The sequence below is a fragment of the Clupea harengus genome, unplaced genomic scaffold (genome assembly GCF_900700415.2).
Source record: "Clupea harengus unplaced genomic scaffold, Ch_v2.0.2, whole genome shotgun sequence".
NCBI lineage: Eukaryota > Metazoa > Chordata > Actinopteri > Clupeiformes > Clupeidae > Clupea > Clupea harengus.
The window spans coordinates 1-65,723 of NW_024879823.1; the positions used below are offsets into that span (position 1 = coordinate 1).

At 42.3% G+C, this 65,723-nt stretch overlaps 1 protein-coding gene and 1 long non-coding RNA gene across 2 annotated transcripts; both read right to left on the reverse strand.

Annotated features, from left to right (window-relative positions):
* Positions 1-6,028: 6,028 nt before the first annotated feature.
* LOC122130448 (NACHT, LRR and PYD domains-containing protein 1 homolog) lies at positions 6,029-39,713 on the reverse strand. The gene is made up of 7 exons (XM_042705183.1): positions 38,038-39,713; positions 31,676-31,759; positions 31,145-31,312; positions 30,851-30,913; positions 7,358-7,492; positions 7,105-7,272; positions 6,029-6,152 (listed from the first exon to the last, which is right to left on the reverse strand). The coding sequence occupies exons 1-7, from the start codon at positions 39,711-39,713 to the stop codon at positions 6,029-6,031; spliced, it is 2,418 nt and encodes an 805-aa protein (XP_042561117.1).
* Positions 39,714-40,123: 410 nt separating this feature from the next.
* On the reverse strand, positions 40,124-41,156 carry LOC122130449. The gene is made up of 3 exons (XR_006151884.1): positions 40,936-41,156; positions 40,698-40,779; positions 40,124-40,214 (listed from the first exon to the last, which is right to left on the reverse strand). It is a non-coding gene; the product is annotated as an uncharacterized LOC122130449 (long non-coding RNA).
* Between the last annotated feature and the right edge of the window lie 24,567 nt (positions 41,157-65,723).

The following is a 65,723-nucleotide window of genomic DNA, read 5'->3' on the forward strand; positions in this document are numbered from 1 at the left end:
CGAACAATTTGTTGCTGACAGACATAAGTCTCATATACAGATTACTATTCATTTCTTACATATCCTACATTTTACTTTCACTTCACTGTCGTGGAGACACACCTGAAGGCTATTCCGCGTTCTTCTCAGACATGACATTAACAGGCCACTAACCGAAGGCATGTCTTGACAAACTGCCTAATCAACAAGACCGAATAGGCTTACGAAGGCCTAACGTAATATATCGTCAGCTGTTCGAACATTTAAGCATCGCACGTTTTAAAAACTTTCCATTGCGATAACTCTCACATGAGAACATCTGATAGCCAAATCCTCCATTCAAAACATGTCCCGTTCTGTTCCTCGTTAGTATTCAAAATAGGAAGTTGCACTACTGCCAAAAGAACTTGATACTGTACTGTTTGCTAGCGCCCTCGACTAGACTATAGTCTGGTCCGCAGATTTAGTTCTATCGACGAAGAAATTAGCGTATCATTTCATTGAATAAATCATATACGCTAAATGTACTGTTCCCGCTACGTGTTTTACACGACCAGTGTGTTAAGTCAGCCAAATTTGGTTTTCACAAGCCAGAAAGTGAGCGCCTTGCTCCTTTATTGATATTCAGGTGAAAACGTATGAGTGAAACTGTAATAAACAAGAAACATAAGACTTCAACTAACACAGCAAGTTACTATATTACAGCAAGGCTGGCTAATAAGTGCTAACGTTATCCATTAACGAATGACGAATGCTAACAGTCATATATTAGCAAGTAACGTAAATTATCATTTCATTTTGCATATCAACGAACGAACACAGTTCATAGAAACTAAATGTAGGTCACTTAAACATATTAACCACAGTGTGAGACAAACCAAAAAACTTCCAGCCATTGCTTCCGAGGGTGTGAGGAAAAGCGTAGCACAACCATGAGCGTAAGTTATTCACTGCTGCGAAGTTCTCTATCCCACGATACAAGCATCTGCATGGTGTGAAAGTAAAAGTCTGTCAAAAAGAAACTAATGCAGTAGCCTACTGTGAGTCAGTTACCAACTTTCGCGAGACAAATAAGAACCGCAGCTTCAAAAACAGGCCCACAATATTATAATAGCATGTTACGGCCTCAATGTAAACAGGTGTAACGATGGTCAAGCATCGGGTAGACGGAGGCGAAACGGTTGAACTTTCTTTCTTTTATTTTCCTTTCGAAAATAAATCAAAACATTGCCTTCAGGCTTTGGTGTGAACATACAGCATCCGATCAAAAGCATAGGCTTCTCTGCTGATTACTTCAGTAATAGAAAATATATATAAAACTTTTAACTTCCCATATACAGTGGAATGGGCATAACCGTAGCCTAAGTGCACAGAGTTACAGCACTTCAGTAAAACCTATTTACATTATGGAGCCACTTACCTTTAGAAAATAAATCAAAACATTGCCTTCAGGCTTTGGTGTGAACATACAGCATCTGCACAAGCAAAATATAAAGAATGCATCGCGTTACATATAGGCAACATCTACTTACGTCAATATCCCATTGTACACTATCAGCGCTTGCTAGCCAGCAAGGCGCCAGACAGAACGTCTGAACACATGGAACGACAGCTAATTAACGTTCGGGAAAACTCGCTAACTTTCGCTGTCGTCGCAAACACATACTGAAGCAATGAGATTCAACATACACACATGATAGACGTACAGTTATAATACGTTCAAAGCATGTTTAACTAAACAGTTAAATCCATGCATGCTAGATCGAACAGTACATTAAAAACATGGACGTGGCTAGCGGAGTTTACGGCTAGTCGGGAACATACCAGGTACAGTGCTTTACACAGTCAACCTACCCGATCAAAAGCATAGGCTTCTCTGATCGGGTAGGGAAGTAGCACTGGACTACACGCAGCAGATCTGCAGTACACCATATGGCCAAAAGTGGCTCCCATTCACACTTATGGGTCAAGGCAAACAAGGCAGTTTTATTTTGGCGAAAATCATATAAAACCATACACTACATTTTTAACTCTGTTACATCCACCTCCCCTGAATTTCGCCAAAATCTACAATTCTGAAAGGCATTATGTTCACCCCTACCGAAAAAAAACCCACATGTCATGGTTACACATGGTTTCCAACTTGAAAAGTATCCCCAAAAAGGATGAAGTAGAAAGAGAGTGACACAAAACTCACTACCAACTTCTGGAAGTAGGATGCCGTCTACACCCCACCCAAACCATGTCTCACAGATAAAAGCATGTCCCTACAAATGGACTCTGGCTCAGCAATGCTATATCAAAATATTAAAATACACTTAGATTACCCCCAGTCTCACTGAGTCATCTGAAACATTGCCTTAGAAACGGCATTGCTTACAATACCCTGTTTGGACATCTGACACAGTAACCGGTTAACTGGCTTCACTATACGTCCAAAACGAGTCCTAGCTGTGTGTTGGAATCTGAGTGAGTGGAGGGTGGCCGTGTACTACGTGCATCGTCTAAGTGCTCGCCGTTTTGTGTGTGTGTGTGTATTCCGAGAGTCAGTGAGTGAGGCATGAGAGAAGCTATGTTCAGAGCTCAACTCTGTCTGTGACTGTAACTGTGAACTGCCTGTATGCCCAGACCCATTACTTATGTTCAGAACGTCTTCTGGTGAGCTACACTCTGCATGGACATCTGCATTCACAGTGGTCAGGTTGTCAACCCACTCCTGAGTCCTACTTCCAGCATCCTTTCTACCAGCAACAGGCATCGATCCATCCACATCAGTGATGTCGCTTGACCTCTTTCCCACAGGAGGACACAAAGGTCCCATCTGAAACACTGTCCTCATCAATGGGCAGGAAATTAACGAGCATCAGAAGATTTCTTGGACTGTTTCAGGATGTCAGATCCGGTAGGTGTGGGTGGAGCCATTGATGCTGACAACAGTATAAACTGTGGACTCCCAACGGTCTGCAGTCTTTCGTTTCCCTCTCTCCCGCTTGTTGGACATCAGGACACGATCACCCACAGCAATCAGCTTCCTCTTTGTACGGCGATTGTAGAATTCAGCTTGCCGATTCTGCTCTTTGTTGACATGCCCTTCAAGACAGATCAAGAGTCAGACAGGCAGACAGGTCAGTCAGTAGAAGTACACACCCAGTGAGGATCACAGTGCAATCTGGACGCTCATAGGACTCCTGCAGACGACTGATCCCCTCCTCCAGTAAGAGACCATCCCAATACAAGCTCAATTGAGCTCGTAACCTACAATAAAAATATACTTCTTTGGTCTGTCATGGATCTTCCAACACAAACATAAACTCTTTTGCTTTCTCACTCACACTATCTGTTTTGGTCACTATTTCAAACGAGGCCCCCTGATCGGAGTGGATTCTTTCGGGAAAGCCGTATATGCAGAAGTACTTGTCCCAGAGTTGTCAGTAACGCCGTCTTCAGGCCCTCAAAAGCTTTCTGATGGTCTGGCATCCTATCATCAGAGGTCAACTTCCTGTATAGAGCAGGGCGTTTTGTGCAGGGTCTTCCCTTGCGCTTTTGCTTCTGACCAGCCAAGAGGTCAAAGAGAGGCTTAGCCATTGTCAGACCCTCCAGGAAGTTGCGATCGCACCAATTCACGCGAATTCAACGATTCCCCGCGAATTCAGTGCGACGTTGCAATTTTAACACATCACCGCAACTTTCCCGCAAATTTGACAAATTATTGTCGTCTCCCACAACTTTCTCACAACTAAACTATTACCAGCACTTTGTGCCCAATTACTCCACAATGATTGTGGAGTAATTGGGCACAAAGTGCTGGTAATAGTTTACCATTCCCAAGAAAGACCTCATTATTATTATCATTATCTAGGCTACTTCCGCGACGGTCACTGACAAACGGCATACAGCATGTTATAGAGTCCGCAATCCCAAATACTTAACTTACTTTAAAACACTTGTGGTAGTGAGGGTTAAAGTTGGGCGCCAGGTGACCACTACCATGTCAGACAGAGTGAAATTAATCTTGGACTAGCAGATAGAATTAACTAAAACAGTCAAGGAGTCAGAAATGTGTTTAAAAGGTATATATTATTTTAGTTCACAATCATCAATAATCACATAGAACCGTATGTATACCTAGCACAAAGACAGACTGCTTGCCCTAGTCTAAAGAGTCTCCGATTTTTTTTTTTAAGGCGGCTCTAAAAAAAATCTTAAAAAGAGGAAAAAGGCAAAACGTTTAAATCTTCGGCAAAAAAGGGCATCTTCGCTGCTAATCAACAGAAACGAGTCTTTAGCGACACAGGGCAATCAAAGCATGCAACAAATCAGACAGCTTTCATTAATGTTACACAGCTAACAATACCTTAGTTACATTGTACTCCAACCACGCAAACTGTTCCAAACAGCTTTTACAAAAACTCCTTTGTTGGACTCCAAACATGCGAGGTGGACATTTCTGGAGTTTTGGTCTTCTCGGACCATCCTGCGCGTTAATGCTAATGTCACTGATGCTGCTAGCACCATGGTTAGCACCCTCAGTAGTGGTGGAGGGTTGACCTCCTTGACCACAACGTTCCTCTCCTTAAGAATCCACACCAGATACCCCTAGCATTGCTTCTTCTTCTACGTCACTCTCATTTCTTAATCGTTCTTCCAAACGTGGACATTTAGGTAGCAAAAACCGATGCATTGTTAACTTGAAACTACCCCACACCGCTGCTTTCTCCTTCAACTGTCCAGTAACGTCAACCTTCACAAGTGCGACGTGAAAATTGGGTCAAAGGTAATGACAGAATGATTGCTCTGGGTCTAAAACAATCTGTTCATTTCAATCTGTTATTATTTTCTTTTGTGAGTTAAATATTATTATCACACAATAAATAACGCAGAATGAAATTAAATAACAATAATAAATAAACCATTATTTTCTTGGGGGTGCTATGGCTAATCCAGGGGGAGCTCAAGCAACCCCTAGCCCCCCCCTGGCGCCGCCCCTGATGGCATCGTTGGAAGATGTTGTAAAATGTGTTACTGTGCTGGTATGAGTCAAGGATCACACCGGCTGTATGCGACTGTATTTAATCCAGACAACTCGTAACTGACAGTGATGCAGAGATAGCGAGGGAACATGAACTTGACCACCGAGCATCCTGATTGGCTAAAACAATACAGTATGGTGGCTGATGATAAACAAACTGCATAATCATTTAACCAAATGATCTACAGATGTGACGAATGGAAGAATTCCGAAGGAGGTTGGTTGTCAAAAAAGCCCGAAAGGGTATGCCAAATCGTGTCCGCGTGTGCTGTGCTACATACTATGGCACAGCTAAGGAATGTGGCTTTACCTGAAACCAATCCCAGTCCCCAGGCATTTCAGCCAAACTCTGCTGTCATGGGTCTGTGTGTGGATGTGATGCGTCGCTCGTAAAAACGTATGAAGTATAGAAACAAATTAAACTATTTATTGATAAATTGTTTGATTGCAGCTTAATTCAGACAGCACATTACTATTTTCTCTCAATAGCCTGCTTCCTCGTCGGAGTCAGTCGAGTCCCCTTGCACCTGCAGGGCTGCATCTGTGTAGACATGGCCACCGCTGGAGGGTTGGGATAATCATATAATAATAATAATAATAATAATAATAATATTCTTTATTTATAGACACCGTTTACAAAGTGCTCCACAGAGGCAGCAAAATAAAATCATGACATGAAATCATCTTTAATAGATTCGTTACCAATTCAGGGTCAAAACTTTTTTTGAAGGAAATAAAAGACAATTCAAAGGAAATTAAAACTCATGCAAAACCAGGAAAGGCTCTCCTATAAAAGTGTGTTTTAAGAAGGGACTCACAGGAAGTCACAGACTCTGCCAACCTGATTTCCTCAGGCAGATCATTCCTGAGCCTCTGGGCCCTGACTGCGTGTGCGGTACTAAGAGCTCAGTGAGAGCCTTACATGGATCATTTAAATCTTAAAATGTAAAAGAAACCTGACCATGTTGTGCTAGAGTTACATCGCATCAAAAGTCTAAACATAATTCAATTCATATCTGTTCAATAGTCCTGAATCTCCTCAGTAACATTTGGCCCCCTCATTTGGATCTTCACACGCTGGTTGCAGGGCAGTAGGGGGTTATTTTCCTCACCACACTTCCCACTGGGTTTAGTGCATCTCAACCTTCATGGAGAAAAACAGACACAGAAACACATTAGATCACCCCACACTCACCTACAGCTTTAAGGATATAACACACAAACATCACAACTCCACACAAACCTCACACTCGCCTACAGCTTTAAGGATAAAACACACAGAAACATCACAACTCTACACAAACATCACAACTCTACACAAACCTCACACTCGCCTACAGCTTTAAGGATAAAACACACAAACATCCCAACTCTACACAAACATCACACTCGTCTACAGCTCTCCATCAGGAGCACCTCACTCCATATTCACTAAGTCTGTCTGATAAAACATCAAAGATGTCTTTAAGGCATTAAAAGACATCAATGTTCCATTCAATCACTTACATTTCTCTGGCAGTGTGTGTGTGTGTGTGTGTGTGTGTGTGTGTGTGTGTGTGTGTGTGTGTGTGTGTGTGTGTGTGTGTGGAGGGAGGGTAAGATGCTTTCTAATCAACAGTCAGACAGTGGCCAACAGATAGACAGATCAAGAGTCAGACAGACAGGTCAGTCAATAGAAGTACACACCCAGTGAGGATCACAGTGCAATCTGGACGCTCATAGGACTCCTGCAGACGACTGATCCCCTCCTCCAGTAAGAGACCATCCCAATGCAAGCTCAATTGAGCTCGTAACCTACAATAAAAATATACTTCTTTGGTCTGTCATGGATCTTCCAACACAAACATAAACTCTTTTGCTTTCTCACTCACAATATCTGTTTTGGTCACTATTTCAAAGCAGTGGTGCCGAAGCAAATTATTTTAAACACAATAATACATGTCTTTAGATACAATATCTGTTTTTTGTATTAAATATTTCAGTCTCTCATTCTCTCTCTCTCTCTTACACACACACAGTCCTGCACAGTGTGTCCATACACACTACCCCTCCATGCATAAACTACATACAGAAACAGAAGATGATGTATCTCTTACTCTACTTCCTTCAGAGTGGGGCACGTGTGGATGAGGTTGAGGATCCAGTAGGCCCAGCTCTCAGTCAGGCAGCTCACCTCCAACTCCACCTTCTCCAGACCAGGCAGAGTCCACCAGTCAGTGAAGGACTCAAGAACACCCATACGGTCACCTGGAGTCTTATGGGAACTTCAACACAAACACACAAAAACATGGCTGAATAATACCAGACACTCATGTGTGTAAAATACGTGTTTTAAGTAGTAGGTCTTACTTTGCTCTTAAACCTGTGACACCACGAAACTTGTGGATGAAGTCGGTAAAGCTGCCGCTGTTTTGGTTGTTGACTTGTAATAGGGTAAGTGAAGCAGGTGATCTTGTGGAAGACAAAAGTGAATTCACATCCAGCCTGAAACACAGGCACATTAGGGCTTAGTTTAGTATTTAACACAGTTAACAATGCTCACTCTTAGTATAATAATAATACAAAAAAATATTTGTATAGCCCCTTTGTACAAAATAATGCAGCTCAAAGTGCTAAACAGCCAAGAAATGGCACAAAGAAATTACATCAAATAAACATAAAAACAGAGATAGTGTGCATAAAGATTTAGCATAAACAATAGAATACATAACATGCATAACATAATATAGAAATAAAACTCCGTAGAAAGAAAATGAAGATCAAAGTAGAATATATCAAATGCAGCAGTAAGCCAGTGCCAAGCTAGATAAAGACTAAGGTGAAGAGATATGTTTTTTAGCTTTCTTTTAAAAATATTTAGCGAGCGAGCCGGCTTCCCTGATATCTTTTCGCGATCAAATGTTTTTATTTTTTAAAACAAAGAGTTTATACAGGGAGAGTAAAAAGGCAAAACAGAACAAACTAAAAACATACGTATAAAATAAAATGGGAATGGGAAGTCCATATAAGTGGGCAGAAAGACAAGGTGAGAAGAAAATAAAAACAACATGATAAAAATACCCACCAGTATATGGAGGACAGAAAAGACACAATAGACCGACATACATGACATACAGACATAGACAAACGGAAGGGACTTACAGTGCTCTCCAGAATTATTGGCACCCTTAGTGAATATGAGCAAAACAGGCTATGAAAAAAAATTCTTTGCTGTTTATCCTCTTGGTCTTTCACTCACAATATTCACAAAAATCTAACCTATTAATCGAAGTAAAGTTGTTGAAAAAAAAGTTGACATTAAATAAATATTTTTCTCCAAAACATGTGCCACAATAATTGGCACCCCTAGAAAATCTTATAATTAAAATCTAACTGAAATATATTTCCAATCATGTTTTACATTTTTAAGTTCACCTGTTTGATTAGGAACTTTGGCCAACCATGACTTCCTATTTCACTGGGGTATAAATATGAGTGTCACACAGGTCAAATTCCCTTAGTCACTCGTCACTATGGGAAAGACCCAAGAACACAGTGACAAAGTGCGACGAAAAGTTGTTGAGCTGCACAAATCAGGAAATGGTTATAAGAAAATCTCTAAACAGTTTAAAATACCGATTTCCACTATCATGGCAATAATTAAGAAGTTTAAAGCGACAGAAGATGTTAAAAATCAGCCTGGAAGAGGACATGTGTGTACATTGACCCCACACACCGTGAGGAGGATGGTTCGACTGGCAAAAGAATCTCCAAGGACACAGCTGGAGAATTGCAGAGGTTAGTTGAGTCTTGGGTTCAGAAAGTCTCCGAAACTACCATCAAATACCACCTATATCACCATAAGTTGTTTGGGAGGTTTGCCAGAAAAAAGCCTCTGCTGTCAATCAACAACAAACTAAAGCTCCTACAGTTTGCCAAATGGAAGTCAGACTTTCAATGGGGCCGAGTTATATGGTCAGATGAGACCAAAATAAAGCTTTTTGGCAACAAACATCAAAAGTGGGTTTAGCGTTGACAGAAAGATAGCCATACAGAAAAGCACCTCATACCCAATGTGAAGTATGGTGGCGGATCTTTGATGTTGTGGGGCTGTTTTGCTTCCAAAGGCCCTGGACATCTTGGACATACATGGTATCATGGACTCCATCAAATACCAGCAGATATTAAATAAAAACATAACAGCCTCTGCCAGGAAGCATAAAATGGGCCGTGGTTGGACCTTCTATCAGGACAATGATCCGAAGCACACCTCAAAATCTACACAAAAATGGTTCACTGACCGCAGAATAAAGGTTTTGCCATGGCCATCACAGTCCCCCGACCTAAGCGCCATACAAAATCTGTGATGAGCTGAAGAGGAGTGTCAAACTCGGAATCTAAAGGATCTGGAGAGATACTGTATGCGCAGTTGGCATTGTTTATTAAAGATATTGACAGAAAGCACATCATGGAGAGCCCATGGCTCTATCATGCTGCTCTCTGAAGAGCGCCAGGAAACTGAGACGGATGGGTTAAACCAGGTGAGCAGAGGCCTTAGGACGAATTACCAGAAATAAAGTTTGAAATCGGGAACAGAGAGACCGCCGTCTTGAAGCGCGGCCACTTTCTTTTCCATATAAATATATTTATATACTGCAGATTGAAGCCTACTCCAATAATCAGATGGAGGGGGACAACATTCATTTTTATAATAGAAATACGGGCTTGAATAGACATGGGAAGACTAATCCATCTGTCCATATCCTTCAAAACATTAGTAAGCGCAAGTGAATAGTTGTGCTTGATAATCTGGTTTAAGGATGGAAAGACCTCAATTCCTAAATATTTGAACTGCCCAAGTAGTGGTATATTAACAGGGGTGACATTATTGTTTAAGTGCAGAAGCGCAGACTTGGACCAGTTCATTTTGAACCCTGATCATTTCCCAAACTCCTCAGAGATGGATAAAAAGTGGGGTAGAGACTGGGTGGGATGTTCAAGAAACACCATCACATCATTTGCAAATAATGAAAGTTGGTGTTGTGTATCACAAATACATATAGGTAGGACCAGGTTTGATAGACGAACAGCCTGGGCCAAAGGCTCAAGAGAGAGGACAAATAGTGCAGGGCTCAATGGACATCCCTGGCGTGAGGACCTACAGACTGGAAACAAAGAGGAGAAAGTTTGACCTGTTAACACTCGCGCTGAGGGGTTTGAGTATAGAACTTTCACCATTCCAATGAAAGTGGAGCCAAAGCCCATTGCCTCGAGGACAGACCATAAAAATGACCATTCCAATCTGTCAAAGGCTTCTATTGCGTCAAGTGATAGAAGTGACACGCCTGATATTATCTGCTGCCGTCCTTGATTTTATAAAGCCTGTTTGATCAGAATTGACTAATTCTGGCATGTGGGGCTCAAGACGAAGTGCAAGGAGCTTTGCAAAGATCTTTATGTCAGAGTTTAAGAGACTAAAAAGGAGATAGCTAGAACACTCACAGCCTCATTTACTAACAGGATTGCGCCTGTTTCAGGCGTAAAATAGCGGGTAAAAACCTAAAACCGTATTTATCAAAGGCGGCGCACTTTAGATTACCGGGAGGGTATAAGGGAAAGTGGGTGTTCGTGGCAAAGAGATGGGAGGAGATGGGTAAAGTGCGCCTAATTATGTACCCTATTAGTAACGAAACAAGAGGTGTTTTAGCATGACATATCAGTTACTTAATGAAAACTATGCGTGTGCGAGAAACTTGAGAAACACGAACATCAGAAATGTAATTTTTTTTCAGAAATGTAACTGTTTATATTTGATATATCATTTAATATAGGCATATACAAAATTGTCCTACCAGCTAGCTGTTCGGCCACGTCTTACCCAGAATCGCCGCTAATTGTATGGTTTAAACTGTATTTTCACTAGGGCTGTCAATAGATTAAAAAAAATTAACTAATTAATCTCACATTTTGAAATTCATTAATCTAGATTAATCGCGATTAAAAGTTTGTTTGTCTGTTTTTTTTTTTTTTTACTTCCAATGAAAAATATCTCAATTTCCATACATTGTCAATCAAATGAGCTGTGACACCCAGGTAATTGTCATTGCTGACTGATGTCCAGTGGTCACCAGTAAGGGTGACGGTGGCAGCTTGCTCGAGGAGCTGAATTTTTCGTGCTCTCTCGCCGTCATAAAAGGAATGTATGCGAGACACAATGGTGCCCCTCGACGGTAAATCGTAAGAGTTGTCTCCTGAAGCAATTCGAATCACCTCAGTCAGCCCAACGTCCTTAACTATGTTGATGGTCCGACAGTCACCAGCAACCCAAACTGCTAAAGCGTTGGTAACCTTTTCACGGACTGGTCTAGTTATTTTACTAGAGAAGTCGTAGAGTGTGGGTTGGCGACCATCTAACTTGGGACTGCTTTCTGTCGGGTGCTTTGCATTAAGGTGATAACTTAAAGACGAGCTGCTTCTGTGATAGCTAAATTCAATTTGACAAATGCTACATACAACTTTAGTTTTGTCGATTGTTCTGTAATTTTGCCTATTAAACAGAAACTTTCCGCCCAACAATCCCTCAGCTCTCTCCATCTTCAACTACCGCAGTGGTTCTCAAACTTTTTCTGTCATTCCCCACTTTGAACAAGGGGGGCTATTGGTAGGCCAAGCCCCCTACTTACATTGCCCGAGGGGACACAGGTTCAAGTCTGGCCTGATGTAATTTCCCAATCCTCTCCCCACCTCTTCTCCGCATCGCTTCCTGTCATAACTTCATAACTATCCAAATAAAGGCATTAAAAAAAATAAATAATAATTTTTTTTTTAAGTTGCGTTAATTGCGTTAAAATATGTAATCGCGTTAATCGCGGCCGCATTAATCGCATAGATTAACGCGTTAACGCTGACAGCCCTCATTTTCACCCATCGTTCAAGCACACCAAGTACAGTGCTCGCCTTCTGCGTAGGAGTAACGCGTATCTATTCAGGAAAAGAACTTGTACTCGAAGTACACTAAGTAAATTGTAGAGACAGAGCAGCATATTCATTTCACCTTCCATGTTTATTTTGACGTTATAGCCTCTCGAGCGCAAGCTACCCCCAGTGCCATGGCAACCGAACGTCTGAAAACCTCAGTTTCCCCTGTCCACACTACAACTCCAGTTTTCAAATGTATCCGCCCAGGGCAGCGTTTTTGAAAAGCCTGGTTTTCAGTGTTGGAATACGTCATTTTAAAGTAAGGGGTGTTGTGTATTCCTACCAGACTATTTTAACAGGATGCTATGGAGCAGTAAACCTGGCTATTAACTATCCTAGCTATCTCTAGCTTAGGAAACCATCTTAACAGTTTGCAGTTGCCTGTGTGTGATTAACTCACTCATGTGTGAATATGAACTTGTGAACATAAACTTGTTAATATGAAGCCCCCTGAGGATAACCATAGAAACCCAGAAACTCAAAGTTCGCTGAAAAGTTTAATTTCCCAAAATCAGCTCACCAATAAAAGACAGTCTTGAATTCAAGGTGATCACAACTTTTAGTGTGAACGGAAGGGCTAAAGTAAACGGAGAAATATTTATGAGTTTTTCTATATTTACCCGGGTTAGTTTGCTGTAACCTCGTCAACCAAAAGCTCTAATTCTAATTTTTACTCATCATTCATGGTGGCAGAAACACGCAGGCTCCTTCTTCCCTATTTTAGCAGCGCGCTATTAACACTAATGGGCGGGGTTAGGCGCAGATGATACGACGAGGTTCTTGTTTGATAAATACGATGCAAAATACCGTGCGCTATATGCGGTTTGGCAAAGGCGCTGATTGCGCTGCGGTCGCAATGTTAGTAAATGAGGCCCTCAGTGGGGTTTTTGTCTTTTAGTTATTTCAACAGGGCCGTCTGCAAGAGCAGGGAACCATTTAGGGAGGGAGTGTGTGAGGTATTGGATGGCATTGGATCCCTCGAGCCTCTCTTTCAGCCCAATGACACGAATGTTGCATCTTCTACTTCTATCCTCCATATCTGCCATTTTCAGCTCTAGTTCCCCAGAAGCTTGGTCATGGCCATCAAGAGCGCTGCAGTTGTTCCCCACCTTGGTTTTAAGTGTATCCACAACTGATCTCACAGTGTTTATGCTAGCAGTCAACGATGCTAGCTCAGCATGGATAGCACTTAGCTTCTGGACATTCTCCATCCCCACCTGTTGGATCTGGGCAAGGCGTGGCTCGAAGTGGCCTTTTTGTTTCTCCATTAAAGATTTGACGATAGAATCAATAACCTGTTTAGAAACTTTGTTCTTCGAAGTCATTGTGGATTAAATGACTTTGGACTTTCACTGCTTAAAACTGAACTGGTGAGACAGTTTTTGCCTCCTCATTTTTAACGCAACCCACTGCCATAACATAAAGCAGTTTTAATAAACTTGACAAACAAAAAATAAAATAGTCTGGCCCAGGGCTATTTGAAAACGTATGTTGACATTATTTAAAACAAAAACTTTTGTGTTCAACAAGTCTGTATCGAAAGCCTACAACACAATTAATGGCAGGGAAGAGTGGTTGCAAGGCTTTTAAACCAACGTTCCCGGAGCCACCCAGCCAGAGATAGCCATGGCTGGCTACCTCATACGGTTCGTGATGAATGTAAGTCCGCACTCCTCGGCTTTCAAGTGGTTTCATTTAATGACAAGTTGTTACTACCTCTAAGTAGTTACCCAGACTAGGAAAACTGAAATATCATAGTACTGTAGCTAGTATCACTGCTAATGTTACTTAGTTAGCAAGTAGAGCTGTGGCTGACACCTGACTGACAGATAGCTGCTGCTTAACACACACATTGTTGCAAATTGTAGATCATAGGCTACATACATATTATAGATATGACACTTACAAGAAACACTGTTCGCTAATCGCCTATCCCAATGCTATCCTATCTTGTTGTACTCAAATTGTCAGAGCTAGCTGGCTGAATGAATGAATGGATGCGATCTCTCTCTGAATAAAAAAAAAAAAGCTAATGGCAAAGATTCTACGGCGCTGCATATTCCACCAATCAAAATACTGCAAAGACGGACATTCTAGAACATCTTTGAGCTCTGAGCTAGAGCTTGACCCCTGGCTGCTGGCTGGCCTGCTTGAGCCTGTGGCGTGTAGGCTACGCAACTAAATGTTTGGTCATTGTTTTCTTTCTTTCTTTTTTAATTAGTATCCCGGGTCTGTCTGTGAAAACCGGGGACATTTCCGGGGACAGCTCCAGCCGGGGACAGGCCACCAAAAACGGGGACGTCTGGTCACTCTATTATGCTAGCAGTCAGCCACCTGTTGGATCTGGGCAAGGTGTGGCTCGAAGTAGCTTTTTTGCTTCTCCATTAAAGATTCGACGATAGAATCAATATCCTGTTTAGAAACGTTGTTCTTTGAAGTCATTGTGGATTAAGTGAGTTTGGTAAGCACAAAGTAGTGCAATTCTGAAACTAGTTACTACAATAAATCAACAATTTGGCAAGGCTGGGCTTGGAGCTAGGGACTTAGGCTGCCATCTTTGTCCAGCTGATCACGTGACTCCGGCTTCCCTGATATCTATATGCAGTGTGTTCCATGGTTCATGTGCAACCTGTAACGTTTACATACAACACCTTTAACACAGACAGTGAAGCTTCTCATGAAGGGAGGTTTCACCTGAGGCTTTTGGAATCTCTGTCCACAGAGAGAACGGATGGTGGTCTTGAACTATCCTTAAGCCTGCCAATCAGAACACAGTGTCAATGGGGACTGACCAATCAAAGAACAAACACAGAGTTAATTGGTTCTCGTCCATCAGAGTACACTACCAAAAGATAGAAATATACCATTCAGTACACACACACACACCATCAGTTCAGCACCTTGCAGTTTATCAACTTTATCATTATAATCAGTTAATCAATGATAATAAGTAAGTCAATCAATTATGATTCATTATTTTAACAATCTTGCTGTTCTCACATCAGGTGACGGCACGTCTCTGTGTTCTGAATGAAGTCCAAGCACAGGGCTGCGGTGCTGACAGTGATGGTCGTCACAGACAGATGAACTTCACCCACAGACTTTTGCCTGGAGAGAGGACTGAGGACCTGCTCCACACTCTCAGGTGAGAGGCTGCTCTCTTCCACGCTGTAAATGAGCACATACAGACCAATCTCAATCTCTCTCTTCTGATCTCTTTATTATGCACTCACACATTATACATGTGTGTTCATGTTCCCTTTACTTAAATTAACCCTGACCCGTTTGTTATTAAGATCAACTATGTCTAAGTAAGACCAGGTGGCAGATTTGTTTTGTTAATGTTACTCCCCAACACTGCAAAACTAAACTGGGTAGAAACTGCATTCAGTTCTGGACAGCACAAACAGAAGGGTATACAACAAACATATAACACAAGGAACACACTATATTTGCTCCACCTAATGTAGAGTTGAAAACATAGAAGTTGTACAAGTTCTCCATAATCAGAAATGTAAAACGATTACCTCCGTTTAGTCAGGTTCTTTCTCTCCACCAGATCGGAGATCAGGACACCAACATCAGCATCTGACAGCCCCTGCACAGTTAACCTTTCAACAACATGAAGACAGCCATCAGACCATTCAACCACAACAGATCAGCTCTCTCACAAACAGACCACAGCACGACATATGCATTGAAAAAACAGTAGACTAGTGCCTGATTGTAAAATCTCAAGACTCTATTACATACACAATGCAGTGCTTACTCCAGCAGTCACTTAGGGAGTGACTGTAGCTTTTGACCAGCAGAAGATGTCATCCAATTGATACGTAATTTCCTGTTTTTTTAGAATTGCTGCAACCTGCCGAATACTCGTCTGCCTTGCGTAAGCACTATCAATGATTTCAAAGTCAGAACAGGACCGTATTGGTGCCTTTCCCTTCTGTTCAGTGCAGGTGCTGTGGTGGAAAATATGTAAATGAAAAACTCAATAATCTGTGTGTGTACTATTAACCAGCAATATAAATCACCAATAGGGGTATAACCTTAGTAATCAGTATAATCACAAGGATATTCATGATAATAAGCTGTTAAAACTACTACACAACCACAGCATGAGCTACACCACTGACTTGTGTGTGTGTGAAAACATAGAATGCAGCAGTTCTACACACACTGGGTAGGGAATTCCCCAAAGGCTGTGGGGGATCTTTCTGCAGGCCGGCATGCAAGAAGACCATGAGTATCCCAAGAAGGGGGGGGGGGGGGGGGGGGTAGAAGATTTAGGGTCACACCTGATGTATATAAGCCATTGCAATCTTTGTAACACTAGGTTTGTCTCGAGACGTGCTCAGGTTTATGCTGTTGGTATTGCACTGACTGAATAAACCTTTTTTACTTCACACTCTGCCGGTTTACTGGACTTTTGAGAACTTTCACCTGAAATTAACAAGAACTAAGAGTTTTATCAGATCAGAAGAATGAACAAGAACTAAGAGTTTTAACCAGATCAGAAGAATGAACAAGAACTAAGAGTTTTAATCAGATCAGAAGACTGTGTATTTTCCCTATTATCAAACTACAAATCTGACACGACAGTGCCTTAAATTCTGTGATTGTCATTTCATTTTCATATTTCCTTTTTACACCGTGATGCCAGCGTTACTTCTCCAACATTCCATCTAATGTTAGGAAGGGGAAACTCTTTGTGAACATTCGTTTATTGTGGACAGGGACGTTTGGTTGCCATGGCACTGGGGGTAGTGAAGGGACCAGCATAGGTCATAAGAATATGCCATAGTCAATAAGTCAATGATATTATACCTAGTCATAATTGTTACTTTTATTTGGATTTAACTAGCCATGAGTGGACTTTGCTTGGTGAATATTCTTTGTCTCTGACCTGGGTAAGTGAGGTGTGATACTAGACTCTCAACCCCCCCCCCCCCCCCAGGTCGAGACAAAGAACCCTGCATGCATGGCCCATTTGAATAGACGGTGACACCCCTTAGATATAGTGTATTTAACAGACTGTTCCTCAAGGAACAAATCAGATATGCTGAGGTGAAGTTCTGTGAGGGAGGATGGATCTGAAAGTCTCTGTCTCACAAATGGTCGGCCGCCATTCTTCAAGAATAAACCTGAATCCTGACTGATCAAACCTAAAACTGAATCTTCAATATATGGTATAAAACTAATTACCATCAATTGGAGGTCCACCACCGAGATATTAATTCTTGGAATTTTGCTGAGATTTCAGTTCTGCTGTAAAGATCCCCTGTACCCCGGCTGACACAAACGCTTTGGTAAGTACACTTACCTAAATCTTGGGAAATATAGGAAGTAGAGTCCTGTCTAAGAACAGAAATCTTATGTTATTTTACTTTTATTTTTATTGTGATGTCTTAGAAGTTGACACACACGGTGCTTGTCTTAGAAGTTGACACATCTATTTTTTCGGGTATTGGTCCGAGGCAGTCTGAGCTGTGCTTGTGACATACTCTATTGTTTTACTTACCGCTCAGATAAATTTCCCAAGAGGATAAAAAAGGTTGTGGCCATAAACGGGTGTTTGGAAAGGGATCTACAGCATTTTAATATTTGAATTTAGAAATTGTTCTAAGTTAATTTGTAAATTATTTACATTAGATTGTGGAGATTCAGTTCTTGGATTTGACCAGTCATGATTCAAGACATAAGATTCCTTTAAGTCCAGATTTCACAATGCTTTTGATAAAGTCAGATGTTAGACTGCTAAATGTTAAACTGTGTCTGTTCACACAATAGTTACAGAAAGCTCTCACGCATACCACTTAATTCACACTTCAGGCACAGCCGCGCCTGTGACCTTGATGGCCCATTAAGCTGAAGTGAACCACACCAAAGCCACATAGCAGGAGTGGAGACTTTAAACATTTTTGTTTTGCCTACACATTGATTTTCTTAACCCATGCTAAAATCATTGTATGAAGTGTTACAATTATGAATAATTGTAAGCATATTTTTAACAGAACAAAGTGCATCCTTAGTGTATGGGTTTAAGGTACATGGAAAATAAGATGTTTTTTTTCGGAAACCGTACGTGATCTCACAGCAGCAGACGACTGCTGGTAGATCAAAAGGGGGAGTAGTTGAGCTTCAGAGAGAATTTACCTTAATAAGATGATAACTGCAGAATGTGTTTTTTCTCAAAACAGGTTTAGCTGCTGAATTTCTGACTTCATCAAATGATCCAGGAGCAATTAATGAATTAAGGAATGCCTTAAATGGTTTGGCATTCAAGTGCCATTGGAATCTGGATAAAAATGGATTTTATGAGATACTTTTGTAACTAACTAACTAACTGTAACTCTGTTAACAGATTGATTCCTTTCTCTTAGGGATGGACACACCTGTCTCCTGAACAAGCGAATGAATGTGTGTGTATGCCTGTAGGCTGGCCAGCCGTCGTATGAATGAATGAATGAATGAACTTACAGGACTGTTTAACATACATTTGACCACTGACTTTGTCTTTAAGTGAAATTGTTTGAATTGAAGGAGATTTAAAAACGTTTTCTTTCTTTCAATCATTCCATTTCTTTCAAACATTCAACTTCTTTCAAAATCCCCACTCTCAGTTCTTTATTTGGTTAGTATGGGTCTGTGGTTTTTAAATGCCCAAACCTTGCAGATAACAGGATGATGTGATGTCTCTTGTGAGATTAAAGGAAACCTGCTTTTGTCTGAGATTAAGCTGTCTGCCGTCTTTCACACCCAATACCAAATGTCTATTGTCTGATGTGTTGAGTATGCTAACAGGCTTCCTGCCTCATGGAGGTGTTGGCCGGTATTATCTTTTTCTGAGATCTCGTTACAGACAGTTTTTAGGAATATGGAGAATAGCGATGACAAAAAAGGAAGCAGCTTCTCACCAAGGTGTCGAAAGGGGGACCATTCCAGAAAATCAACAGATGAAGGAACAGCAGAATCGTTTGAACTTCAAACAAACGCCATGCCGCATCTGGCCAGGACGTCGAAATGAGGACAAACTCAGACCACAGCCATCAACCCAGATCAACACCTCTGGAATCCACAGGACCACCGCAACACCTGAACCGATGACCACCACTCCCCAAGAAGAGATGACGGGGACACCTCAAAGAAATGGCAATCTCCTGATATGCAAAGAGATGCATAGGTGGAATGACCCCATAAGGAGCAAAGACCACAGGAGGGGAACAACTGAGACAAGCCAAGCGTCACAGACACACACACACACACTAACACGCACACACACACACACACGTCCTACCCCCTCCCAAGGAAAGTCAACCCTTGCTTTTAAACAAAGGCAAGACACAATACACAGAGTGTCAAGACACACACACCTTCAACCATCATAGACGATCAACTCCAAGGGACCACGGAAAAATCGGGAACGATTACCATCACCATCAAAGACACACACATTCTGGAGTCACACACACGAACACACACAGAGACACACACTTAACCGTATTACCGTCAACCCACATTACAATAAAGTAATGCTCCATGTCATGTACCCCTCAGTAACCAGAAAGGAAATGTTTTAAAATGTTGTGACACTATAATGTATCTCCCATAATCCGTTATCTTCTGTACTATTGTTTAATCCTAACCTTTCATTTTAGCTTAGTTTACCTTAGAGTTAACATGTGTAATTAAGTTTGTTCTGTGTTCTCACCGCTTGTAAACTGCATTTTCCGAATGGGTACCATGTACATATATGAATTACTTCTGTTATATTTCTCTGCTCTCACGGCTAAAATAGGATGGTTATGTTGATATAACATCGGGAAGGAATTTGTCCCTAAATCAGAGGTCCACACAATTGGCGAAAAAGCGTGGGGCACTCTGTAACATGGGTTTCGCCTTCCCTCGTGAGAGAATGCCACATTTATGAGACAAAGACTGAACAAAGCCACTCACTCAAGAAAAAGAAAATAGTTAAATGATCTGATGTTTAAGACATACAGTCTTAAAAAGGGGGAATGAAGGGACCAGCATAGGTCATAAGAATATGCCATAGTCAATAAGTCAATGATATTATACCTAGTCATAATTGTTACTTTTATTTGGATTTAACTAGCCATGAGTGGACTATGCTTGGTGAATATTCTTTGTCTCTGACCTGGGTAAGTGAGGTGTGATACTAGACTCTCAACCCCCCCCCCCCCCAGGTCGAGACAAAGAACCCTGCATGCATGGCCCATTTGAATAGACGGTGACACCCCTTAGATATAGTGTATTTAACAGACTGTTCCTCAAGGAACAAATCAGATATGCTGAGGTGAAGTTCTGTGAGGGAGGATGGATCTGAAAGTCTCTGTCTCACAAATGGTCGGCCGCCATTCTTCAAGAATAAACCTGAATCCTGACTGATCAAACCTAAAACTGAATCTTCAATATATGGTATAAAACTAATTACCATCAGTAGCTTGCGCTCGAGAGGCTATAACATCAAAATAAACATGGAAGGTGAAATGAATATGCTGCTCTGTCTCTACAATTTTCTTTGTTTAGTTAGTGTACTTCAGGTACAAGTACTTTTCCTGAATAGATACGTGTTACTCGTAGAAGGCGAGCACTGTACTCGGTGTGCTTGAACGATGGGTGGAAAAGGCAAAGAATATGGTTTAAACCAAACATTGAGCGGCGATTCTGGGTAAGACCTGGCAGAACAGCTAGCTGGTGGGACAATTTTTTATATGCTTATATGAAATGATGTATCAAATATAAACATTTAAACAAATAACATTTCTGATGTTCGTATTTTTTATTTTTTTTTTCATTATTATTATTATTATTATTATTATTATTATTATTATTAATAGTTTTCATTTAGCAGCTGATATGTCATGCTAAAACACCTCTTGTTTCGTTACTAATACATTATTAGGCGCACTTTCTGCATCTCCTCCAATCTCTTTGCGACGCCCACTTTCCCTTATACCCTCCCAGCAGCGGGCAATTTGCGTTTTTACTCAAGTGCGCCGCCTTTGTAAATACTGTTCCATGTCTTTACCCGCAATTTCTGCAGAAATTACGCCCTAAGTGTGGTATCAAAATCACTAACTGTAGCATAGTGGTACAACTAGGGTCTCCCATTATTATAGTAATTTAATTATAAAATATGAAATACCTAAATTAATGATTACATTTTATGAGACTGATTTAATGAAACTGATATAACAACCCTGTTTCACCTAAAACTCAATAACCAATGTGTAGTAACCTGTGTGTGTATTTTCAATCATCAGTATAATCACCAGTGTGGGTAGAACATTAACAATCAGGTCAACCACAAGGATGTTCATGATAATAAGCTATTCAAACTACTGTACTATTACAACACAACGACTTACATTATGTGCATTATATGTTTAAACACAAGTCTAAGCACAGTGGGTGGGGAGTAACTACACCTAAGACCCTCTATGACATAGACACAGTGGTTCTCAAACTTTTTCTGTCATTCCCCACTTTGAACAAGGGGGCCTTTTCAAGCCCCACCTGTCCATCATCGCTCCCATAAAATGGTAGGCCAAGCTTAAAATAGTCAATTATTGAAATAACCTCAAGTAATAACAAATAGCATCTTATTTAGGTCAGCAAATGTATATTGCTTGGAGTGATTTCATGTTTCATGTTGTAGTGTATTGTTGTTATGGACACGCACACATGGACGGATTATGAAACCATGGGTCAGGACGTGTAACAAAATACACCGCTTCCAACCACAAATAAGAGATACATTTAAGCCACCTCTGATATTAACAAATACAAAGTCTAAAAACAATTGACAGCAAGCTAAGTTAATAACAGCGACTTCACGCAGAGGCTCTGGTTTAGGGCCCCCCTGAGCTCATGGGCCCGGTAGGTCCGTTCGGTATTCCATCCCTGCACGCACACAGTATTGTATTTCTTTCTGTTGACGGACTTTTACTTTGACATCATACTCGTCTCGTGGGATAGGGAACAACTGTGACAGTTAGTAACGCACATCTAGTAAGCCTTTATTAAATTATACTTTTCCTCGCACCCTCGAAAACAATGAACAAAGTTTTTTCGCTGTCTCACACTGTGATAAATATGTTTAAGTTCTATGAACTGTGTTAGTTGGTTGAAACGTAAAATTTTATTATTATTCATTTAGATACGTTCCAATATGTGACCGTTAGCACACCATTCATTCATAACTCCGTTGGTGGCTAACGTTAGCACTTATTAGCCAGCTGTGCTGTAATCTGTTGTTGCTCTGATTCTTGGTGTAATGAATCTAATAGTAACCAGCTGTGTTTAGTTAAGATACCTTCTAAGTATTTTCCGTTTCTTGTGTATTATTGTTTCACTCATAAGTTTTCACCTGACATCAATAAAGGATCAAGGCGCTCGCTACCTGGCGCGTGAAATCAAGTTTGGCTGACTGTTGAACTGACTGTCAACACACTGGACGTGTAAAGCACGTAGCGAGAACAGTACACAGCCCTAACTAAACTAAACTAAAGTTTTTTTTTTTATTATCCCGCTGCAATTAATACGCCGACGTCAATCAAAATCTATTGTCTATAAAGGAAAGCATTGCCATAGATCAGGGGTAAAAAAATTAATCTCCCGTTCATCGCGTCCATTCGCGCCCCACCTGTCACGTCTCTGCGCCCCACACTTTGAGAAACGCTGCTCTATGTGCAGGCCTGTAGGCTGTCACTATGCCAAACTGAGCAGGGCTCCAACCCAGGGGTGATTTAGAGTACACTTTGATGCAGATGGCTAAGGCCTAGCGATCCGCTAAAATAGGGAAGAAAGAGCCTACGTGTTCCACCATGGATGATGAGCTAAAATTAAAATGAGAGCTTTTGGTTCACGAGGTTACAGCAAACTAACCCAGGTAAATATAGAAACTCATAAATATTTCTCCGTTTAGCCCTTCCGTCCACATTAAAAGTTGTGATCACTTTGAATTCAAGACTGTCTTTTATTGGTGAGCTGATTTTGGGAAATTCAACTTTTCAGCGAACATTGAGTTTCTGGGTTGCTATGGTTACCCCTCAGGGTGCCTGTGCAGCTTCATATTAACGAGTTTATGTTCACAAGTTCATATTCAGACATATTAACATGAGTTAATCACACACAGGCAACTGCAAACTGTTAATATGGTTCCCTAAGCTAGAGATAGCTAGGATAGTTAATAGCCAGGTTAACTGCTCCATAGCATCCCGTTAAATAGTCTGGTAGGAATACACGACACCCCTTACTTTAAAACGGCGCATTCCAACACTGAAAACCAGGCTTTTCAAAAATGCTGCCCTAGGAGTTGTAGCGTGGACAGGGCAGGGACAACTGAAATTCTCAGACGTTCGGTTTGCTTAAACCATACAATGAGCGGCAATTCTGGGTAAAGCGTGGTCGAACAGCTAGCTGGTGGGACAATTTTGTATATGCCTATATTAAATCATATATCAAATATAAACATAAAAAAAAAAAAAAAACATTTCTGACATTTTCAAATTTCTCGCAGGCACATAGTTTTCATTTAGCAGCTGATATGTCATGCTGAAACACCTCTTGTTTCGTTACTAATAGGGTACATAATTAGGCGCACTTTACGCATCTCCACCCATCTCTTTGCGACGAACACCCACTTTCCCTTATACCCTCCCAGCAGCGGTAATCTAAAGTGCGCCACCTTTGATAAATATGGTTTTAGGTTTTTACCCGCTATTTTACGCCTGAAACAGGCGCAATCCTGTTAGTAAATGAGGCCCCAAGTGTTTTCGGGCCTTCAAAAATCAAATTAAAAGGCCATAAACACCCCATGGGGAGGGCCATAAGAGATTTATGGTAACAAGAGGGGATCACCAGATGTATATAATGATGGTAAAACTCTGTGATACCAGTGTTGTGTCGAGAGGGTTTATGCTGTTGGTACTACACTGACTAAATAAACCTTATTGCTTCACACTCTGCCAGACTACTGCATTTATTGAGGACTTTTACCTGAACCATCAAGAACAAAGAGCTTTAATCAGATCAGAAAAAAGGAATATTTGTCATATCACAAACCTACAAATCAGATAGGGCAATCGACGCATTCATCATCAAGTTTTGAGACCATTTTCAAATAATTTTAAAATACTCTGCTGGATTATCATCTATACCTGCGATGTCTGTAGTTGTCTTTCTGTAACAGCAGAACAAGATCTTTGCTAATTTTGCAAACTGATACGACTATTGGATTATCATCTATACCTCTGACTCCTGTTCTTGGTCGACACATTCATCATCAGGATCAGGAGCGGTGAGACACTGTGTCTTTCTGTAACAGCAGGACAAGATCTTTGCTAATTGATACGACCCTCATTCTTGATTAAGAAAAAAAACATTCTTGTCAAATCCTTTCACGTTGGAAGGACAGCCCACAACAACTACAATTGCCAACTCACAGGTTAGCGAAAGGTCCTGTCGTTCTTTTAAACAGAAGGCAGAAGAAGAATTTCATCCTACAAACAGAAGGTTTTTGCTTCTTCCTCTGAGCTTGGAGTTTGTACAAGCCGTCACTACATTAACACAACCTGTCCTAATACTGACTGGCCAGCTAGCATTTCAGCTAGCCTACGCAAGCCAACGGCAGCTAAAGCTTAAAGTTTGGCTACTTCACTGTGAGTCAACGTGACATCATTGCTGCCAGCTAGCTAGCTAGTTAACAGGAATCCATAGTTCAAGCTGTGCCTCCCGTCTGCTATCGCCACGATGCCCCCCTCGGTGGTGCACCTGGATGCGACACCTGCTTCCTGCTCACCCAGAAGGTAGTGGAACTTGAAGTCAGGTTAACGAACCTCTACCAGATCAAGCTGGATGAGCAGTTCATTGACTCCATTGTCTCTGTGGGTCCTCCTCGCTCATACATACACACTGGACATCTCGATTCCACTCTGCCCTGCGTGGATCCTAACCCAGACCACACCCGATGCTGGGGACCAAGTCCACCCCACCTGTCTGGCGTACAAATAGCGCAGTTGGTGTCCCTAATCTTGGACTCAACCTCATAAGGCCACGAAAACTTAGCCTGGAGGGCAGACCCAAGTACAGGCAACAACACCAAGACTCTGTTACCCGCCTGAAAAAAATGGTGAATAGACTTGTGATCATGACAAGTCTTCATCTTCGACTAAGACAGAGCTTTCTGAGCAAGAGCGCAAGCGCTCACAAAATGCACCTTGAGACTCTGAATGATAAGCACTGGAAGTACTATGCTTGATGGACAGCTACTGTAACACTTGTTTTGAACAAGCGAGACAGGAAGTTCGATCCCTGGTCAGTTTGAATGACCTTAGGCAGTCCAAAAGTCGAGAAGAAACAAATTAGCGCCTTCACTACTGGCTTCGCCTTTAGTGAGCGCAGCGGAACAGCTTCTGGGTAGCGTGTAGCGGCATACATGATTGTCAACAGGAACCGCCAGATTCCCAGATGTTTTTGGCAAAGGCTAAAATGATGCGTTCGAATGGCTCTCCGATGACCGTAACTGGATGGAGTAGAATGCGCAGAATAACCTGGTTAGGTTTCTCGGTCATCTGGCAGCGAACGGCAGTGTTTCACTACATCAGACTACAGGCAAGGCCAAAAGAAATAACGCAGGATACTTTTCTTAATGCCTAGGTGACCAGAAAAGTCATGATCATGCCCAAACATTAAAACATGCAGCCTAAATGTAGCAGGAACCACTAACGGACAAGCTGTATTCCAGCCCAAGTCTTGACTCTGAGATGGAGTCCATTTTCGCACCGGCTGAACAAAGACCCGAAATAATACCCCAAAACTATCTTCGGCACGTACCAGTTAGAGACAAGTCTCCCCCAGGATTTGCGTCAACAAAACCCCACCAAATCAAACAAACAATTAAAAGACTAAACTTACCAGCATTCTTTGGTCACAGCGCACTTCATTCAAGCAGAGCCAGAAAGCGGATGGATTAGCACATTCAAATTTTTTAAAACATGAAAAGGCCAGACTCAAAAAGAATACTCCTCATGTGTGTCTTTGAGGAAATATAAACACATACAGGAAGTGACAACCTATGAGATAAATGAAGTTATAAATGATGCATTCATTTACTTATGAATGCTGGGGACCACTCCTCACCAGCCTGAGCCATGGCGAACAGCTGGCAGAAGCAAGCGTCACGAAAGGCGGTCGGGACGACACACAGAGCCAGGCCAGCCCTTGCAACTGGGAAACCACTCAACACTGATGGATGAAGAGGAGCCCCCTCCGCTTGATGACATCCCTCGTCAGACTCCCCTAGATGACATCCCCTCATCCCTGTGACCCCCCTGTAGACTGGCTCCAACGCATCACCAAATCCTGCTCCTCACTAAACAGACCCTCCAGGATTTTGCAATGTTGCGATCGCAACTATTAACGCAAATTCAACGATTCCTGCGAATTCCGCTTTATCCTTGTTTGATATCCTTGTTTGTTGTCGTTGTTCGTTTTGAACGCGATCTACCCGGTTGGGTTTAGTGTAAAGTTAGCGCAACCTGGGTAACCTCCTCTCAATTCAACAAACCTCATCTGCTGTAACCTCTTTCTCTGTTGGCCTGTGGAACTGTCAGTCTGCAGTCAACAAAGCTGATTTCATCTCAGGTTATGCCAACCACCTCTCCCTAGGGCTCTTAGCTCTCACGGAGACATGGATCAAACCTGAAAACAATGCTACCCCGGCAGCACTCTCCACCAACTATGCCTTCTCCCATACTTCCCCACCATCTGGTCGTGGAGGTGGGACGGGGCTGCTGATTTCAGACAACTGGAAATTCACTCCACTGCTGCCTTCAAACAGGTATGCCTCCCTTGAATATCATGCAATTATGGTAACTGCTCCTGTTAAAACTTATGTGATTGTTATCTACCGTCCACCAGGACAACTGGGTGATTTCGTCCATGAGCTGGACACCCTGCTGTCATCCATCCCTGACCACGATTGTCCAATACTCATTCTTGGCGACATGAACATCCACCTAGACAATCCCAACTCAGCTGACTTTCGGACCCTGGTTCACTCGTTCGACCTACAACAGGTCCCCACTCCTCCAACTCACAAAGCAGGAAAAGAGCTTGACCTCATCCTTGCTCGGAACTGCACCACGGACAACCTAACGGTAACCCCTCTGCATCTCTCGGACCACTTCTTCATTCGCTTCGATGTTCGGCTCATTGAGCAACCCTCTGTCCCCCCTCCGATGGTCTCGTTCCGGCGCAACCTCCGCAACCTCTCTCCCACCCACTTTTCCTCTCTGGTTTCTTCTGCTCTTCCACCTTTATCCACTTTCTCCTCACTAGGTGTCAATGATGCCACAGAATCTCTCTGCTCCACTCTGAGCTCATGCTTGGACAGTTTGTGTCCACTTTCCACCAGACCTGCTCGATCTACCCAAGTCTCATTCGTGGCTGAGTGATACCCTCCGAACGCAGCGCTCCAATCTCAGAGCGGCTGAGAGAAAGTGGCACAAATCTGCCGCACTGGACGATCTTGCAAGCTACCAGACACTGCTGGCCTTCTCATCCAGCATTAAGGCTGATAAGAAGACTTTTTTCAATGACAAGATCAACGGTGCAACTGACGCTCGGAAACTATTCTCCACCTACAAAACTCTGCTCTACCCTCCTCCTCCTCCCCCAGCTACTAACCTCACTGCTGATAACTTTGCTTCCTTTTTCACAGAGAAAGTGGCAGCCATCGGGAAACAGTTCGACCAACTGTCCCCCCCCCCCCCCCTAAGGGCGCAACCGTCAATGGCTCATCATTTCCTTAATTCATCCCTCTCAGCGAGAGTGAGGTCTCCAAAATCCTAACAGGTAGCCGTCCAACTACATGCCCGCTGGACCCCATCCCATCCAACATCCTTCAAGCCATATCGCCTGCCGTCTTACCGGCAATAACACAGGTGATTAATGCTTCATTTAATTCTGGCACATTTACTTCTCTTTTCAAAGTGGCTCGGGTAACGGCGCTGCTCAAGAAGCCGTCTCTTGATCCCACTCAGGTGGAAAACTATCGACCGGTCTCACTTCTCACGCTCCTATCTAAAACCATTGAGAGGGCAGCTTCCAAACAGGTCACCGAGTCCCTGTCAAAGAACAATCTCCTTGATCCAAACCAGTCTGGATTCAAAAGCGGTCACTCCACCGAAACAGCCCTGTTACAGTCAACCACCGCATCCTTCTGTCCATACTGTCAAGTATGGGCATTTCTGGCAATGCGCACTCCTGGTTTGAATCCTACCTCACTGGGCGCTCGTTCAACGTGTCATGGCAAGGTCAGCTGTCTGCACCTCACCACTGGGGTGCCCCAAGGCTCGGTGATGGGACCACTTCTCTTTGCCATTTACACCACCTCGTTGGGCCCTATCATCCGCTCGCATGGTTTTTCCTATCACTGTTATGCCGATGATACTCAACTGTTTCTGTCTTTCCCTCCTGAGGACACCACGGTCTCGGCGCGGATCTCGGACTGTCTTGCTGATATATCCACATGGATGAAAAATCACCACCTTCAGCTGAACCTGGCCAAAACGGAACTGATGGTCTTCCCAGCCAAACAGGTCATCCACCACAACATCAATATCAATATTGACTCTTTATCTATTGTTCCATCCAAAACAGCAAGAAACCTCGGGGTCATTATTGATGACCAACTGACCTTCACGGCCCACATCGCCTCTGTCTCAAGGTCGTGCCGCTTTGCGCTATACAACATCCGCAAAATCAGGCCGTACCTAACCCAGTATGCCACCCAGCTGCTGGTGCAAACCTTGGTGAGTTCCCGCCTTGACTACTGCAACGCCCTCCTAACGGGCCTGCCGGCTTGCGTGGTGAAACCACTACAGATGATCCAGAACGCGTCTGTGCGTCTGGTGTTCTACCAACCGAAAAGGGCACACGTCACCCCGCTACTCATTGAGCTCCACTGGCTGCCGGTAGCTGCTCGCATTAAGTTCAAGTCACTTATGCTTGCCTACAGAGTGCTTGCTGGTTCTGCTCCCACCTACCTAAATGCTCTTGTAAGGGCAAATGTTACACCCAGGACGCTGCGCTCGTCTAGTGAGCGCCGTTTGGCACTGCCGTCTGTACAAGCACGGCAATCCAGACTATTCTCATTTGTAGTTCCACGTTGGTGGAACGAACTGCCTAGTACTACCAGAGCAGGGGCGTCCCTCTCTACCTTCAAGAAGCTTTTGAAGACCCAACTCTTCAGAGAGCACCTCCCTTCCTAACTGGCACCTGACTAGCGCTTAACTTGCACTTCAGCAGTTACATATCTGCACTTCTTTTTCCTTTCTAGGTCGTTTTCTTTTTCTAATTCTCATGTAAAGTAGTATTTATTGTTACACAATGTTTTTTATTGCTCTTAGCTTGACTGTTCTCTCCCTTGTACGTCGCTTTGGACAAAAGATGTCTGCTAAATGACTAAATGTAAATGTAAATGTAAATGGAGGCGTTATTGACTGCTACACGCAATGATCTTGTCCGAGTCGCTGGCCACTACAAGCTGGAAGTTCGTGGTTCTCCAAGTAAAGCCGAACTTTAGGAGAAGCTCACTGTGGACTTGGATGTTTGGAGATGCGAACGAATTAAGAATTGCGAACGTTAAGAACGAATCCCAGATGAGAACTTTCATGAGTGCCAGAATTGTCCCAGGAACTTCGTAAATCTCAACTACTTCACACATTTTATTTAATGTTTGGAATGTCTGGAACATATTCCACCCCCCTTTCATTGAGACACAATCTTTAGTTTCATCAGCAAAGAGTGATACGTGTCACATGGCCCTGCCATTGAAGAAATGCATTTTCGCCTGTGTAGGCCTATGTTTAAAGTATTGTGGAGCATTCAGGGACGTAAATCTCAACTACTTCACACATTTTATTTAATATTTGGAATGTCCTGAACATATTCCACCCCCCTTTCATTGAGACACAATCTTTAGTTTCATCAGTAAAGTGTGATACATGTCACATGGCAATACCCTGGCATTGGAGATAATCCTTTTTTACCTGTGTGATCTGTGTGTCAAGTGTTTTTTCACAGTGAATGACCAGAATAATGACTGCTAAACATATTTTACCCTTTCTTTACAGTGTTCTGAACAAGTTCAACCAACTTTAATGAAGGCATAATCCTTTTATCAGCATGTTGGGGTGTGTTTTACTTTTTCTTAATACAATATTGCCTGTTTAGTCAGTTTTCATTATATTAAAACAAGAAAGCCATACTTTTGTAACATCAGTGAATCGTTTTTAACCCATTTTGATGTTACTATGAAATTAATATTTCTGTCAGTTTAAGAAATACGGGGCTAATAAGGGACTTTTATTTTGAAAAATCGTAAACGGAGCTCATTTGCCTATAGTCGCTCACTGAACGCTGCTCTTCGTTTGCGTTTGAACTTTGGACATTATTTTGTCTGTGAGTAGATATTTTGTGTTAGTACATTTAATGCCGTTTAGAGAATTTAAAAATGACGTTGAATTTCTGTTTGTAAATGTTATAAGAGAATTCGGTGTTATGAAGTTATGCTAGCTCTCGTGACAGCAATTTTTTCATGTCCCCCCATAAATGGCACTTGACTGATTCTCTTTGATCACCTCTTGTATTGTTGTACTTCACAATAAGTCATACTTGTGATAAAATGATTGCAAGGTGTTTTAGTTCTAACATATTATGGAAAGAAATAGAGATTTCACATCCAGCCTGAAACACAATTTACAAACAATGCTCACTCTTCAGGTGCAACCTGTAACGTTTACATACAACACCATTAACACAGATAGTGAAGCTTCTCATGAAGGGAGGTTTCACCTGAGGCCTGCGGAGTCTTTGTCCACAGAGAGAACGGATAGTGGCCTTGAATTATCCTTAAGCCTGCCAATCAGAGCACAGAATCAATGGGGACTGACCAATAAAAGAACAAACACAGAGTTAATTGTTTCCCGCTTTTCAGAGTACACCACCAAAAGATAGAAATATATTATTCAGCACAAACACACACATACACATACACACACACACACACAAATCAGTTCAGCACCTTGCAGTTAATCAACCTTGAGTGCTATGATAATCAGTTAATTTGAGCAATCATGCTGTTCTCACATCAGCTCACGACAGGTCTCTGTGTTCTGAATGAAGTCCAAGCACAGGGCTGCGGTGGGGACAGTGATGGTCGTCACAGACAGATGGACACCACCCACAGACTTTTGCCTGGAGAGAGCACTGAGGACTTCCTTCACACTCTCAGGTGAGAGGTTGCTCCCTACCACACTGTGAATGAGCACATACAGACCAATCACAATCTCTCTCTTCTGGTCTCTTTATTATGCACTCGGACATTATACATGTGTGTTTATGTTCTCTTTACTTTAATTAACCCTGACCCGTTTGTTATTAAGATCAACTTTGTCTAAGGAAGACAGGATGGCAGATTTGTTAATGTTACTCCCCAAGACTGCAAAGCTAAACTGGGTAGAAACTGGATTTAGTCCTGGACGGCACAAACAGAAGGGAAGACAACAGACATATAAAACACAAGGAACACACTTTATTTGCTCTACCTAATGTAGAGTTAAAAAGATATAAGTTGTTCAAGTTCTATATAATCACAAATCAAAAATGTAAAATGATTACCTCAGTTTAGTCAGGATCTTTCCCTCCCCCAGAGCTGAGATCAGGTCAAAAACATCATCATCTGACAGGTTCTCCACAGTTAACCTTTTAACAACATGAAGACAGCCATCAGACTATTCAACCACAACAGATCAGCTCTCTCACAAACAGACCACAGCACGACACACAGATGAAGCTGAATGTATGAAAACACTGATGGCCAGATGTTTCCACATGGCCACAGTACCCCATGAGTAGAAATACTCACATTCAAATCCACTGGCTGGTGTGACATTTTGTACTGAATATGATTACAACAACAGATCTGCAGGGCTCTCAAGTGTCACGCATTGAGCGTGACAGTCACTCATTTCGGTCTTTAGTCACGCACTCCCGCCACACATCGTATTTCTCACGCTGAAAAAAAACCTCTAGGCTATTTAATGTGCCGCAGCGCGCAAACATGACCTGGCCACGCTGCTCTCACCATGGAGGAATCAAGCACGTCTCCCCGAATCCCGTGGAGTTCTGCCGTGAGGTGCCACTTATCAGCCAATCAAAAAAAAGAAATGGGCTACACAATAGCCAATCAGAAGAAAACCGTATCTTTTGTATCTGTTGTATCTGGGTAAGATTTAATCCAGCAACCAATGAAAATAAAGCATCCTGGAATTGCGCGCGATTGATCTTCCGAAAGTTTCGTTCACCTGAGGAAACCACTGGAGCTCCGAGCACCAGTCTTCTACAAAGAATAAGTCTCCTGTTTTAGTGTTACAACAAATTCACAATGGTTTGACACAAGCAATGACAACTTCACTGCAGTTAGAGAATATTTCCCATATAATTAGCATCAGTTTCTAATGAGTGTTTGTAGCCAACAAAGTTTTAGGCTACAGCCTGCCTTTTCACTATAGCTTTGACTCCGAACTTCGTTAATAAGCTATAATACATTCGAGTAGGCCTATTAAAAATATATATAGCCTATAATTCTAAACGAATATTAGGCAGCCCTTGGCAAAATAGATGAGGAAAGTATTTGTTTTCACCCCAATGATGTTCTCAGTGCCATAGGGCAACTTGCAGACAAGAAAGCTAGTGGCCTGGGCAACATCACAGCAGAGCACCCAAAGTTAGCTGGCCCCAGGTTGGCAGTGCTATTGTCTATCTGATTTACTGGGAGAGTGACTCATGGTACAGTGCCCTCCACAATTATTGGCACCCCTAGTGAATATGAGCAAATCAGGCTATATTTTGCTATATTCACAAAAATCTTACCTTTTCATTTAAGTAAAACAATTGAAAGAAAAAAAATGTTTATTATTGGCACCCCTTAATTTAATGTTTTGTGCAGCCTCCCTTTGCCAAGATAACAGCTCTGAGTCTTCTCCTATAATGCGTGATGAGGTTGGTGAACACATGGCACGGGATCTGAGACCATTCCTACATGCAGTATCTCTCCAGATCCTTCAGATTCTGAGGTCAACGTTTGTACTCGGCTTCAGCTCATCCCACAGATTTTCTATGGGGTTTAGGTCGGGGGACTGTGATGGCCATGGCAAAACCTTTATTCTGCGGTCGGTGAACCATTTTTGTGTTGATTTTGAGGTGTGCTTCGGATCATTGTCCTGATAGAAGGTCCATCCACGGCCCATTTTAAGCTTACTGGAGGGGGCTGTTAGGTTTTCATTTAATATCTGCTGGTATTTGATGGAGTCCATGATACCATGTATCCTAACAAGATGTCCAGGGCCTTTGGAAGAAAAACAGCCCCACAACATCAAAGATCCGCCACCATTCTTCACATTGGGTATGGGGGTCTTTTCTGTATGGCTATCTTTCTGTCTACGCCAAACCCACCTTTGATGTTTGTTGCCAAAAAGCTTTATTTTGGTCTCATCTGACCATATAACTCGGCCCCATTGAAAGTCTGACTTACATTTGGCAAACTGTAGGCGCTTTAGTTTGTAGTTGATTGACAGCAGAGGCTTTTTCTGGCAACCCTCCAAAACAACTTGTGGTGATGTAGGTGGCGTCTGATGGTAGTTTTGGAGACTTTCTGACCCCAAGACTCAACTCACCTCTACAATTCTCCAGCTGTGATCCTTGGAGATTCGTTTGCCAGTCGAACCATCCTCCTCACGGTGCGTGGGGTCAATGTACACACACGTCCTCTTCCAGGCTGATTCTTAACATCTCCTGTCGCTTTAAACTTCTTAATTATTTCCATGATAGTGGAAATGGGTATTTTCAACTCTTTAGAGATTTTCTTGTGTCCATTTCTTGATTTGTGCAGCTCCACAACTTTCCGTCACACATTGTCACTGTGTTCTTGGGTCTTTCCCATAGTGATGAATGACTAATGGAATTTGGCCTGTGTCACCTCATATTTGTTCGCCAGTGGAACAGGAAGTCATGGTTGACCTCTTAAGAGTTCCTTATCAAACAGGTGAACACATGTTTTGGGGAAAAATATTTATTTAATGTCAACAGTTTTTTTTTCTTTCAATTATTTTACTTCAATGAAAAGGTAAGATTTTTGTGAATATTTTGAGTGAAAGACCAAGAGGATAAACAGCAAAGACATATTTTTTTATAGCCTGTTTTGCTCATATTCAGTAGGGGTGCCAATAATTGTGGAGGGCACTGTATATTGCCAGACTCCATGCTGTCAGTAGTTCTTGTCCCGGTTATCAAAGATAAGGCTGGTAAAATCGGAAGTATTGATAACTATAGACCCATAGCACTTGCCAGTATTCTCTCCAAAGTGCTAGAAAGATTAATCCTTGACAGGATAAGTGAATACATAACCACCACTGACAATCAGTTTGGCTTTAAGCCCAAGCATAGTACTGACTTATGTATTTATGCTCTGAAAGAAGCAATAGACACATATAGAAGGCAGGGCTCTACTATGCTTATAGGGTTTATTGATGCATCCAAAGCATTTGACCGCGTACACCACTTTAAGCTGTTTAATAAACTCAAGCTTAGGTGTGTGCCCAGTAGCTTAGTACGCATCCTAGCTTACTGGTATGTGAACCAGAGCATGAGAGTAAGATGGGGGAACATCTTATCTACCCCTTTTAAAGTTAAACTTAAGGTAAGAAATATTTTGCACACACAACATGACTTGCTCATCATAATTACAATCAAAGGAAAATGTTTGAGTAATAGAGGCCTCTGGTTCCTTTTTTCGAAGGTGACTGGCCTGAACCAATTTGGGAGGCTATCCAAGATTGCATCCTTGGTCCTAGTGCTACCCCACTCTAATGCGGATGCAGAGAGGGTATTTTCCATGGTTGGTTTAAACAAAACATCAACCCGAAACAGCTTGGTTCTGGATGGGACATTGTCCTCAATTATGACCCTGAAAATGGCTGGGCTTGAGCCAAACTGCTTCAAATGGGAACCAACACCAAACATGATATAAAAAGTCCAAAAAGGCAACAAACACCTACAATAAACAACACAAGTCATAATTCTCTCTCTCTCTCTCTCTCTCTCTCTCTCTCTCTCTCTCTCCCAAATTGAATACATACTTTGTAATTGGTTGAATTCTCAGTGCCATGTGTCAAATCTTTTCCGCAAGTCTGAGCAATTATTATTAACAACAACAAAACACTAATAATAATAATATGGGAGGGGGGGGGCTGGTCTGTGGGCATACGGCAGGGGCGGAGCGGGTGGAATGGGGGCGGGGCGTGGCCGGGGGGGATATGTCACTCTTGCCTGTCTTCAAAACTTGAGAGCCCTGGATGATCTGTTAACAAGTCAAAGGCTCAGGAAAAGAGCAGAACTGTTTTGATACAGAACATGAAAGGAACATGTTGACACTGAATTCTTCAATGTTTGAAAAAAACAGTAGACTGGTGCCTTATACAGAGTGTAAAATCTCAAGACTCTAATACTTTCTTTCAGAATTACTTGAACCCTCAACTAGTATAAAATCCATCTTCATTGCTGGGTTTCATTTAAGTGCCCAATGGGTGCTTTATTTCCTCCAGACCCACACGTGGTGCTCTAACAGCACTTTCAAATCAAATATTAGGGATGGAATGATTACTGTTCTGACCCAGCATGTCTTTGATGCTTTGTGCTGGGAGTATAAAATAGGTAGCAGACTCACTGAAACATGGTACTGCATGCTGTAAAAAACTGACAGGAGCAAGGGTGGCGTTCCTACTAACACCTGCCCACAACCTGACAAAACCACAGAGGACCTTTGATATTGTGTATTTGTGTGTGGTTTACTTAGGAGACATACAGTATGTATAAGCATTTATGATGAATGTTAAAACAATACTCAATACTAAGTTGCATAAAAGGTCTATCTGGCACGATTATTCTGATGACATAATTTACTTTTGGTTCCCTTCAATCACTTCTTGTATTGTAGCCACTCACTATAAAAGCAAGATTGCAAGGTGTTTTAGTGCTATGTGAAAATATCCAGCTATTTCTAGAATATGTAAGATAAATTCAGTTTAGGTATGAATTTATTGACATTTTATTTCTATTAACAATGTATGCCCATTTAACCAGTAAAGGCAGTTGGAAAACAGGTTTCAGACAGAGGGGCCTAAGATAACATTCAAAGCACATGCTTTCAAGTTTAGGATGACCAGTAGGGATGGGCATAATTAATCGACGATCGATTAATTGATCATTAAGAATTTCCTCGATGACATTATTTTTTCATCGATAAAACTAATGCATGTTCTGTTGCGTAGTGTGCGTGTAATTTTTTTTTTTTTTTAGGGCTGTCAAAGTTAACGCGTTATTCTATGAGATTATTGTGGCCGAGATTAACACAATAAAATATTTGAACGCAGTTAACGCAACTTTGTTTACTTCCGGTGTGCGTTGACTCATGGCACGAAACCGCCGCATGTCTGCAGTCAGTTAGATGGGAGAGACCGAGACCGTAGTTGAAGATGGAGAGAGCTGAGGGATTGTTGGGCGGAAAGTTTCTGTTTAGGAGGCAAAATGACGGAACAATGGAGAAAACTAAAGTTGTATGTAGCATTTGCCAAGCTGAATGTTAAGCTATCACAGAATGTCAAGCTATCACAGAAGCAGCTCGTCTTTAAGTTATCACCTTAATGCAAAGCACCCGACAGAAAGCAGTCCCAGGTTAGATGGTCACCAACCCACACTCCACGACTTCTCTAGTAAAATAACTAGACCAGTCCGTGAAAAGGTTACCAACGCTGTAGCAGTTTGGGTTGCCGGTGACTGTCGGCCCATCAACATAGTTGAAGACGGTGGGCTGACTCGAATGTGATTCGACTGACTCGGAGGTGATTTGAATTGCTTCAGGGGAGAATTCTTACGATTTACCATCGAGGGGCACCATTGTGTCTCGCATACATTCCTTGTATGAGGGCGAGAGAGCACGAAAAAAATACCATTAAACAACAGTGTCTAAAACACACGCTGTCTGAAGTGATTACTCGTTAATTTATAAGATTTAGTCTTTAGAAGAAAAACAAACTTTTAATCGCGATGAATCTTGATTAATGAATTTCAAAATGTGAGATTAATTAGTTATAGAAAAAAAAAAACGAGGGTCAGTTGTGTTTATGAGCACCGGCTTCTAGCTGTCGGCTTCGCTGCTTAAGAGTACAGCAGCGCATATTTTCAAGTGTAACCATTGAGCGGATCCCGTTTAACTGCCACAAGAGTTGTCCATCTTGTAAGTTTAACTGCCACAAGAGTTGTTCATCTTGTAATAAAGATCTCAATGAGGAAACACGCTGTGTTTTTTCTATTTTCACTGCATTTTAATATATTATAAATAGTGAATTTTAACATAAAAATATTAATGATTAATCGAAAATCGATCGTTAATTCTCCCGACGATCGATTAAGACAATTTAATCGAATGCCCATCCCTAATGACCAGTGACATAAATTCCAAGGTCGTAGGGCAGCCTGGGCAGGAGACAGATGAGATAGGGAAACTATCTGTAGGAAGGGAGTGGAGACTCACAGAAACTTAATTGTCAGGCCAGAAATTACGACGGAAACATGCAAGTCACAGAGAGGCGTATACGTGTGGGGCCCAGAAAGTACCATCAGTGAAGACTGGACTTATAAACCAATTGTGATCACATGTAAAATTCAGAACGCCTTCTCCAGCCGTGGGTGACAGAGCTATTGTGAACTCTGCATCTCCGACTGAATCTTGTCCAATCCTAAAACCAGTAAACTCAACTGTATCAAACCAATTGCTACGTTTGGCGGTCCATTACTCTGATTTCTCTGTAAACCAACACGCAGTTAATTTAAACTTAACAAATATTATGCCAATCTTGGTCATCCCATATGAACATATCTTATGCAATCTGAAGACACATTACTCTCTTAGGAAACACACTCACCCCAGCTCCTCACACCTGCTCAGTGCAGGCTGCAGCATCCTCAGCTTCTCTGCTGTTATGTTGCACTTCTTGAGCCACAGGCCTCTGATGATTGGGCAACACTGCAGGCAGTACAGCAGCACCCAGCAGTCTGTCCTCGTCAGGGGAATGCGGTCAAACTTCACCTCACCCCAGACTCCCATGGCTTCCCTTACAAACTCCTCCTCATGGCGCTCATAGAGACAATGAAGTATATGCAGCATACCCTCTTGATGCATTCTGTGATTTTCCAAAACGCTTAGAAGCCACTTCTTCAGATAAGCTTTAATGGATGGCCTGGACTGCTTATTCAGGTCTGGGTAAATGTCTCTGTTTGAAAGCCCAAAAAGGAATTGAACGACAGGTTTAAAACGTTCAACGTTTCCAAACAACTCCCGCAGTTTGTCAAGTGCCTCTTCCTCATTCTCCAACATCAGGTACTGGAGAGCAGCGAAGAACTCCTGGAAGCTCAGATGCATGAAACTGTACATTCTTTCCTGTTTGACTTTCCTCCTTAAAAAGAATTTGCAGAGGAAAGGATTGTATTTGGTTGCTTGTGATGGATCAGGGAAAGCCTCAGACAAACTCTTCTCATCAAACAGAACCTGATGTTCCTGTAACCCTCTCTCTGCCAGCTGGCCCAGGCTCCTCAGCAGTGTTTCAGGCTGACTCAAACCCTGGCAGTGATGCTTCAGCAGAGTGGACACAAAGTGCTCAAATATAGAGGTGGTTGTTTCTAGTTCCTTAGTGATGTCCATGCCTTCTTCTTCTTGCTCCATGAAAACTGTGCAGGTGATCCAGCAGATGACAGGGATGAAGCAGGCAGTGTACAAAGTCTCATTGGTCTTCACACAGTCAAATATTTTCTTTGCTAGCAGCTCTTCTTTGAAAAACCTCTGGAAGTACTCCTTCACCCCCTCCTCAGTGAAGCCTAGGATATCAGCGAAACGCTGAGAATCACTGAGCAGCTTGCTCAGTTTGTCTGAAGCAGTGGACCTGGTGGTGACCAGCAGGCAGCACTTAGGGTAGAGAAGCCCCTTCAGCAGAGCACCCAGAGTGACCTCAACAGGAGCTCTTGTGAAAGGGTCTTTAGGTGGCACTGTGCTAGTTTTCTCAAATGAGAACTTGAGCTCATCAAAGCCATCAATGAGGAAGAGCACTTTCATTTTTGAGTCCTTCAGCACCTCTGCTGTCTCACTGGTGAAGCTTGGACAGTAGCTCAGGAGATCCACCAGACTGCATGCCTCTGAGATTTCATTAAGCTCTTTGCATTTAAGGTGAAGAACAAGGTGGAACAGGTCTTTGAATACTTTTCCTGAGGCCCAGTCATACATGATCTTCTGAGCAGTGATGGATTTGCCATGTCCAGAGTTGCCCTGAAGAATGACTGCCTTTGGAACATCTCCACCGTCATCGGGTTTGAACAACTGGTCAACAGAGATTCTGCTGTATGCTTCACTGGCCCTCGTTTTTAAGACCTGCTGGTGATGTTTTCCTCTAAAGCGGATCTCTTCCTCTCTTTCTCTCTGCTCTCTGTTTCTCTCAACGATCAGCAGCTCAGTGTAGCGGTCAGCCAGCAGCACATTCTCACCAGGTCCAGAGTTATACTCCTTCACGATTTTATATGTGGTGCAGATGGATGTCTTGTAATCATACATTTTGGAGGTATGATCTACAAAAGAACAATGTTACACACAACATAGATTATTATTTGAAATAATGTTTCAGTTTTAATTTGATATAATCTTGAAATAGTAATTTAAGTTTACTCAGAATAAATCTGAATTTACCAGGGTCCTGTCCCAAGACCTTCAGGGAATAAAAAGGATGAAATTGTGTGTGTGTGTGTGTGTGTGTGTGTGTGTGTGTGTGTGTGTGTGTGTGTGAGTGTGAGTGTGACAGCACTGTAGATGAAGCATGTCCTCTATATTAACACTCAAACCAGGGCATCAATAAATAATGTACTGTTGAATTCAATGTGCTTTTCTTACCATGATAATGATGATGAATGTTTGAGTTGATGTTGATGTTTCCCTGAACTGTATTGCCTGTGAAGGTTGGAGCTAGGACATGGCCTCCACCCTGAGCTACAATTTTCCCATCCTGAGCTTCAGGAGAGAAGCCACTTGCAGCCTCTTCTGGGTCCTCTCCTGTCAAGGCTTCAAACAGAAAGCAGACCTAACAAACAGCAGCACTAGTGACAGTCACATCCCTTACAACAAAAACGTACAAAATATCAGATCCTATGGGCTTTAGACTGGGTCAGAGATTTAGGTTAAAATTTCTCGAAATTGCAACTCTTGTCAATTCTTTGTGTATACGTCCTTCGGGTATGGTAGTGTATCATACAAGTGAAACGATGCATACATTATTCCAACGGCGCGAATTACTGCAAAGAAAGTGAATGGAAGTCAATGGACACCGTAAACATAAGAAGTGCGGGGACCACAGAAAAAAAAAAGTGTCTGATAACTTGACGCTGGTTATGTGTCTAAGATCCCTGCTTGTTTGCCATTATGTGTCAATTGTCCTTTTGTTTAAATAAATGGTGTGGAAAACGCCGACATTAGCCATGATTCCACTCTTCACTACAACATAAGCCTAATGTCAAGTTGAAAATCAAGGTAAGGCTGGGTACGTACCGCTCTGTAAAGATGACGCCATGGGTGTAACTGCTGTTGAACTAAGTTGCCATTAAATCAAACCCTTAGGGAGTTAGAACATCTGCAATACAAATTAATGAATGCCAACAAATTGGACACACATTAAAAAGTATTTCGATTCGAACATTCTGTTGTTGACAGGCATACCGGTACGTCTCAGATTACTATTAATTTCGTACATATCCAACACTTTCACTTCACTGCCGTAGAGACGCACCTGTAGTAAGACGTTTGTAGACTATTTCGCGTTCTTCTCAGACTTCACATTAACAGGCCACTTAGACCGAAGGCTTGTCGTAACATATCGTCAGCTGTTCGAACATTTATGTATCGCACTTTTTAAAAACTTTCCATTGCGATAACTCTCACATGATAGCCTGGTCCTCCATTCAAAACATGTCCCGTTCTGTTCCTCGTTAGTATTCAAAACAGGAAGTTGTACTCATTTACCTGCTTCTGTAGGCTACTGTTTGCTAGCGCCCTCGCCTGGACTATAGTCTGGTCCACAGATTTAGTTCTATCGAAGAAATTAGCATATCGTTTTTTTACGCTAAATGTCTCCGCTATGGATTACATTCGCATCTGTCACTACCCGATCCAAGTCGCTACAATCGCTAGCTACAGCTTGGGGAACTTCGCGAAAGACGGTATATTTTAAGACGCTTGGTCATTGTATACAGCTGTAAGTTCTTAACATGTGTATAATAAAGAAGTTAAAGATATAGCTACTGGATATCCCGATGTCTTTTGTTCTCCCTGTCAAGTTCTATTGGCTAGTGCCAATGCTTTATTTGTTTTACTTACTGCTATATTTTCTCACTTCTTCATAATACAAACTATTTGCCTTTACCCTGACTCCGTCTCCACACTTTTAATAATTAAATATTACATTAAATATACCCACATTATGCATTAAGACAACCCCATATGTTGACGTTGAGCCTTATTCCGTAAACCGTTTGTGTCTGAGCATGCACGACTTGGATCGGGTAGTGACAGCATCTATATGTCTATGAGTGACAGCCTCTCCATCCCTCATTCATAAACGTTGCGCACGCACAACAGAAGGCGCAGAGAGATGAGACGCTTGAGAAGGCGCGTCTGATACCGCCGTGTAAAATACATCGTAATATTACCGCTCATATCTCATATGAAGATTTTATTTGTAAAAATGGATGAAAGCCGATGAGGAAACAAACGGCTTTGATCGGTACTCCCTGGAGTGCACACGAAGAACATATGTGTTTCATAATGTTTCTAATGGAGGGGGATCTTCTTAAATCCTAAATTGTGCCCTCTATGACTGGAGTGACGTCAAGGGCTGTTCTAATAGGTGACAATCGCAACAGGTTGTCCGGTAAGAACAGATAGATGTCAAATTCCCAATAAAAGGTTTATTGATGCATGCACACACACACACACACACACTCATGACATATGCTCATCACGTTCGGAGGACATGATACCCGTGATGACAGTGAACCGTGAAATCTTTCTAAAAATTCATCAAGCGGGGGTGGAATATACTCTTAAAGTGACTCTCTTTCTAAAAAATCAGACAAGGTGATGGGATGAAACTGGTTCAATCTTGTTGTGTGTGTGAAGGACATCAGAGTAAGTTAGGGGTAATAAAGGCATTAATGGACTCCCCTTCATCAGTAAAATAAGATTTTCACAATCAGCAATGGGGCACAATGAGGGGCTGGACTTACAAGCAGATCAACAGTCTCAAAATAAAAATCTAGGGTTATGTTGATGGGCAGAAATCAGTTCTGAAAACTATTGTGTTCTGGCACCTCAACTATGTAGTGCTATAGATGTTACCAGGGAAACAAAAGTGTGTCCCTCTCTGTGTTGTGTTGTGTGATACACAATTGACTGACACCAAAACCAGTCCTGGAGTTCTCTGCTTTTTATTGCTGGTTTAAAAGGAAAGAAATAAAACACAACTCGGACACGCAGCGAGCCTGGCACATCACAAACCAGGTAATAAACCACATGTAAAACTACGGAAAAGAAAATACTCGCCATGCACACAACAATGAGCCTGATTACTTAACCTGAGTTACAGCCTAGCATTACAACCATAGGTTACACCCTGATATTCTAGCTGATTAGCTCCTCACTACACCTGAAAAACTTGAGCAGTGTCCTGAACATATTCCACCCCACTTTTATTGAGACACAATCTTTAGTTTCATCAGCAAAGAGTGATATGCGTCACATGGCCCTGCCATTGAAGCTAATGCATTTTCGTCTGTCTGATCACCTATGTTTAAAGTATTGTGGAGCATTCAGGGACGTAAATCTCAACTACTTCACACCTTTTATTTAATGTTTGGAGTGTCCTGAACATATTACACCCCTCTTTCATTGAGACACAATCTTTAGTTTCATCAGCAAAGAGTGATACATGTCACATGGCAATACCCTGGCATTGGAGATAATCCTTTTTCACCTTTGTGATCTGTGTGTCAAGTGTTTTTTCACAGTGAATGGCCAGAATAATTACTGCTAAACATTTTTTACCCTTTCTTTACAGTGTTCTGAACATGTTCAACCAACTTTAATGAAGACATAATCCTTTTATCAGCAGATTGTTGTGTGTTTTACCGTTTCTTACTACAATATTTGCATTATTGCCTGTTTAGTCAGTGTTCCCTATATTTAAACAAGAAAATCATACTTTTGTAACATCAGTGAATCGTTTTTAACCCATTTTGATGTTACTATGAAATGAATATTAATGTTAACTGTCAATTTTCAGCTACAGCTTAGTCATTATCAAAGTATCCTGTACGCTTAAAATTAACTCACTATATCGTAGCTTGTTTTAAAGCAAGTTAATATAATGCACAGATAACAAAATACTATTATAAAGTCTAATCTAGCGAGTAGACAGATTAGGACTTTATAATGACAAATAGGCTACTATAACTTTCAAATACGCTTTTAACTATTTTCCCGATCATAAGGACAAATGCAACCATAAAACTCATTCCATAAAAAAGGTTTTTATATTACCCAGTCGATTAACAGGGTTGTTTGTTGTAAAAACCTTTCATTTGATACAACAAACTAATTTTACTTCCTCGTTTCGTTTTACTTCCTCGTTTCGTTTTACTTCCTGGGGTTATTGTGGGTTATCGTTGCTAGCAGAACAGAACTCTGGTATTGGGGGTCTGTGGTAGCCCCCCTGTCTCCCCTTGTTTTGTTCCTCTCTCCCCCCTTCCTCTTTCCTGTTTGATATATGCTGGGAATGAGGTAGGTGGTTGAGTTTCAGTGGGATAGATAATCTAATAAATATTACCTTTAAAAATAGGCATCTATTATATATCCTCTTACCACTTATTATTATTATGTGTATAATATATCTATACTATTTTCGTGAAATATCCCTCTGACATGTCATATACGGTAGTTTAATGCCCTTGCGCATATACTGTGGGTTATACGGTAGTTCGAGATACACATGTGAGTGAGACGCACGGTGATCCATTAAAGCCAGTTGAGCATCTAAGAAGCCTCTATACCATTACTTTACAGACATATTGTTTATATGTTTTTCCTATTGCTACATGTGGGGGCTAGCATTAACAGTGGAGCTAGTAAACAGGAGCTCACCAAACTGTGTTTCTGTTGGTGTGCTTTCACAGGTGTGATAACGTTTTTACTTATCTTTCCTTAATGTATATATTACATGTCTCTTCTTATTGGCCTGTTTGATATATGCTGGTAATGAGCATTTATAGTGGAGCTACAAGCGGGAGACTCACCAAACTGTGTTTCTGTTGGTGTGTTTACACAGGAAATAAATATCACGTCTCAACAACAGTTGTCCACGGGTCACATTCATTACACAACGCAGTTACACCGGTTACATATGGTAGTGTATTATAAAAGTGAAACGATGCATACATTATTCCAATGGCGTGAGTAAGATCAGTTGCGCAAATAACTGCAAAAAAAATGAATGGAAGTCAATGGATACCGTAAAAATAAGAAGTGCGGGGACCACAGAAAAAAAAATGTCCGATAACTTGATACCGGTCTGTGTTATGTGTCTAAGATCTCTGCTGGTTTGCCATTATGTGTCAATTGTCCTTTTGTTTAGATAAATGGTGTGGAAAACGCCGACAGAAGCCATGATTCCGCTCGTCACTACAACATAAGACTATTGTCAAACTGAAAATCAAGGTAAGGGTTGGTACCTACCCCTCTTTAATGACGACCCCATGAGTGTAACTACTGCGGAAGTAGGTCAAACCCCGGATGTTAGGACATCTACAATACAAATGAAAAAAAATGCCAACAAATTGAACATACATTAAAAAGTATTTCGATTCGAACAATCTGTTGCTGACAGGCATATGTCTCATCTACAGATTACTATTCATTTCTTACATGTAATTTCTACACTTTACTTTCACTTCACTGCCGTAGAGACGCACCTGTAGAAAGACGTTTGTAGGCTATTCCGCGTTCTTCTCAGACTTCACATTAACAGGCCACTTAGACCGAAGGCTTGTAGTAACATATCTTCAGCTGCTCGAACATTTATGTATCGCACTTTTTAAAAACTTTCCATTGCGATAACTCTCACATGAGAACATCTGATAGCCTTGTCCTCCATTCGAAACATGTCCGCTGTCGCTACACGATGGTAGTCCTTTGGGGGATAGTAGTCCCTCACGTTGCGCATGCTCAGACACAAACGGTTTATGGCATAAGGCTCAACATAATCGCGCATGCTCAGACAACAAAACAGTTTACAGCATAAGGCTCAACATCAACATCAACATAGCTGGCTTGTCTTAACGCATAATGTAGGTTTATTTAACGTAATATTTAATAATGTTGTAAACTGTTTAAACGTCAACATATGGGGCTTGTCTTAACGCATAATGTGGGTATATTTAATGATGTTGTAAACTGCTAACAGCATAAGGCTCTACGTCAACATATGTACAGCACAAACACAGAAACACACACGAATCAAATTACTCCAAAACAGCACTATAATGCTTTTGAGTCTAGTTTATTCACACACACATTTACAATTGAATCCCTACTTTGCATATTAAATAAAATAAGATATATTTTGCCACAAAGTTTTTTCTTTACTTTTATTATTTTCTACATGGTGGATAACACTTTTTTGTTTAGTACATCATTCCATATGTGTTTTTCGTAGTTTAAATGTCTTCAGTATTAATCTACAATGTAGAACATAATAAAAGTAAAGAAAACACTTCTCAAAAAATTTTAAGGTGTGTCCAAACTTTCGACTGGTACTGTACGTTAAATGTGTCCGCTATGGTTTACATCTGCCTCTCCATCCCTCCTTCATAAACGTTGCGCACGCACTCAGAGAGATGAGACGCTTGAGACGGTGCGTCATTGATACCACGGTGTAAAATACATCGTAATATTTCCGCTCATGTCTCATATGAAGAGGAGCGATATATTTGTAAAAAATAAAGCCAATGATCAAACAAACGGTTTTGAATGATACTCCCTGGAGTGCACACGAAGAACATATGAATGAGGATAATAAATTAATTACATACGGAGATATCTGTTATTGAAAAATAACCCCTCAAATATGTTCTGTAATTATCTTACAATACTTGCATGTCACGACATGTATTTTCAGAAATAATAGGACAACAGTAGGACAAATGACGTTTACACTGATGCCTCAGTCGGGCAGATACGAGTGCACAGTTTCAAATATTGGTATCATGATACCCGTGATGACAATGAACCGTAACATAACCCGTGATGACAATGAAACGTAACATAGCCTTGTTACCGTGATAGCCGTTATATCCGTGGTTTCTATAATGATATAAAAAAACAAGGCAATACATATATTCAATTAAATTCAATATTATTTATATAGCGCCATAACAATACAATTGTCTCTAGGCGCTTTACAGAGCCCAGAGCCTGAACCCCCTTAGTGCAAGCACAATGGCAACACGGGCAAGAAAAAACTCCCTGTTAGTCAGGAAGGAACCTTAAGCAGAACCACGGCACATAAGGGGGAACCCATCTGCTTGAGGTCGGCCGGGTGGAGATAGTGAGTTGTATGAAGTAGTACAGTATGAATACTTACGTCCAGTAACAGTAACACAAAGCAAGGTTGATAATACATAAAATGAATACAGGATTGACTGATTGATGACAATACATAACAAATATATACGAATAACCTGCATTCAGTAGTAATATTGTTAGCTTGTCAGGAACGTGGCTCTGTCCCTCAGACAGGATGAGTACAGGTGAAGGCAGTGGCGGTTCTACAAGGAACTACACCCCGGGCGAAACCCCCTCTGAGCGCCCCCCCCCCCCCCCCCCCCCCCCGCCGGAAAAAAAAAATTATCTTATTTATTTTTTATTATAACAATATAAGTGAAACACAAACTTAAATGTATCAATTGCACAAATCCTTCAATAGAACATTTGAATAACACACTTAAGAGAATCAATGCACACATCATGTGCATTAATGTTAGCTAACCAGCTCTCTGCAAGTTAGGTTGTGCAAGCACTCAACATGCATTATGGTTTAGTTGAGTTAGCTAATCGTGGCTAACGGGATTTCGCTAACGCTGGCTATTATAGTTGTGTCAAAGGAAATATATGGTCTAACCAGCTAGCTATCGACCTGTTCATTATTAAGATTATACTAGTACTCTGTATGCTGTTATATTCTGTTAGTTGTGGCTAGCGGGACTTCGCTAACACTTTAGCCTAGTGTCAGATGAATGAACATGTCCATACCCTATGGTCAAATCAGCTAACTAACGCTAGCTAGCAAACAATTCTGTTGGTGCTCAACATTAGCTGGTTGCCTTAATAGGAATTTAGGTTAAGTTACACTTGACTGAAAACACATTTTTACCTTGTCCACTTGAGCATCCTTCAATAGTTATCTTGATAATGTAATAGACTACTCTGTAAAAGATGTATTCAATTTCCCTCGGGATAAATAAAGTATCTATCTATCTATACTCTGCTAACTACGTACTACCTTCACCAGTTGGATAAGTTGGAGCAGTCAGTGGTCTCCTTCCACCAATTCACCTTGCCCTTGGTGACCACATAATCGTTCTGTATTACCTATTTGTATTAGCCATTTCACACAATTCAGAAAAACAAAAACGTGCAGGAATTATAGGCCTGTAATTATAATGTTATGAATGTGCGTTATTTGGAAGAAAGTCAGGTGTGACTGCTATACAGTGGATCCCCCGCCCCCCCTTGTCCGTTCCATTTGGGAGACGTGAACTGTCCCCCGCGCCCCCTCCCCTTCCCCCTTCTCCCTTCTCACTCAGGATCTGTTCACGGCACCTTCTTAGCGAGCAGAGGCGCCTGCAGCTGCAGGGGGCGCCAATTTGCCAATTCCACACACAGTGATATGATGGATAATAGAAAACCGCTTCGCGGCCCAGATGATTTTTTTTTTGAGTGCTCTTTCCGCCCCCCACGTCTTATGAAAAAGTGCCGCCCCGGGCGGCTGCCCGGGTCGCCCGTGCCTAAAACCGCCCCTGGGTGAAGGTGCCGTTATGCTTCTACGACTGCGTTACTGCACAATCATACACACACACACACACACACACACACACACACACACACACACACACACACACACCACACACATCACTGATCTCAGACCTGTGTGTGCTAACCATGAGGCTGAAGCTCAATTTATGGTTGTCCGTTTTCAGAAACATGCACGCGCAGGAGCCCCTTGCGTGCCCCTTGCATGCTTTCGTACCCCTTCTCGCGTGCTTACGTGCGTCTCCCAAGTTGTGTTACTATCCAACAAGGCTACGCGAGCCACACGCAGATCGCAAGGCTGTGATTGGTCCCCTAACTCAGGGGTCTTCAACCTTTTTCAGCCCAAGGACCCCTTGGCTGAGCGAGACACTGAGCAGGGACCCCCATCCCCGCCGCCCCAAATTTGGGCCTGATATTCATATAATTTATTTGGAACTAAGTGTCAGTCACACACACACACTCCCCTACACATGCTTGAACAGAATTACAAATCATCTGTGACACACAACTCGTTTCAATTTATTCTGTTTATTATTGAAATTTTTTCTCTGTATTCAATTAGGGAGGGACAAAGAATTGAGTAGCTTGAGAAGCTTAAGTATGGATGAAATATCTCATACCTAACCTAGTGAGAGATCTAACGTTTGAGAATTCATCATTCATGTCTTTGGCAACAACATTCTCCCTATGAAGCATGCAGTGCGTCATACATGGCTTTTGCACCGTCTGTGCACATCGCAACACATTTTGGCCAGGGTATATCAATGTTCACGGAAAAAATTGTCGATCACTATGAAAATCTCTGAACTTTTTTTACCTCCAGGCAGCTGCTTACAGAATAGAAATTCCTCCTGCATCTCATTGTGGTCGACAAATCACAAAAAAGCTAAAAGCTGAGCGTCGTTTGACACATCGGTGGATTCATCTAATTGTAGTGCAAAATAATCTGCCTTCGGGAGTTTTGCGACTAGTAGTGCCCTCACATCAGCTGCCAATTCATCAATAGGGCGGGAATTGGGATGCTTTTCAGTTTTTTTACGTACTCATCCTTCCCAAACATTGTTTTGCACATATCACTAGCTGTTGGCAATATTAAACTTTCCACAATTATGTATGGCTGTTTGGTCTGAGCGACACGTAATGCAACTTGATAAGAGGCTTTTAAAGCTAGCTCGCACACTTTGGCTGATTGTCTCATCAAGGTCTCAAAAGATTTTAAACGGGAAATATTAAATGTTGTTTTCTTTCAAGTGAGCATGGCTTGTCTTTGAGTGTCGTTGCAGCTTTGATGGTTTCATAGTTTCGTTTGATAGCACGGAAGAGCAAACGACGCACACTGCTAATTCTTCATTATCGGTCTCTTTGTAGGTTATGGCAGGTAACGTCTTTTGGCACCAGATAGCTAAATGTAGCTAAAAGTGCATATGTTGCCATTATGATCAAATGATCGCGTGAAGACTCATGGGTAGCCTATGTATTATTTTTAAGGAATAGAAAGCACGTTCTGTTTATGTTTATGTAGTCTTTTGGACGTTTTAAATTTTTGGAAGAGGGAAAAAATGCTTCAGATGAAATCATTTGGCGGACCCCCTGCAGTACCTCTGCGGACCCCCTGGGGGTCGCGGACCCCCGGTTGAAGACCTCTGCCCTAACTACATCCTTTCCAGAGTCTTACATTACCTAGCTCCTAGCCTGACGGAGTTAATGTCTCAACTGTTCATACTAATTACACATTTACGTACGTTTTTTATGAATAGCCTGCCTTTATTAAACTCGGGCATCAACAGATACATGCACTTGCACACACAAACAAGCGCGCACAAGAGGGCCAATAAGCATATTGAAATTAAATGATTCACATTGCAAGAACAGAATGAAATAGCCTACACATTACACACGGCAGGCATCTGCTAGGCTTGAATAAAACTCACGTTATATGCTACACCAGAAGAGGCACAACAAACAAGTCTTACCATTGAAGATCTTTTTTTCTTGTCTACATAATCCAACCATCAAGGTTTAATCCATGTTGTTGTGGAGAAAGAGGATGGCATCAATCATATTTCATTAAAACTTCACACTTCTTACATTGGACATGTCCAACATCGCATCGACTACTAAGCAGAAATATCTCCATACAGTAGATTTCCCTTCGTATTTTTAACTTCCTCCATGCCAGTTTGCTGCCTGTAATCGCTTTGTGACAGCTAGGACATAAACAAATTCCCGGCACAGGAAGAAGGCTGTTATCCTAAATGTGATTTATTTTATTCTCAAAAACGAACCTCTGCATCATGTGAAGCAGACACGTTGACTTCACTATTTATTAGGATATTTTTTAAATATGGAATGTTCAATGCTTTATCGCGCTGATGTGTCCGAGCCTGGCCAGAGCCCGAGTATGATTTCTAAATATTTGTCCGAACCCTGCCCGGCCCGTCGGGTCCCGTCAAAAGAGGTGAGGAGATATGAACATTTATACAACCCCAATGATCAATGATCAACAACTCCATCATCCATGTTCGTCTCTCGGTTGCCATCGTTCACTGTGTATGTGGACAACAAGACCAGGTAAATAAACAAACCAACGACTTCCACGCCCACAAATGTCATGGGATAGTAGGCTTCTCTAAGGTCGTCTTCGGAAAAAAACGTTGCTCCACCTATTGTTCTGGCGGTGAATTGCTTCCCAACACACACAACCCTTGGAGAACCATGAATTAAAACGAGTCAATCGACACAACTGCGTGGCCAGCTGCAGAACCATATATCGGCCTTAAAGGTTGATATATACTTCTGCGATTGCGTTACTGCGTGGTCACGCAGTTGTGTCGATGGACTTGTGAACATTTATAGCTCTCCGTCGGTTGGTGGGTGTTGCAAAGCAATTAAAAAAAAATATTGCGTACCAAACTCCGTAGATGGTCGTATTTGTACATAAAAGTTGTTTGTTTGACTTTTTTTTGCTTCGATTTTTTTTTAAGTTACCGAGAAATAGACTGCAATGTAAAAACCCTGTTATTGTAACTGAAAAATACGTCTGAGGGGGTTTGTGAGGTGTTTGAGACAGCTATCTAATGTCAGCATGCTACTATCCACAACTTGAAACACGAAGGCTGGTTCCAAAACATTAGAAAACTAGCGATAGCTAACGAGCAGTAACTTTAGTGGCGTAGATCTGTCTGAGTACGATCTGTATGATTTATTTTTTCTTGGTCACGAGTTGCTAGGCAGATTTCGTGTGGCACATTTAAAACTGCCCCATCTCCCAATGTAAACTTTGGCCTGTGTCGCTCAAGCTCATTGGTGTTTCCATAGCAACAGTCTTATGTTTGCAGCGCTGCCTCAGAAAGGGAGGGACAGCGGAGAGCAGGCAGCATTTCACAGAGCAAGCACAAACACAGAAACACACACGAATCAAATTACTCCAAAACAGCACTATAATGCTTTTGAGTCTAGTTTATTCACACACACATTTACAATTGAATCCCTACTTTGCATATTAAATAAAATAAGATATATTTTGCCACAAAGCACAGATGTATTGAGCTTTCTGCACCACAGCGCCATCTGGATCTGGTGGGGCAGTGCCCCTAATGTAGAAACGCCACTGATCATATCACATATATTGTGTTTCATAATGTTTCTAATGGAGGGGGATCTTCTTAAGTCCTAAAGAGTGCTCTATGACTGGAGTGACGTCGAGGGCTGTTCTAATAGGTGACAATCGCAACAGGTTGTCCGTTTAGAACAGATGAATGCCAAATTCCCAATAAAAGGTTTATTGATGCACACACACACACACAGACACACACACCACACACACTCACTAGGGATGGGAATCGAGAACCGGTCCTCGGAATCGTTAGCCAAAGCCTTAATGATTCCATTATCAATTCCAATGCTGTTTGCGCATGCGCGATGACGTCACATGCTAAACCTTGTTTTGTTTAGACGAAGGCGTTCAAAAGTGTGGTTATATTTCACACGAAAATATGACCATAGGTGTTGCCACCTGTCCCAGTTTTACCGGGATTGTCCTTCTTCTTTGTAGCCTGTCCCTGAAAATTTCTAAACTCTCCCGGGACATGGATTTGGTAGATGTACATAATATGTACATAATATATATACAGACATCCGGTGGTATATACATGATACATACAAGACCAGTTTAGTGGGTATACACTGTGCTCATAGGGTTACTGTTACAGGGGTAAGGAGAGTAGGAACAGAGAAACATGTTGGAGGTGGCAATAATATATATTGTATATAAATGCTAGCATAGGGTATGAGGTAGAGTAAGTGTACGGCAGTACGGTGGCGCTGGGTGCAGTTGGCCGAGGGTTTCTACAGGTAGATCAGGTGGAGAGACTACAGCAGTGTCTCATAGCGAAGATAGTCCAGATTAGGAGAGAAAGAAAAAAACAGAGTGAGTGGGTAGAGTTTGGCTGTCCATATGTGTAGATGAGGAGTAGTGGGGGTGAGGAGCAATGTTTCCACATCCATCAGCAATTGGAACATGCTATAAGGGAGAGAACATTTTTGTTAGTAGACATCAATTTGGGAAAAAGATAAGGAGATACTTTTAGGTAGTCAATTTAACAGAAGGCAATGTGATATAAAAGGAGAGGGAGAGAGAGAGAGAGGCTGCCTGGCTGGGTGTATAAGAATATAATTTAGCATTTAGTTAGGTTTGGTACATGTGGAGTTTTTAGCGCCGTATGCTGTACCCGGGATCTGTCGCACTCCTTCACGGTACAACACACGCTGTCTGTAGCCTAGTTTTATTGATTTGGGTTTTTTTGCATGTGTTTAGATATGTTTAGTTATCTTGGCATCTAGCATTTTTTTTGGTTTGGTACATGTGGAGATTTTAGTCATAAGCTTTGTAAGGGTGGCAGTGTAGGGGCAGCTTTTCAGCGGCCACTTCTGAGCGCGGAACAACGCGGAGTGTTTTATTTGTCTTTTGGTTAACTCAAACTAAGGCTCTCCATCGCATTAACGCGGTTGAAAAATTGTTTGCCACATCCGCTCTACCTGGCAAGGCGTGCCCGGCCCTATATCACACATCAATTAGACGTGTGTCAATCAATCACAGCCAGACAGTTGACCAGACAGAACATGGCAATCACAGTATTCACCTTCACATAATTTTAAACCATAATTCGAATGTTTCATTAACTTAATTTAAACTTATCAACATTAATAATTCAGATACATTTGGAAACCCTAAATTACAAAACGGCTCCAACACATATGTTTTTTGGGTTTTCTCATGGGCTGCTGTGCCTTTGCACAACACTTGTTGTTTCCCTTCCCCTTCTGCCACACAACCCTCCTATCTCCACCCGGCCAACCTCAAGCAGATGGGTCCCCACTTATGTGCCGTGGTTCTGCTTAAGATTCCTTCCTGATTAACAGGGAGTTTTTTCTTGCCCGTGTTGCCATTGTGCTTGCACTAAGGGGGTTCAGGCTCTGGGCTCTGTAAAGCGCCTTGAGACAATTGTATTGTTATGGTGCTATATAAATAAATAAAATTGAATTGAATTGAATTGCTGTGTTCTCTCTCTGTCCAGATGGGATCTCTTTCTGGACGACTACAGGAGGATCAGGCGACGCATTCTGGCCAATGGGGCTGTTATGCAGCAGACCACCCTGCAGCTGGTGGACGTGAGCCACGCCACCCAACCTGGTACAGTGGCACAACAAGAGGGTGAAGAGGCAGGGCAACATGGTGGTGATGCAGGGACCGCTTGTCTGTGGCGACTGACCCTCTCCTCCCTGTGTGCCAACTGTCTGCACCCCCCCCTCCAGTTCACCAGTACCACCCGGCTGGGCCAGGCACGGGTGAAGAAGAAGGTATCGTCCGCAGTCGCGACACCTGCGGCTGTGAGGTCTTCCCTGCTCCACCCTCGGGCCCTCAGCTGTTCATGCTGGGTCCAGTAACCTTACAGGGGCCTGTGCTGGGTGCTGCTCCACAGGCTCTGGGTGCCAACCTCTCCTCTGCACCTCCTGCTCCAGTCCGAAAACGGAGCCGCAATGTACACGTGCAAGAAATGCTGGCAGTTCAGGACAGCGGAGAGGCAGTATATGATTGTATATTGTTGTTCCCCCCTCCCAGAGGCATGGACACTGGGCTAGTGCCCCTCAACACTAGACACTTTTATTTCTGTACATAGTTCTCTATATGTTTTCGGTTATTGTCTATAGTTGTTGCTGTTGTTTAATTGGTGATTGAAAATAAAAGTTAGTTTACAACGAAAATGTATGTTTCTCCTTTGTTTTTTTGTGTTTTGTGGATAGAAGGATGTATTATCTGGAACACAAATGTTTTGTAAAGCAATTAAAGTACCTCACACGTGTGTGTGTGTGAAATCACTTTGTGCCAGGTTGGTGCTCTCTTTCTCTCTCTCTCACACACACACACACACACACACACACACACACACACACACACACACACACAAACAGTTCCTAAATGACACACACAGTACTTAAATGACACACACAGTACTTAATTGACACACAGATGACTTTGTATAGCAAAGGTGTGTGTTTATTTGCCGTATGTGGAAAAATATTTACATACAATTTAAGAAACAATCAAAAATGTCCAAAACAATATGAATAAATGATTTTTTTCTCTTTTTTTTTTTGTTCATTTTTTTATAATATCAACACTGGTGAAGAAAAAGCCCAAAGGAGAGAGGACTGGAACCAGAGGCAACATAGCACACACACCTGTATCACACACACACACATACACACACACACACAGACACACACACACACACACACACACACCTGTCTCACACACACACCTGTCTCACTCTCTCAAACACACACAGGCAGCTGTCTCAATCTCTCTCACAAACACACATCTCTCTCTCTCACACACACACACACACACACACACACCTGTCTCTCTCACACACACACACACACACACACACACACACACACCTGTCTCACTCTCTCTCACACACATACACACGCACGTCTCTCTCTCTCACACACACACGTCTCACTTTCTCTCACACACAGACGTCTCACTCTCTCTCACACACACTATGTCTCACGTGCGTCTCATACACGCTCTCTCACACACCCACACCTTATCTCATACTCTCTCTCTCTCTTTCTCTCTCCCTGACACAGATGCACACACACACACACACACACACACACACACACACACACACAAGCACGACCGACTCATACTCTCTCTCTCTCTTTCTCTCTACCTGACACACACACACACACACACACACACACACACACAAGCGCGTCCGACTCATACTCTCTCCCAAACACAGTCAGAGCCAGACTGGTGAATAAAAAGCACAAGAGGACTAAACACAGTCCTGTTACAACAGGGAAACAACAAGGCAAGACACATGCACTCTTCACCACACACACACACTCACACACACTCACACACACACACACACACACACACACACACACACTCATACACACACACAAACACACACACACGCACACACTCACACACACACACACAACCCCAGTCTGCCAGGCTGTCGCTGCAGAGTTTCCTCAAGCCAGAGGATCTCTAAGGGTGTCTAAGGATTCTCTTTCTATCGTGATCTCCTAGTCCTCTATTTCCCCGATGACCTCTGACTGCATCATCACTGTGACCCATGACCTCTGACTGCATCATCACTGTGACCCATGACCTCTGACTGTGTCATCACTGTGACCCATGACCTCTGATTGCATCATCACTGTGACCCATGACCTCTGATTGCATCATCACTGTGACCTCTGACTGTGTCATCACTGTGACCTCTTCATTGTAACAGGTTGGTGTCTTTACTGTGTGTGTGTGTGTGTGTCTTTACTGCTAACCCTTAGGGCAGGGGTTTTCAACCGGGGGTCCGCGGCCCCCTGGTGGTCCGCGACAGCATTGCAGGGGGTCCGCGACATGATGAGCCTATGTTCACCATTGATTTTTTATAAATTCGCTTTGATATTTCAACACATTTCCAGATTACTCTTGAATATCGTGAAAAATAAAACAAGCTGATAATAATATAAAGGAGATTCACGCTGACAGAATGTAGCCTTGCACCTATCCAGCCTATGGTAGCCTGTGCTTTGCTAATGTTAATGCATTGCGTCCCTAACGTCACGCCATACGCATATTATTCATAACGTACAGTCTCGCGCGCAAAGTTGACAAGCATCTGCATAGCCTACGTGTACTTTTGAAGTTTAGTCGAAAAAGTAATACTTTTGGAGAAGGACTGAAGTTATCTACTGTCCTTAGCTAACATTTCGTTCTAACGTTGAGTTAGCTGGTCAGAAGCACCAATGGATCGGTTTTTAGTGAGGAGAGTGACAGAGGGACAGGCTTCCAACAAAGCTACACGTTCACAGGATACAGGGAAACAAAGTCAAAAAAGAAAAAGAAAACACAATGAGGAATACATCAAATACGGATTTACAGTGACGACAGACAGAGCAGGAGAGGAGGTACCAATGTGTTTTGTGTGTTCAACATTACTGTCAACTGAAGCCATAAAGCCGCCGAAACTATTGCAGCATATGGAGACGCATCACGTTTTCTTGAATGACAAGCCTATTGAGTACATGCAACAGATGTTGCGTGATTTTCATATGACTTAAGTTCTGGATAAGTTGCCAGACAGAATTTCCAGCGCTTGCTGCAAAAGCAATGAGGTGTCTTTTGCCCTTTCAAATACCTGTGTGGGAGCGTTTTTTCTACACTGGCGTACTTGAAGAATAAGTACAGGGCAAAGCTTGAACCAGAGAATGATATGAGACTGTCGCTATCTACCATTTTGCCACAAATAGACAGGCTGTGTTCACCATGCCCAGATATTACACTGACAGGTCTCCCCTCTCTCCACGCACGCACGCACACAAACACACGCACGCGCGCGCGGGAAGGCACATCAGTGGGCCGTGGATTACTTTCTAGTCAGAATGGTGGTCCCTGGGACAAAACCAGTTGAAAACCCCTGCCTTAGGGGAAAGGAGGCAGATTAAGGGGCGTCGGCCATAGACGAGGTTAGCCCATCACAGCCTCTCACTGGATTGGTTAGAGTCATCCAGGAATCTCATCCAATCAGCTCTCGCTCTGAAACTTCCTGTGATGCTGTTTCCGGAGCGATGTCTAATTTGGTTGGTGAACGTAACCGAGTGAAACCCAGAGACCTGACAAAGTCAGCCATCCTGCTTTTTGGGATGTACCAGTGCTCTTCTGTTGTCATGGCGACAGGGCTTTGAAGACTCCACTTTCACCTCACCTAACCTCACTTCTAACATGTCCAAGGGCAATGGTTTCAGATCTCACCGATGCCAAATACTGTCCAGGGTGCAGCACAGCTTATTCCTGATGACTTAAATGAGCTCTGTCTGGTTTTGAAGTATGAGCGCCATCTAGTGGACTACTTGTGTATGACTCTGGTCCGTGCATCCTGTAAAAACACTGCAGCAAACAAAGCCTGTCTCCTCCACCAGCATATGAGCGCCATCTAGTGGACTACTTGTGTATGACTCTGGTCTGTGCATCCTGTAGAAACACTGCAGCAAACAAAGCCTATCTCCTACACCAGTGTTTAGCCGGCCAGACATCCACATGTATGTTAAAATCACCAGTGATCACAATCTTATCGTAGTTTGTGTGGATAATGGAGAGTAGTTCTGAAAAGTCTGTTAGAAAAGTGGGACATTGCTTGGGTGGCCTACACACAGTTACTGTCAGAACAGGAGGCTGGCACTTTAGAACTATGGCATGATATTCAAACGAGGCAAAATCATCGAGGGAGTTGCTCCTGCAGCACAGGGCATCCGTGGTTATGGTGGCTGTCCCGCCCCCTTTTTTACCTGTTCTAATGGACTGAAAAAAAGCTATAATTGGGAGGGGACGCTTCAATAAGAGCTGCAGACCCATTTACCCAGTTGCAAGGGGGGGCCTGGCTCAGTGTGTCGTCCCGACCGCCTTCCGTCACGCTTGCTTCTGCCAGCTGTTCTCCATGGCTCAGGCTGGTGAGGAGGTGGGTTTGGTCCCCACCAGTGGCCAGGGAGCGGTGGTGTGGGCTGGGTTAGGATCCATGCAGGGCACACACACACACACACACACACACACATACACACAAACACATACAAAGACACACACACACACACAGTGGCCAGGGAGGGGTGGTGTGGGCTGGGTTAGGATCCATGCAGGGCACACACACACACACACACACACACACACACACACACACACACACACAGTGGCCAGGGAGCGGTGGTGTGGTCTGGGTTAGGATCTATGCCGGGCAGAGTGGAATCGAGATGTCCAGTGTGTATGTATGAGCGAGGAGGACCCACAGAGACAATGGAGTCAATGAACGGTTGACTCGCGGTGAGGTAGTCAAACTTTAAGCTTTAACTGGTGTTTGTTTGCTAGGCATGCGTAGGCTCGCTGAAATGCTAGCTGCTCAGAGTCAGAATTAAGACAGATTGTGTTAATGTAGCAATGGCACACACAAGAAGATACAATTCTTCTTCTGCCCTCTGTTTAAAAGAACGACAGCGCCTTCCGCTAATCTGTGAGTTGGCAGTTGTAGTTATTGTAGGTTGTCTTTCCACCGCAAAAAGTTGACAAGAAAGTGTTTTCCTTGTGTTAAAAAATATGTAGGCCTATTTAACAAATAATCTGTTTTACTGGTAGAATAGCCTGTCTAAAAACACTAAATAACTCATTGTGTTAAACAAATAATCTGTTTTACTGGTAGAATAGCCTGTCTAAAAACACTAAATAACTCATTGTGTTAAACAAATAATCTGGTTTACTGGTAGAATAGGCTGTCTAAAAACACTAAATAACTCATTGTGTTATAATAATCTGGTTTACTGGTAGAATAGGCTGTCTAAAAACACTAAATAACTCATTGTGTTATAATAATCTGGTTTACTGGTAGAATAGGCTGTCTAAAAACACTAAATAACTCATTGTGTTATAATAATCTGTTTTACTGGTAGAATAGGCTGTCTAAAAACACTAAATAACTCATTGTGTTATAATAATCTGTTTTACTGGTAGAATAGGCTGTCTAAAAACACTAAATAACTCATTGTGTTATAATAATCTGGTTTACTGGTAGAATAGGCTGTCTAAAAACACTAAATAACTCATTGTGTTATAATAATCTGGTTTACTGGTAGAATAGGCTGTCTAAAAACACTAAATAACTCATTGTGTTATAATAATCTGGTTTACTGGTAGAATAGGCTGTCTAAAAACACTAAATAACTCATTGTGTTATAATAATCTGGTTTACTGGTAGAATAGGCTGTCTAAAAACACTAAATAACTCATTGTGTTATAATAATCTGTTTTACTGGTAGAATAGGCTGTCTAAAAACACTAAATAACTCATTGTGTTATAATAATCTGTTTTACTGGTAGAATAGGCTGTCTAAAAACACTAAATAACTCATTGTGTTATAATAATCTGGTTTACTGGTAGAATAGGCTGTCTAAAAACACTAAATAACTCATTGTGTTATAATAATCTGGTTTACTGGTAGAATAGGCTGTCTAAAAACACTAAATAACTCATTGTGTTATAATAATCTGGTTTACTGGTAGAATAGGCTGTCTAAAAACACTAAATAACTCATTGTGTTATAATAATCTGGTTTACTGGTAGAATAGGCTGTCTAAAAACACTAAATAACTCATTGTGTTATAATAATCTGGTTTACTGGTAGAATAGCCTGTCTAAAAACACTAAATAACTCATTGTGTTATAATAATCTGGTTTACTGGTAGAATAGCCTGTGTGGACACATGCCTGGGTACTTTACACAGGGTTGGATTAAAGCAGTGTGTGTGTGTGTGTGTGTGTGTGTGTCTGTGTGTTTGTGTGTCTCTGTGTGTCTGTGTGTGTATATGTGTGTTTATATGTGTGCACTTCATTCCACACTCTGGCCTTTACATGTGTGTATGTGTGTGTGTGTGTGTGTGTGTGTGTGTGTGTGTGTGTGTGTGTGTACACTTCATTCAACACTCTGGCCTTTACATGTGTGTGTGTGTGTGTGTGTGTGTGTGTGTGTGTGTGTGTGTGTGTGTGTGTGTGTATGTATGTGTGTGTGTGGATGTATGTGTGTGTGTGTGTGTGTGTGTGTGTGTATGTGTGTGTACACTTCATTCCACACTCTGGCCTTTACATGTGTGTGTGTGTGTGTGTGTGTGTGTGTGTGTGTGTGTGTGTGTGTGTGTGTGTGTGTATGTATGTGTGTGTGTGGATGTATGTGTGTGTGTGTGTGTGTGTGTGTATGTGTGTGTACACTTCATTCCACACTCTGGCCTTTACATGTGTGTCTATTTGACGTGTGTGCGTGGAACAGTTCCATCACACTGCCTCACTTCTCTCTGCCTGCATGAGCCGTTTTTATGTTCTGTTATTCTGTTCTTCCTGGTTCTGTTCGTCAGATGAGCTTCAGCTTCTCGCGAGTCAACGGAGTTATAGTCACAGCGCCATCTGCTGGTAATAAATGGCAATTGAGGACTTAGTTAAACTTGTTACTCACACACCATTTACATTGCGTTTTTTATTTATCCGTTTATTCGTTCCCTGATAAGTTTTGTACGTATGATCGTCACCTGTTTTTATGTGCTGAGCTAGTTTGACCAGTGCCTAGAGGTGTGACTGGTGTAAATCTTAGGCTAACTCTCCCAAATCAGGTCCTAACCCCGCCGCCGCACCTCCCGTCCGTGTGCAGTGAGTTTCGGGAAGTGCGAGACAAGCCTGGAAGTTTCGGGCGAGTGAAAGAGGAGAGAATGGGTCTCGTGCTTGGCGACAGGCGTGTCACAGGGATGACACAGTAAAGACAATAGACCAATATCCTGGTGTGTAGTAGAAACCACAATTTAATTATTTTTGGTTGAATTAAATAATTTCCTACAGTCAAGTCAATGCTTCCCATTGGGTTTGACTTTGATCTGTTATGTGAACAATGGTTTGAAAATGTTAATTCTGACAGACAGCCTAAAGATGATAGAAGCGTAGCCTATTTGTTTGAAGTAGGCTTACATACCCCTTCAGAATGAGTTAGATCAGAGACGTTACAACCACTTTGGTTGGACGCACAAAAAGGGCACTTCCCAACTTTCACCACAAGATGACACCATGACATCAAGCCTGCGTCCTTCCTCAGACAAACGTGTCTCGAAGTCTAATCGGATAACCTCCTGAAGCGCGGCACAGGTTTGGGCTAGTCTGGGGGAGAGTAGCCAGCACGGGGGCGCGCCCAGGAGAGCAAGAACGCGATGTGAGGCGGAGCGGAGCAGAGTTCAGCCTTGCCAACACATACTGGAGTGTCCGGGAACTACTTTAACTACAGAACGGACGTATCAACTTTGCGCTTATCGGAAAACTTTTGACTCGGTCTTTCCCATGGGAATACTTCTGTGAACACTTACGGTAAGTAGTGGCGTTAGCAAGTTGTTTTAGGCAGGGAAGAGAGAGGCGTTCACTTGGGAGTTGGTTGTGGATTGGAATCGCTAACCTGTAGGGTGGATTTCACGGTGTGATCGGTCGGCTAACTCATGCTAACCCGAGCCGCAGGCAGCAGGAGTCTCTCTCTGGAATGAGAGGAAACCTGTTCTGTCGTGCCCGCGCGCAGTCAGCGCGCCACAGGTGTTCCCATCCTGACAGAGCTGTGCTAGGAACATTAGCTAGTTTGACGTTAAACTGCAGTCCCACTCCCATAACACGAAGGCATTTCTCCTGTTTTCTTGAGATATTTGTATCTGAATAGGACATATAGGCCTTGTCCTGTTTCGGCCATGGCATGACGTGAAACAGCAACAGGTATCGTTAACGTTAGCCTGCAAACTCATACACTACATAAGTTAACGTTAGCTAACCGCTAATGTTTAATTAGGTATTATGATATGCTAACTAACATTAGCTAAAGTTTCTCATAGTTGATTGATTGTCGGCTTAGCTTGGTTTGCTCATTGGTAGGTTAATTTGTGAAATAAAGCAACCCTCTCGGCTTCAGCGTCTGTAATCTTGTCGTGTAGAGGTCAGCCCGTGTCAGCATTACGTTACATCCGATTGAGCTCCACGCTCGGATAAAGAGCCAGTTAGCCGTAGAGCTAAGGTAGATGTCTTGATTATTTAAGAACGACACCATTACTTTATTAACGTAATTTAATGTAACTACTAATGAACCTTGCGTACGGTTTAATGCAACTGCTTGCCAATAACATGTTGAGGAGGACATAACTTCTTAAGGAGGTGGTTAAAGAACATGTTCTGGCTCAGCCAACACTTTCAGGCAGGCAGGTGTCGTTATATATTTATCGTTGGAAGTTCTTTAGGTTGTCTTGGAAACTGTCACCCTTTTATTACTGCTAGTTAATGTGACGTTGTTAACGACAGAACTCCACCGCGCTATCCTGCCGACCGGTCTTTGATAGGTCTGAGAAGCAGCACCGGGGCGAAGTTGAACCTCAGACCCGGTTCAGAGTTCAAAGCCGTCCGGAAGAGTCCAGTAGGCGTACTCGCGAACCTGTTGCACTTGGGTCGGGATCGTCCCACCTACGTCCCATCCCCCAGCCGGAGATGTGAGGGGGCGGGGCGGGCTGGGGTGGGGGCCGGGGCGGAGGAACGCATTCCAGTAAGGTGAATTCTTTCGCTCAGGTGGTGTTCAAGCAAGTTCGCACAGGATCGCGCGTGTGTCTGGCCCTCTCGTTTTGAACGTTTTGAAGGCTCCCTAGATTTCCTTACCTGTCTGAAATAATTCTCACTTTTGTCAAGCTCTTTTTCTGACGTTTGTCTGGGTGCGTGGGCTCTTCGTTTTAGAGTTCCTTCACAAGAATAGCCCTCTCGTCCCAAGCGCTCTTACAAGCCTCATGTTATGTAATCCATAACATGAATTGTAAATGTGTAAACAGCAATGTGTGTGTGTGTGTGTGTGTGTGTGTGTGTGTGTGTGTGTGTGTGTGTGGCTGTCAGAGAGAGACAGAGAGGAGCGCCATGCTGTGAGTGTGATAGAAGAATGCTGAGGTGAGTGTGAGTGTGTGTGTGTGTGTGTGTGCATGCCTGTCAGGCTGTAATGTATATGGTGTTTACCTGAGGCAGCCAGCTTCCTCAGACAGTTTTGTGATGGTGTTTACCTGAGTTGAGGTAGTTAGGTTCCTCGGACAGTGATGGGGTGTGTGTGCGTGTGGTGTGTGTGTGTGTGTGTGTGTGTGTGTGTGTGTGTGGTGTGGACCTGAGTTGAGGTAGTTAGGTTCCTCGGACAGTGATGTGATGGGGTGTGTGTGTGTGTGTGTGTGTGTGTGTGTGTGTGTGTGTGTGTGTGTGTGTGTGTGTGTGTGGTGTGGACCTGAGTTGAGGTAGTCAGTATGCATGGGCGGTATCTATTTTTTCATTCCTTCATACCTTGCTGACATTCCACCAGGATATACGTATATGAAGGTGGTATCTCACTACTAACAGGAGTACGAATGTAAACATTATCATCCCTTACGGTGCAAACCCATGACAGCGTAGCGTGCGAAGCGAAATTCTAAATCCCATGCATTTCAACGGGAGCCAATCCATTGTGACGTAGACCACCGTTTTGGGCGAAGCGAGCGAAAAAAGTTGGAAAAAGTTGAATCCTATGCAAATGAGGAGCAATTTTCCCCCGGCAGCAGCCAATCAGAATGTTTGGTGTTGTCTCTGACGGTTTGAAAATTGCAGGACTGTGGCATCGTTTGGTCGTTTAATTTGCTAAAAAGAAAGGCTTGGATGGCCTTGTAAGGGCTTGTTGTTGTTCCTGATATGTTATATATTTAATCCTGGGCTTATTTGAACAGAATGACTAGATAGCCCACTAACTGGCTAGCCTGCTAACTAGCTCACTAGTCCAGTCTGTTATGCTATTTCCACACGCTACACCACGCCCACTCAAAGCGTTGGAAGCGTATTGTTACGCTGTCATGGGTTGCACCGTTAGAGTGCATGGGGACACTACTAACAGGAGTACGAATGTAAACATTAGGCCCTAGAGTGTGTTGCCATGGGGACACTACTAACAGGAGTAAGAATGTAAACATTAGGCCCTAGAGTGTGTTGCCATGGGGACACTACTAACAGGAGTAAGAATGTAAACATTAGGCCCTAAAGTGAGTTGCCATGGGAACACTACTAACAGGAGTAAGAATGTAAACATTGGGCCCTAGAGTGAGTTGCCATGGGAACACTACTAACAGGAGTAAGAATGTAAACATTAGGCCCTAGAGTGAGTTGCCATGGGAACACTACTAACAGGAGTAAGAATGTAAACATGTGTTTGTGTTTGATAATTAAAGAAAATCAACAGATGAATTACCTTCTCTATTTTTATATTGGACCCCTAGTGTGTGTGGGGTATGCGTGTGTGTGTGTGTGTGTGTGTGTGTGTGTGTGTGTGTGTGTGTGTGTGTGTGTGTGTGTGTGTGTGTGTGTGCGTGTGTGTGTGTGCGCAAACAGGCAGATCTGATCACACGTCATGCGTGTTGTGCTGATGCAACACTCGGTTTTGCTGGGTTGCCATGGCGCCAGACAGGGCCAGTTAAGAGTCATGTGTGCATGTGACTCTGAGATGAGATCGTACATGTATCAGGATTAGCATTACACACATACAAACATACATACATACAAACATACATAACATGGTATACAAACATACATACATAACATGTATACATGATACAAACATACATACAAACATACATAACATGGTATACAAACATACATACATAACATGGTATATACATGATACAAACATACATACATACATACATAACATGTATACATGATACAAACATACATACATAACATGTATACATGATACAAACATACATACATACATAACATGGTATATACATGATACAAACATACATACATAACATGGTATATACATGATACAAACAAACACAACATGGTATATACATGATACAAACATACATACATAACATGGTATATACATGATACAAACATACATACATAACATGGTATATACATGATACAAACAAACACAACATGGTATATACATGATACAAACATACATACATAACATGGTATATACATGATACAAACATACATACATAACATGGTATATACATGATACAAACATACATACATAACATGGTATATACATGATACAAACATACATAACATGGTATATACATGATACAAACATACATACATAACATGGTATATACATGATACAAAATTGACACACACCAACACATACTGAAAGACACTAATCGTTAGATACCCTGTATTGCATGTGTGGGTTTTCCTCTCTTTCTCCCTGTGTGTGTGTGTGTGTGTGTGTGAGAGTGTGAGAGTGAGTGTGTGTGTGTGTGTGTGTGTGTGTGTGTGAGGTGAGGTGTGGAAAATCACTGAAGTG

Bases quoted from the DNA above. Each gene is read 5' to 3' on its own strand.
- LOC122130448 (XM_042705183.1), bottom strand. From the start codon at position 39,713: ATGTATGATTACAAGACATCCATCTGCACCACATATAAAATCGTGAAG. The intron at 7,493-30,850 runs GTGAAACCTCCC...CCTGTGTTTCAG, and splicing joins AAAGACTCCGCAGGCCTCAG to GCTGGATGTGAATTCACTTT. The intron at 6,153-7,104 runs GTAAGAGATACA...TTCTCCATGAAG, and splicing joins CCCACTCTGAAGGAAGTAGA to GTTGAGATGCACTAAACCCA.